This window comes from Quercus robur, chromosome 10 (assembly GCF_932294415.1).
Source record: "Quercus robur chromosome 10, dhQueRobu3.1, whole genome shotgun sequence".
Taxonomy (NCBI): Eukaryota; Viridiplantae; Streptophyta; class Magnoliopsida; order Fagales; family Fagaceae; genus Quercus; species Quercus robur.
The window spans coordinates 37515942-37587605 of NC_065543.1; the positions used below are offsets into that span (position 1 = coordinate 37515942).

The 71664-nt window shown below is 37.2% G+C and overlaps 6 protein-coding genes and 1 long non-coding RNA gene across 7 annotated transcripts; 5 read left to right on the plus strand and 2 right to left on the minus strand.

The window, feature by feature from the left end:
* Positions 1 to 26525: 26525 nt before the first annotated feature.
* Positions 26526 to 27309, plus strand: LOC126703499 (uncharacterized). The gene is made up of 3 exons (XR_007648105.1): positions 26526 to 26642; positions 26722 to 26947; positions 27051 to 27309. It is a non-coding gene; the product is annotated as an uncharacterized LOC126703499 (long non-coding RNA).
* A 5-nt stretch (positions 27310 to 27314) lies between these two features.
* On the plus strand, positions 27315 to 29466 carry LOC126703498 (uncharacterized). The gene is made up of 2 exons (XM_050402457.1): positions 27315 to 28112; positions 28672 to 29466. The coding sequence occupies exons 1-2, from the start codon at positions 27780 to 27782 to the stop codon at positions 29209 to 29211; spliced, it is 873 nt and encodes a 290-aa protein (XP_050258414.1). The 5' UTR covers positions 27315 to 27779; the 3' UTR covers positions 29212 to 29466.
* Positions 29467 to 37082: 7616 nt separating this feature from the next.
* LOC126702954 (disease resistance protein RPV1-like) lies at positions 37083 to 40828 on the minus strand. Its single transcript, XM_050401823.1, has 5 exons — positions 40232 to 40828; positions 39057 to 39639; positions 38908 to 38985; positions 38725 to 38790; positions 37083 to 37521 (listed from the first exon to the last, which is right to left on the minus strand). Exons 1-5 carry the CDS (start codon positions 40720 to 40722, stop codon positions 37504 to 37506), a joined length of 1236 nt encoding a protein of 411 aa, XP_050257780.1. The 5' UTR covers positions 40723 to 40828; the 3' UTR covers positions 37083 to 37503.
* Positions 40829 to 41267: 439 nt separating this feature from the next.
* Positions 41268 to 41978, plus strand: LOC126704115 (uncharacterized). The gene has a single exon (XM_050403147.1). It carries the CDS (start codon positions 41268 to 41270, stop codon positions 41976 to 41978), a length of 711 nt encoding a protein of 236 aa, XP_050259104.1.
* Positions 41979 to 42814: 836 nt separating this feature from the next.
* Positions 42815 to 46961, plus strand: LOC126704116 (uncharacterized). Its single transcript, XM_050403148.1, has 4 exons — positions 42815 to 44183; positions 44463 to 46007; positions 46072 to 46375; positions 46520 to 46961. Exons 1-4 carry the CDS (start codon positions 42815 to 42817, stop codon positions 46959 to 46961), a joined length of 3660 nt encoding a protein of 1219 aa, XP_050259105.1.
* An 8086-nt stretch (positions 46962 to 55047) lies between these two features.
* Positions 55048 to 58064, plus strand: LOC126702514 (disease resistance protein RPV1-like). Its single transcript, XM_050401231.1, has 5 exons — positions 55048 to 55685; positions 56688 to 57243; positions 57314 to 57391; positions 57462 to 57527; positions 57609 to 58064. The coding sequence occupies exons 1-5, from the start codon at positions 55159 to 55161 to the stop codon at positions 57954 to 57956; spliced, it is 1575 nt and encodes a 524-aa protein (XP_050257188.1). The 5' UTR covers positions 55048 to 55158; the 3' UTR covers positions 57957 to 58064.
* A 3131-nt stretch (positions 58065 to 61195) lies between these two features.
* Positions 61196 to 61696, minus strand: LOC126704118 (uncharacterized). The gene has a single exon (XM_050403149.1). The coding sequence runs from the start codon at positions 61694 to 61696 to the stop codon at positions 61196 to 61198; it is 501 nt and encodes a 166-aa protein (XP_050259106.1).
* Positions 61697 to 71664: the final 9968 nt, after the last annotated feature.

Below are 71664 nucleotides of genomic sequence, written 5' to 3' on the forward strand. Positions count from 1 at the left end.
TATCTTATTGCCTTTCCCTCTTCTAGGGTTTCTCCTCTCGAGCTAGTAACGCGTCTTCGGCATGTACTCAGTAGCTCAATAAACCACATCTAACATGGTCTTCGAGTCATTTTTGCATAAAGAAAACAAAAACTTCCCTACTGCAATCCGTTGGTGAATGCAACAGCAAGTATCTTGTCATCATCTTCGTCTATCGAGAGGGCTTTCTTATTGAAGTGGGTTATGTAGGATCTCAGCGTCTCATCCTCCCATTGCTTGATGCTAATCAGGCATGCAGTAAACTTCTTATACTTATACTGCGCGCTTAGTTCCTTGAAGGTATTGATGGAGTTGGGCATTAACTTGCTGAACCATACCCTTACAGGACCCTTCAGCGTAGTCGGGAAGGCTCGACACATGATCTCGTTCGCCACGCCTTGCAAGTGCATAAGGGTTTTGAATGACTCTAGGTGATTTAAGGGATCCTTTGACCCGTTGTAGGTTTTTACCTGTGGCATATGGAACTTCAATGGAAGGGGGAATGAAGTGACGGGTACAGTAAAAGGTGAGTCCATTCAGTGGACTAACTTATTGAGGTCACTTGACACCCGTCCTTTGAGGGCGAGTATCATGAAGTCCATTCGCTCCTTCATCATCTGCATCTCTGTGACTATGTGTGGTGGTGCTATTTCTATGACGAATGGACAGCTAATATCTTGTCACTCTTGTCTACTCGGAGCATTGCTGCCTTCTGGTCCTTCTCGATCCTTTCTTTCAGCGCTAGTGCCCTCTTGCTCTTCTTCGTGACTGTTGGGCCCAGCATCCCTTTAGCACAATTGTTTATCCAGGTCGTGGTTTTGCTTAGTAAGGCATTCCATAGCTGTAGCTGGGGTCTGTACCTGTCTTTCAAGGGCAATGGTGCGTGGTTCTTCTTTGGTATGGTTATTGGTTACCATCGAGCGAGTGAGTACCATACAACCCTTTTTCTGGGAAGTGGTAATATGGTTGTTACTATTTTCGTTCCCACAAACGACGCCAACTGATGATGCAAAAAATCTTTAGTGAGCCACATGGTCCTCTCGTGCTCTAGACAGAACTTGTGAAACAGAAACAAAGAAGACCTTGCAGAGAGTACCGGTGTGGTGTTGGCGAAATACCTTCCAAAGGTTAAGTTAATGAACATTCATAACTCTAGAGTTCCAGGGCTGAGGTAAATTATGTGTACCTTGGTGTGTGAGGGCTTTGGGGCTTTTATAGTAACATAGAGTTGACATTTGTTTCTTGGAAGAGAAGGTCTTTCCTTGTAGGGAAGATCCTTATAAATACACATATCTTGCGGGATCCTTTTCTTATAGGAATTCCCATGATTAGGGTTAATCATGGGGTACAAGATATTTCCTTGTATAGACATTTGTGGAGGCCAAGCAAGGCCACGCTGGACCCGTCATAGTCTTCTTTCTTCCCGTCGGCTTCTTTCCATTAGCCTCGTTCGAGTATACCTGTCACCTCATACAGATGCCGTCAGGTATTGAGATGAAGTTGCCATCATTTTTGTCCCTCCGTATGCGCAAGTGAAGCTGACGGGCTTATTAGGGCCCATCGGCTGCCTCTCATGTAAATGAGCTTACTCTCTTCCAGAATCACCCTTATCAGCTAATGAATAAACATTATGTAAGAGAGAAATTTGATTTAGGAACTGAATTTTTCTAAAATAAATTGCAAAGGGACTTGCCTTATGCGATTTGTTTCCCCACCGCCGAACCCATTTTTATTTAATTTTCCTTTATAAAAAAAAAAAAAATCAAGTTTGGAATAAAGACACCATTTTTTTTATTTTAAAAAAATTATTCTGCAATGAAAAATTAGCATGAAATTTAATTTAATTTTTTTTTAAAGAGTTTCAACTTATGGCGTCCATTCTTGATAATAGCTCTTTATCATCAAACCAGAACACCTATCAGTTTTTTATGTAAGTGGGAATTAAACTTCAGATCTCTTATTCAATCATCAGAGACTTTACCAATTAAGTTAATAAAGCATAATCACATTCTAACCCATTTTAAAGCATTTTTCAGAGATAAACGGTAAACCAATCTTGCTTCTTGTAAAACAGTATGGTAATTAATCCTTACTTTTGATCTCTACCAAAATACAATGAAGAAAAAGGAAAATGGATGCAAAGAAACAATGGGTTGAAGAAAATACCCTACTTGAACTCGATTTTTTTTACCTAAAGTAGAAACAGGTTAATTGTGACTCGACTTATTTTATCTTATGTTGAGTTCGGTCAACCATCAACCCAACTGATCCATGACCTGTTCAGTTTTTTAAAACTATCCTTTTGTAAATAATAAAATTTAGACCTAGTTAGTTTACTTGTTTGTTCTCGTTTGTTAGGACATATGTGATTCACTTATTAGAAACATATGTCACTATTTTATGTAATTGGCTAATCCTTTGACAAAACGTACTTTATTTGTAATTGAGTAGATCTAGGATGTGTTTAATACTTCAAGAAACTTTGTTTCAAGATCAAGTGTTGAAGCCATGCAAGTTTATCCAAGATTCAAACTAAAAAATGCTTGTCATTAAAGCTCAACAGCTAGCTCAACAACTAGCCATCTATCGAGCTTAAAGAGCTATTCATCCCCGTGGCTCGACAGCAGTTCGACAGATAGGGTATCTGTCAAGGTTTATGAAAAACAGATTTTCAGTTCTGTTTTAACTCAAATCTGTGATTATGTGTTTGGGCTTTCTTTTCTCACAACCCTAGACATATAAAAAGATTACTTTAAGGGTTGTTAAAGAGTTCACAAGTTGCACAAGTATTGAGCAAAGTTTGTTCAAGCAAATTGTGACCGGAGACAAAATTTGCCCTAGCTAGTTCATCGTTCTTGTGAAACTTTGTTTGTAATTGAGTAGATCTAGGATGTGTTTAATACTACAAGAAACTTTGTTTCAAGATCAAGTGTTGAAGTCATGCAAGTCTATCCAAGATTCAAGCTGAAAAGTGCTTGTCATTAAAGCTCAACAGCTAGCTCGACAGCTAGCCATCTATCGAGCTTAAAGAGCTATTCATCCCCGTGGCTCGATAGCATCTTGACAGATAGGATATCTGTCAAGGTTTATGAAAAACAGATTTTCAGTTCTGTTTTAACTCAAATCTGTGATTATGTGTTTGGGATTTCTTTTCTCACAACCCTAGACATATAAAAAGATTATTTTAAGGGCCGTTAAAGTGGTCACAAGTTGCACAAGTACTGAGCAAAATTTGTTCAAACAAATTGTGACTGGAGACAAAATTTGCCCTAGTTCATCATTCTTGTGAAGAAGTTGTTGTGTTTGTGCACCGTAGGGTTTTGTGATGAACTGAAGAACTTCTCTAGTTGGGATGAACTGAAGAACTTTGTAACCAACAACCTTCTCTAGTTGGTGTTTAAAGTCGCGTATTGGGATTCACGCAATTGGTTAGTCATGTACTGGGAGCCGTGCATCAAAATGAGAAATTGTTGCTACAGAATAAGTCCAATTGGGTATTGTGTTAAGGGTTCAATTGTAGGTTGGTATAAGGTACTGAGATTCCTTTACTTGTAACCGCTTGTTGTGATAATAGTGGAATTTCAGGAGTAGTGACCTTAAAATCACCTGGTGGGGTTTTTGCCGTGTTGGTTTTCCCCATTCGTAAACAAATCACCGTGTCAATTTATTTTCCGCTGCATACTTAGTTATTGGTGATTTGTTTGTGCTAACATGCGTTTGCCTGTTAATTTAATTAATTAATAAACTTAACTAATTAATCAATTAATTTATCATAAGGGGTCAATTCGTTTTTTGGCCTATCAAGTGGTATTAGAGCAAACACACTCTAATTAGGTCTTAATCTTTAATCTTTGTTATGTTAATCTATTAACCCCTGTTTGTCATGAATAGAGGACAATCGTTAATCATACCTCATTTATTTGATGGAACTAACTATGCATACTGGAAAGTACGCATGAGAGCTTTCTTGTAATCTCTAGATGAGAAGGTGTGGCAAGCTATTCAGATAGGCTAGACCAAGCCAAAGGAAAAGCTGATCGACTGGGATGAAGCCAAGATCAAGGCGGCAAACTTCAACAGCAGGGCATTGAATGCATTGTTCAGTGCAGTTACTAATGAGGAATTCAAGAAGATATCCTCCACTGAAACTGCAAAGGAAGCATGAACCATCCCCCAGACAACCTATGAAGGAACTAAGGCTGTAAAGGATTCGAAGCTTCAGAGGCTTACTACATGCTTCGAAGAGATTAAGATGGAGAAGGATGAGTCGTTCGATGAGTTCTATGCCAAGCTCAAGGACATAGTGAACTCAGCTTTCAATCTTGGGGAAACCATTCCTGAACCCAAGATTTTGAGAAAGGTGCTCAGATCTCTACCTAAGAGATTCCATGCCAAGATTACGACGATCGAGGAATCAAAGGACATTGACAAGATTCCTTTGACAAAGCTGGTTGGTAATCTGCAGACTTACGAGATAGGGTTAACAAGGATTGGTAAGTCGTGCAAGAGCAAGAGCATAGCCTTGAATGCCAAGAGCAGTGACACGGATGAGTCTTCAGACGATGAAGATTCTAAGATTAAGTCCTACATCACTAGGCAATTCAAGAAGTTCATGAAGAATGCCAATGGGAAGGGCTTCGACAAGAACCGTAGGCAATCCAGTTCTTCTCAGTTCAAGAGTCAAGACAAAGAGAAGAAGGATGTTAAGAATGGCAGTCAGTACACTGTTCCCACAGGACCTAAGTGCTTTAGGTGTCAAGACTTCGGTCACATGAAACAAAAGTGTCCTACATATCTCAAGAGTATTAGGAAGAGCAAGGCACTCACTGCTACTTTAAGCAACACTAAGCCTGAGGATGATTTTGACAATGAGGATGACAGAATCTTGAATGCCTTCACTACCATTGTCAATCCTACTGAAGGGATTGTTGAAGATGTGGATGAAAAAGAAGAATTGGTGGAGTCCAAGTTTGAAAAGATGGATGATCAAGATGATATCCATAGAGCCTATGAGAAATTATACAAGCTTTCTAAGAAACATAAGAAACTTCATAAGCTGACCACCAAGAAGCTCAGTGATGTGGAACTTGATCGAGAAGAACTTTCCATAAAGTTTGATGAAGCTAATCAGACTATTGGGGTACTGAAATTTGAGAACAATTTCTTGGCTAAGAAGCTTGAAGCGGAGCTGTTTCAATTCAAAGCTCAATTGGAGTGGGCTTCAAGTGCGAAGCTTGACGAGATGCTAAGCATTTAGAAATCTGCTTCTGATCAAACAGGTTTAGGGTATGGTTTCTCTTCTGCTAATATTGCTTCTACTAGTACTACTATTTTTGTTCCTCCTAGTAATAATGTTGAAATTGAGAACAATGATGTTAAAATTGATTTAGCTAATAAGAACATAGACAAGAGTAAATCTATCTTAGGAGCATCCCCTAAGCAAGATAAGAAGGAAGTTAAAAATCCTAGGGCTAAGAAGGCTAACTCCTTAAAGTCTAAACAAAAGAAGCAGCATCTATGTCATCATTGTGGAGTTGTCGGTCATACTCGACCAAATTGCTATAAGTGGTTAGCCACTCAATAGAGCAACGACATGATAACATCTGGAAGCCAGAATCAACTTCAATCCTCTCTTGCTGCCCTAGGAGATCTTCTCAAAGCCCTCATGTTCCTTTCGAACTTGAACGGTTTCAATTCTTCCCTCTCACTGCCGGTTCAAGGGTTTAATCAAAGGAAAGGTTCTTCGAGGATGTGGAAGGAAAAGAGCTCCAAGTGATTCTATCACTTTCTCTCTCTTTGTGTCTTTTTTTTTTTGCATAACTTGTGTGTTTTGCTTTTATTTTGAGTCAGTCTAATTTTTATTCTTTGCCTTGTTTAACATGTTTTTGTCTATTTTCAGTTTTGTTTATTTTGTTTTTGATATAAAAATTAAAAAAAAATTGAAAAATCCGAAAAATACAAAAATAGTGTGTGTTTTATGTACATTGGTACTTATGTACCTTGAATGGCCATTGAAACAAAGTTTTCTAAACTTTGTATCTTTTGTAGCTTAGATAAGCATCTTTATGTACAACTAAGCAAGTGAGCTTTGTGGCTTGTGTTTGTGATGAATAAAATTAAGTAATCTCTTGTACTTAACACTCGTATCACTCTTTTTTACGGGAAGGACTAGAAAATCCTAAGAGATAGACATAAGTAACTATCTCACCACTATTGCCCGCCGATCATAAAATGACATCTGTATGCTTCGGCATAGCAAAAGTGCAATGTCAAATGCTTAACATAATTAGGTATTTTTTTTCTATCTCTTATATGCCCATGCATGATTTACATAAAAAGAAAATATGCAAAGAAAATAAAAGCAAAAAGAATCAAAATGCTTTAAATATGATTGTAAGCGTGTCTTCTAGGAGATGTGGGAGTTATAGGATATACCTCAAAACTGATAGTCCCCATCAAACAGTTATAATTGTGTGTGAGTTAAAGTGATTTTCTTATATGTCAAATCGTCATAACATGTAGACACTTATGCAATCTTGCGATATTTTTCACACACAACACATAATATTCTTTGCTACTCTTGATACATGTGCAGGTACAATGTGTTTTGGTCATCACAAGGTTTACATGTGTTTATGTACGCTCACTAAACTATTTTGACTTGTTTTTGAAATATAAAATTGGTTAGACTTGTTTAGTGTGTGTGTGTGTGTGTGTTTTTGGGATCTATGTGTTTAAAATTGTTGTTGAGAGATCATTTTAAGAGTCTTAAAATGCTGTTTGGATCCTTGGTTGAGTTGCATGCTTGATTGCATTCATATCTGTGTTTTTCCCTTCTTGAAAAACTGTTTTTAAGCAATCTCGACACCTCCTCGACACCTGGTTATCTGTCGAGCTCTTAAACTTTTTCTTATCGCAATCTCGACAGATCCTCAACAGCTAGGTGGATCAATCGAGAAAGTTCCTGGATCCTCGATAGCTTATCGACAACTAGTGGATCGATTGAGATTCTTTTCTTGTGTCTTTGCTTTGTTCCTCGACACCTTCTCGATAGTTGCATCTGTCGACATTGTTTTTCTTGACACCTTCCTCAACAGATGGCTCGACACCTCTTGACACCTCTATCTATCGAGATTTATTGACCTTCTATATAAAGGTCCAGCGCGATCCGATTCTCATTTCTCTCAATCTCTCTCTCGATAGCTTCATATTTTCACCTCCCAAACCTCTCTCACTCACTCCAAACTTCTTCATCAAGGTTTCTTCAATCTTTTACAAGTTTTTCTTCACTTGGTAAGCTTCGAATCTCTCATTTACATGCATTTTCATGTTTTGAAACCTAGGTTTTGGGGTTTTTGAAAAATTTTGGGATTTTTCAAAATTGATGAGTTATTGTTGAAATTTTGGGATGGGTTTTTGCTTAAATGAGTTTAAAATCTCATACATTGCATCACATAAGCATTATAACAATATTATCATGCATTTAGATGTGTACAAATTGATTGTGTGCTGGTAGGACTAGATTGGGCTGAGCCCATGATGCAATTTCTTTTGCATGTTACGTGTTCATGCACTCCCCATGCATACATACTCTATTTTCAATATACTTGTTATATTTGAATTGCTTTGGGACTTTTTCTAATTGTCTCTCTCTCTCCCTCTCTTTTTTGTTTATGTTAGTTGTGTCTATGGCACCAAAACGTAAGTCTGCTCCATCCCAGAATCCTTTGCGTTCTAGGGCCTCCACTTCATCTTCTAATCCTACCCCTTCTTCTATTCGGTTCCGTGATAAGGATGCCCGAAAGGACTTCTTGGAGAACTTTTCTTGACGAGGTATTCATTCAGAACGTCGAGTCATTTTGGCAGACTTCGTCGACACTAACCTACCCGATGTCATTCACAGTCGGGGTTGAGAGTCATTGTGTGATGTCCTGGTCACATGTCCATCCGTGCTGATTCAGAAGTTTTACTCCAACATGCATGGATTCAATTATTTAGTACCTCTCTTTCATACTCGCATTTGAGGTACGCACATTGTTGTCATACCGCAGCTTGTTGCGGATGTGCTTCATGTTCCGAGGGTAGAGCATCCTGATCACGCTGGATGTGAGTGTTTGAGGACTATGTCCAAAGACGAGATGATCTCTGCTTTCTACGAGCGCCCTTCTGATTGGGTTGATCATCAATTTACACCATGTAAGGCCTTTGCTAAAGGTCCTAGATTCATAAACATGGTGATGACTTTTGTTTTGCACCCACTCTTTCACTATAACTCTATCACAGAGAGCCTTGTGCTCAATTTTTGCTTTCTCTTCTTGAACATCTCATTATAGATTTTCCTTCATATTTTATTCTTTCTATTATAGATGTGTATAGGGATATGACTACCCGTGATAAGCTCATTTTTCCTTCAGTTATCACGCAGATTTTTATGCCATTTTTTTGTTCCTTTTCCCTCTTCCGACCATTTTTCTATCATGTGTGCCATAGATGCCTCTACCGTTAAACGTAGCGAGACGTAGTTTTGGTTACGGCAGTTGGATTCAGCAGATCCTCCCTCTTGTTCGGCTCCATCTCGTTCTACTCCATCCACATCTGCTCCCTCCTCTTCTACGAGCGATGTGTCACTCAAAGACATCACAGCTGTAGCGCATGGATGCTCACCTTAATACATTTTCTACAAAGCTGTATCAGGTGAACGTTCGTGTCAGTCGTATTGCACAGCGGCAAGCGATCATGGGTGGCTATGCTCTTGAGCCTTCTCCTCCACCTCCTCTTGTGGCTTCTAATTCTGAGGATGAGGATGATGATGATGGTGATGACGATGATGCTTCTGATGATGATGATGATGGAGATGTCTACTTGACACTCTTACCCTTTGTCACTCATGACAAAAAGAGGGAGTAGTTTTGGATATAAGAATAGTCATTCTTAGGGGGAGAGTTAGTATAGGACATTTTTGTTAGGAGGAGTGTTGATATTTTTGAGGGATGTAGTGAGGATTACATGTATCCTTTTCTTTTCTCTACTTTAGATACATTTATTCTTGTACATGGGTCTTGTGACCATTATTGACATACATTGTACTTATTTTCTTTATATGTTGATGTATGTTTCTTTCACCTACCCTTGCATGTGTTGTTTCTTTTCTCTCTTTATGCACATGGTTCTTATTACTTGTATGCAATCTATTATTTCTGTTTCACACAAAGATGCCTTAATGAGTTTTGTTTAAAGTATTTCAGAAATATAGGTTGTTAAAGTCTACTTGCCATAAACTCTCTTCTTGCAAAGTTTTTTAAGAGTTTGTGTTAGGATAGATTTTTTTGTATTCAACAAGTGAATATGAGTTAAGTGATTTATGACTTCTCTCATATGTTCATTTGTTTGTTGTGGTTTTGTCACGGATTGCCAAAGGGGGAGATTGTTAGGACATATGTGATTCACTTATTAGAAACATATGTCACTATTTTATGTAATTGGCTAATCCTTTGACAAAACGCACTTTATTTGTAATTGGGTAAATTTAGGATGTGTTTAATACTTCAAGAAACTTTGTTTCAAGATCAAGTGTTGAAGCCATGCAAGTTTGTTCAAGATTTAAGCTGAAAAGTGTCTGTCATTAAAGCTAGACAGCTAGCCATTTATTGAGCTTAAAAAGCTGATTAGCCACGTGGCTCGACAGTAGCTCGACAGATAAGGTATCTATCGAGGTTTATGAAAAACAGATTTTTAGTTCTGTTTTAAATCTAATCTGTGATTATGTGTTAGGGCTTTCTTTTCTCACAACTCTAGACATATAAAAGGATTATTTTAAGGGCCATCAAAGTGTTCACAAGTTGCACAAGTATTGACAAAGTTTGTTCAAGCAAATTGTGACCGGAGACAGAATTTTCCCTAATTCATCATTCTTGTAAAGAAGTTGCTGTGTTTGTGCATCATAGGGTTTTGTGACCAAGCATTTTCTAGATCTTCATCGTTGGGATGAACCGAAGAACTTTGCAGCCAACAACCTTCTCTAGTTGGTGTTTGAAGTCGTATACTGGGATTCGCACAATTGGTTAGTCATGTACTGGGAGCCGTGCATCAAAAGAAGAAATTGTCACTACAAAACAAGCCTAATTGGGTATTGGGGTAAGGGTTCAACTGTATGTTGGTATAAGATACTAGGATTCCTTTACTTGTAACCACTTGTTGTGATAATAGTGGAATTTTGGGAGTGGTAACCTCAAAATCACCAGGTGAGGTTTTTGCCGTGTTGGTTTTCTCCCATTCATAAACAAATCACCATGTCAATTTATTTTTTGCTGTATACTTAGTTATTGGTGATTTGTTTGTTCTACCACGCATTTGCATGTTAATTTGATTAATTAATAAACTTGACTAATTAATCAATTAATTTATCACAATGGGTCAATTCGTTTTTTGGCCTATCATCGTTTTTACAATTCATAACTCAAACTCAATTGAAAATTATAATCTCAGTGCCGTACAATTTTTTTAAAATATTATTTTTTTTAACATTTTTTGATAGCGTCATTTAAATACACATTTTGTTAACGCCAGTCAAATACATTGGCCTCAACAAAGCAAGTGAGGTCTTTATCTCATTGCATGCAAGCAAAACTGAAAGATGAATGATTGATGCCTTCATCTCTCTTGAATAACACAAGAAGCAAATATTTTTATATATCAAATGACAAAGTGCATGCTGAGAAAATTTGGTTGCTATAGAGTCAAAAACAATATTTGAAATTATAAACATGTATTAGAAGCATTCACAAGTGTGAAGAAAATAGTGAAGCAAACTATATCAATGAAATTAACATAAATTATGAATGTTTAGGCCTATTTTTTAACATTTCATAGTCCTAATAAACGACTTTTTGAAATAAAAGATGATGATCTCTAGAGTGTGTGTTACTTATAAATAATGACATAATATTCATAAAAGAGACCATATATGAATAAGTAAGCAATCAAATTTTGATTTATATTTCCAAATTGAAACAGAGTGCCAACCAGGGCAAGGGCGGCGCTACCTTATGTTCAAGGGGTTCAATTGAACTCGTGGTCTTGATTTTTTTAATATAAATAATTTTTTTTAATGGTTTAATTTACCTTAAAATGTATTTTTGCACACCCTGATCATATATCAACCCAACTAAAAACCAAACAATAACTCAAATCAACCTATCTCAAAATCAAATAACAACGTAGATCACAGATCTCTCTCTTTGATTTGATCTTTGACCTCTGACCTCATTTTCATGAATCTCATCTCATCTCTCTTCTTTATTAGACTATCTCGACATCTCGGACTCTAATTAAAAAGTGAGTATTTATAACTTGTAAGTGTTTCTCTCTTTATAATAAACTAACTTGTAACCCCATTAATATGCAAAGATATACTTAAAAGATATACATTAAGATACATAGTATAATTCTTACATATATAATTTAAATATTATCGATAGTCATTCTTATAATTTTTTTAACTCTTTAAAAAGTCTTGTAAGAATATTATTAAGTAGAAAATGTAAATTATCCTTTAAAAAAAATTATGTTCATTAATTGTAAACTCTTTGATTTTTGTATGCAATAACTCACTTGGATATATATTTATGATGTGGTCCCACATTTGACTCCAAAATTAATAAATAAAACTCTCTCTAAAAGTAAATAATTTAGAACACATGGCACAAAATTGTCAAGTATATACTAGTATGATGTGGTTCCACAATTGTAAAATCTAATTATATTTTTTCTAAGTTTTGCCTATTAATATATATATATATATATATATATGTATATACGAGTATGTAGCCCGTGTTTACGCAAGGAAATGGCAAATTGTAATAATGCTATTAATGTTAGTTTGGGTTATTAAACATATAGGAAATTAGTTCGACAAGGACATTTGAAGGTACTAAAATGATTTTTCCTTGCAATTTTCATGATATTGGTAATGCTAAGTTTCTTATTACACTGCTATTACATATATAATTTTGAAAATTACTATTGGATATTAAATATATAACATCAATTCACAAAAAAAAAAAAAAAAAATCTCTCATAAATATAAAATCATTCCAACTCTCTCTTCCTCTAATTTTATATATAGGGTTAGATATATGATTAGGTTTTCTATGATTTATTTATATTGAACTCCTCATTTTCTACACTGAATTAACTCACTTAGCACAAAAATTTAAAATTTTAAATTAGATGGGACATGTGGGAGCAAAATTAGACTCTAATTGAAATTCAATATGAAATATAATATAACTTTATATAATTTAATAATTAGGAAATATAGAGAGTTTGATATGTATGTTTGTATTTTTATTATGTTATAATAACTTTTTGTTATAAATTTAGTGATTTAAGAAAAAAAATATGGTAGAGTTAGTGATTGTTCAAGCATTTGATTGGTTTTTTTATTTATTTTTAATTGAAAATTTTGATTAGTTAAGTAGACACTTAGTTATTATGTGTGGATGAGTGTGGCAGTGTGGATCAATTTAATACATTGTCAATGGGTTGAGTTTCTTCATTTAGTTTAAAATATTTTTATAAAATAAATAATAAATAAATAATGATAGCCGCATAAAAATAAAAATATTATACAAACATAACAAAATAAAATGATCACACCTATCTAAATTGACAATAAATAATGAACTATCTTGTAACGATTTCAAAAGATAAAAACTTGTAGAAGAAAAATATAAAACTTCTTGTATTTGGGTTTTTTTTTATTTTTTTTTATTTTTTTTATTGCTTGATATATTTAAGTTCTTTTTATTAAATTTTGATTAATTTAAAATTCCTAGTAACCCCCTAAAAACAATTCCTAGAGCCGCCACTGAACCATCACGCATATAAAATTAAACAGAAATATTAAATTATTTTTCAAAATATTATATTTTGAAATAAGTTTTCAAGATTGTAAACTTCTAATCTATTTTTATTATTTGTCAATTAGTTATCGAGTGATGCATTTGTAATTTTATTCTCTATTTTGAGATGTTGATATGGAAATGGAACTTGCATGTGATTGTTTTAATTAAAATTTCAAAGTATATACTAGATTCCTTGGTGTTTGTGTTATTTTGTTTTTGTTAACAATGTTAGGATTTGTATAATTTTATTATTAATTAACAAATTTTGATCTGAGCTCTTTCTTGACATTAGAAATTTCAAATTAATGCACTTTACTACAAGTTATTTGCCACTACTTTCCAATTGGCAAATACTTGTTTTCATTTTATTTTTATTTTTTTATGTAGAAAATATGGGTCAACTGGAATCCAACCCAATTTGTTTTTAACCCATTTAAGATGACACTTATTTCTTTTTACTAAAACTCAGATTTGACGTGACTTGAACTTAGCATGACCCGTTTGCAATGGCTATAGAGAATGCCCAAAAAAAAATAATAATAAATATTTGATATATTTAGTTAGTTTTGCTAAATATTATTACATAATTGATGATTAAATTCGTTATTAGTTGAATATATTCTAATTTTATAATGAATATACCATTCATATATGTATATATATAAATTTTTTATATATAATTTTATTAAGTATTTGTGTATCTTATGATACATGATACAGAAAAACAAAAAATTGATTCACGAAATCCAGTAGTCTCGGGACCATTTATTAAGTTTGACCGAGTTTGACCAACTTTAACTAAACTTTGACCGCACTTTTCTTTAAATCCAATTATCTAATTGTAACCATAATTTACCATAATTAACATTTCATTACACTCTTCAAATCCGATGGTTGGATTCCAAATCTAAGTATGGCACATGAAGGACATGCATGTGTCATGTACCTACATGGTAAACAATTTTGATTAGCTCTGTTCTCTCAATTTGAGCATCCAATTATTCTCAAATTTTGACAACACCAATATTTGACCATTCTCTTCCAATCAAATGATCAAGATTTAAATATGAATTGGAGCATGATGATCACATGCCATGTGTCCTCATGAAGATTTGGTTAGCCTTGTTCTCATAATCTGACCATCCCATTAAAATTATGATCCCTAAAGTACTCCTTTAAAGCTATGTTTCCCCCTAGATCACACATGGGAGTGATAAGAGTAGTTCAAAGTACTACCTTTAAAATTATAATTTCCACAAGGAATACTAATTTTCAAAATTTAATGTTTAAAGGGAAGATACTGGTAGGTGCTCCCTGGATCAAACATTAGATTTTCAGTTTATCTTAACATTAACTCTTACTAATCATGGGTTTTTCAAATGGTTTTCAAACTAAAGCTACTTTTGTTTTTCCTCTAAAATCAAAGCCATCAATATCTAAACATGTATTCTTGATGCATGCAAGATATCATGTGACATATGCCCCCAAGGCTAGGCAAGTATGTTCTAAAATGACCAAAATACTCCCAAAAAAACTAGAATGACCAAAATAATGTTGAAACCTGTAGAATGAAGCAAATACCCCCAAACATCTAAAATGACCAAAATACCCTCAAAATCTCTAAAATAACTAAAAATACCCCGAAACCTCTAAAATTACCAAAAATACTCCTAAACCTCTAAAATTACCAAAAATACTCCCCAAATCTCTAAAATGACCAAAAATACTCTCAAAATCTCTAAAATAACCAAAATACCCTGAAACCCCTAAAATGAACCAAATACCCTTCAAATATCTAAAATAACCAAAATATACTGAAATTTCTAAAATAACCAAAATACTCCTTAACTTCTTAAATGACCAAAATTGTCATTTTAGAGATCTTGGAGGGTATTTGGCTCTTTTTGTCAATTTCAAGGTATTTTTGGTCATTTTAGAGGTTTTGAGAGTATTTTGGTCATTTTAGAGGTTCCAAGGCACTTTTGCTCATTTTTGAGGTTTTGAGAGTATTTCTATCTTTCTAGAGGTTTCAGGGCTAATTTTTTTGTCATTTTAGAGGTTTTAGAGTATTTTTGGTCATTTGAGAGGTTTCAAGGTATTTTGGTCATTTTATTGATTTCGAGGTATTTTTGTCATTTTTGAGGTTTTAGAGTATTATTTTTTTCTCATTCTAAAGGATTTGAGGGCTTTTTTTTTTTTTTTTTGCTGTTGTCATTTTAGCGATTTTAGGGGTATATTAATTATTTTAGAGTTTTTTTTAAGGTATTTTGGTCATTATGTGGTTTCGTGGTATTTTTGCTAATTTTAGTGGCATTAGAGGTATTTTGGTCATTTTAGAAGTTTCAAGAGTATCTTGGTCATTTTAATTTTTTCTTTTTTTTTGTTATTTTGGAGATTCCGGGAGTATTTTGGTCATTTTAGAGGATTCAAAGGTATTTTGGTCATTTTCTAGGTTTAGGGGTATTTTAGTCATTTTTAAGGTTTAGGGATATTTTGGTCATTCTTATGAATAAAACCAATTTTTTAAATACATTTTCTAACAGACTCTCTATCATTTCTCTATTTTATTTTAATATTATTTCTTCATTCTTTTTTTAATCTTTCTTTATTATTTTCAAATAACATGTAACTATATTTTTTAAATCTCCAATGGTGTAATTTTCATGCAGTATTTATTTTTTTATTATTTTTTATTTATCAAATCTATGCTAGTCTTGTGCAAATTCTTTGGAATTTTTATTTAATTTAAAATTTATCAAATTTACCTATATTTTACGAATGAGTTTATCCATTAATTCTTCCCTAAAAAATTCAGTAGTTTTTAAATTTTTATCTAATAATTATGAATATTCATTAACTTATCATTATCTCTTTCTATTTATGCTAATAAAAATACACTATCTAATCTTAATTTAAGATATTATTATTCTAATTTATCAAATTCTAATTAATTTTCCTTTTAAAAATACTTACCGTAATTACTCCAATAGTTTTTTTTTTTTTTTTTTTTTTTTTTTTTTTTTTTATATTACTTTTAAGGAACATTTCCATTCATCACTTTGATGTTTTTTTAAAGTACCCAATAAATTTTTAAAATTTTATTAATTTTTTTCTTAATGTAAACAAGCCCTTTTTTTTGGAACCTGTAAACAAATCCAAATACTCAATTTTTTTTTTCATGCTCTCTCTCTCCTCTCCTTAGGCCTTAGCCTCCACAAATCGGTAAGCTCTCTCTCTCTTATCGCTAGTCTCTCTCTAGCTCTCATCGTCACTCTTTGTTTCTTCTCCATTCCCTAATTCTAGTTTCCCTCTTTCTTGTATAGTTCTAGGGTTCCTAACTTCATAATGAAAATTGTGATTGATTTTTTTTTTCCAATTCTGAATGTTCATCTATAACGAAAGCTTTTCTTTTCAGTTCTGAAAGTTTAATTGGATCTATACTTTTGTTGTTCCCTCTTTGTTGTTCTCTCTCAAAGGTAGTTTTAGAGATTTTGACTTTTTTTTTTAAATTTTAAATTTTGAATGATTTTCCTACATGTTAAGAAAGCATGAACTAACCCTGTGATTAAAAGCTTTTTCTTTTCTTTTCTTTTCTTTTTCCTTTTTTTCCCCTAGTCTTAATTTTGATATTGTGGGTTTTTGGTTTTGAAGCCACGGGCACCGTAAGCTATTCGTTTACTCTGTTATTTGGATTTGAAAGAACATGGGCATTGATGATGTTGAAAATCGTCAGTAAGCTGCATAGTCCTCACGTGCTCTCGACAAAACCTACGCAACAAAGAAGAAGAAAACCTTACAAAGAGTACCGGTGTGGTACCGGCCAAATACCCTCCAAATGTTAAGTTAGAGAATGTTCACAACTCTAGAGTGCTAGAGTTGGGGTAAATTATGCATATCTTGATTTCTGAGAGTTTTGGGTTTTTATAGTAGTGTAGAACCGACCTTTGTTTCTTGTTGAAGAAGATGTTTCCTTGTACGGAAGATTCTCATAAATACACGTATTTTATGGGATCCTTTCCATATACAGATTTCGTTGATTAGGGTTAATCATAGGGCATAAGAAATTTCCATTTGAAGTTTCTTGGAGACCACTTAGGCCATGTGGATGCCATGTGGCTTTGCTACCTGTCTACCTTGTGCCCGTCTACTTGGAATCCGTCCACCATGGAGAGTCCATCCATCTTCTCTTCCTCTCTGTCTAGGGCGCAATCTTTATTCTGCCCGTTGTTTATCAGTACGTTTAAACCATCCTTCTCCTTAGCACCGTTGCTTTCGGTTGTCTTTTTTTTAACAGATCCGTCTATCTCAAATTCTATCCCCTTCAGCTGCCCCTTTACTTTATGGGTCCGTCGCCTATTTTCACGAATGGACCCATGGAGTGATGATGTAACTCTATTCTAGGGAGTTGTGTTTTGATTAACAGGCTAGCCTTGGGTCATTAATGCAGGAGGGGCATGTGGCACATTCTCAGTGGCTGATTACTTGGATCGAAGCCTCACTTCATCTCCCGTGTTGTTTCCTCTATATATATGTTGCTCCTCCTTTCATTTTTACTTTCCACAACAGATCTCCAGTGTCAAAGTGCTAATGTCTCCTACCAGAAATCGTCATACCGTCGACTTAGTGTGATCGTTCGCCATGTTGTTTCTGTTGCCTCTTTGCATCATTCAACTGGTAAGTATTTGTTGCCTTATACTGAGTTCTCTTTTTGTTATGCTCGTTGCCTATATAGGTCTGTAGAGTCTTAGGAGTTTATCCATCACGTGTAGGTGATAGATGTTGAGTGAGGCATCGAGTGAACAATCATGTCTCCGCAAAGGAGCGGGCTACGATGAGGTGTATCCGTCAGGTCAGGATGACCCCAACACCTCTTATGATGAAAGGGTTCCGTCTGCCAACTCACCCTTTGTGGAGGAAGATGAGGACTTGGACGTGGACGGATCAGAGGGTGATTCAGGTGGGGATTCAAACGATGAAGACGTAGACAATGTTGAACCTCCCATCCAATCCATCATAGGACCTAATGGCCTTAGGGAGTTTCTCCTTCTCCCATTGTGGACGGTAAATGACTTCAACTCTAGCATCAAGAAAAAACACTACGAGACCCTTAGGGAAAGATACAAGATTCCTGTTGTCATCCCTATCCGTTTGCCTTTCAAATTCGAAAAGTGCTACTACCGGGATGCCGAAGACGTTGGGGTGTAAGAGCAAATGTTTAAGGCGGGAATTAGATTCCTTTTAAGTGCTCTTCACTGCCGTTTACTTCAATATCTGGGGTTGGCCATCACCACGATCTCTCTGAATGCCTGCAGAGTCTTTCTTGGCGTGAAACTGTTATATGGAGTCTTGACTAATGGGGAGCGTAAGCTGACGGTGGAGGAGTTCTTCCATTGCAATCGTCCATTAGAAATCACCTAGTCTAGGGGTATGTACAGTTTCCTATTGAGGAAGCCAGCACTTAGGCTAGTGTGCGATACCCCTGACTCAAACAAAAACTAGAAGAGCCAGTACTTATTCATTCAGGGGGACAACTAGATATGTCACCCTGACGATCAAAAGTACATGCCTATCTACAAAACTTAGGGTATAATGCCCCCGTCTGGTAGGCGTCCATCTGGTCTAAATTTTGTTTCTTATTATTTGTGTCATATTGGCCTAACCGTCCCCTTTTGCATTTCAAGACCATACAGAGGTGACTCTTGAGTAGTGGAGTTTTTTGGAAAAGATCTTTAGGATCAAGTTGGTAGAGAGGACATGGGCAAAGCTTGTTACCTTGGACACAATCCACTGGTATTGTGATGGTCTTGAGCCTATCGCAGCTGCCCGTCGCTACAATAGTCAAACGTGCAGGCGTAAGTCCATTGTTCATTACTTTTTCTTTTATTTATAATAGTTTACCTAACTTTTTCTTTCCGTCCATTTTGATGTAGAAATGGAAGACGACAAGAGGAGGGCTTTCATTAAGCAATAAGCTGCTGTGCGGAAGAAGTAGGAGGGAAGCTTGCCTCCCAGGGGAATAGGTCTGGCCATCCCGTCCACAAAGAGGAAACCGTTGGACAAGACTGACCGTCTCCCTAAGAAACCCAAGGTGGCGGCGGGGTCAGGCATTGGGGAGAATTCTAATGCAAATAAGCTGACTCCTCCGTTTGGTTTAGGGAAAGGCAAAGACCTCATAACAGGTCAGGGCCCCGTCATTGAAAAACGCCCCATCCTTTTCCATGAGGACTCGTGGTACGCACTTAAGCAACTTTTTTCCATCATCAAAGATGATGACTATAAGGACTTGGGCAACCATGCAACCAAGGCCATGGGGGAGACGGGTCTTTTCAACCTTACACAAGTATGTATATCCATCCTTCTCTCCTTTCCATCATGTTGTCTCTTTATTTTTCTAACATTTTTTTCTGATTCTTATAGGGGGTGCTCACGATGAAGGGTTTAATGGGTTGTTGCCTGTCTCAGGAGATGGTGGTGAATCATCTGAGGGCGAAGGCAGAGACAAAGGAGGCAGAGTTGGGGGAGCTGTAGGCCTAGAAGGTGGTCCAGGAGAATAAGCTTGACCTGAAAAAAAAAAAAAAAAAAAAAAAAAAAAAAAAAAAAAAAAAAAAAAAAAAAAAAAAAAAGCAGCTCCGTCAGAGAAGCAGACGGAGGTGCTGAAAAAAGTACTCAAGGACAAAGAGGATGCAATCTCCAAGTCAAAGAAGCAGCTCCGTCAGGCTAAGGAGGACGCGATAAAGGAGTATCATAACTCCGACGCCCTTTTATAGTAATTGGGTGGCTCCTTCACCAACAGCTTCGACGACTGCCTCCGTCAAGTCAAGGCCTCCTTCCCAGATCTGGATCTGTCCCATATCTCCATCGACACCCAAGGCCAGACCCCAACCCATCCCGTTGATCAAGGAGATACTGACGAACTATTTATGGATGACACCACTCATGACCCTCAAGATGACAGAGAGATTGCTCCTCATGAAGATCAAGTTGAATCTGTCAAGGATGAGACCAACCAAACGGTTGAAGAGAAAGATGGAGAAACCCTAACTGACTAGCAGTAGATTCATCTTCTTTTTTTTTTTTTTTTTAATTATTATTATAATGTAAAGAACTTTTTGGGAGGAAAATATTCTTGCTATTTTTGCCGTTGCCTATTGTTGTTTTGGCCTTATGTGTAGATTACTTCCCTTTATGGGCCCTTCTTATATAATGTTTTGATATCCATCACTTGCATTTTTATTGTATGTTTGAAAATATATGTTTGTAAATCCACCTGTTTATTTTGATGTTCCCATCCACTTTGGACTTAGCATTTTGATGGTATCCTTTGTAACTGATTTATCCTTTCTAAGCACTTAATAATGAATCCGTCCACTTGTGGACTTAATAAATTCAAATCATCCCTTGGGATGAACCTATCCTCTTATGGACTTAATAAATTCAAATCATCCCTTGGGATGAACCCGTTAACTTATGGACAATAATTACAAATCATCCCTTAGGGTGAACCCGTCCTCTTATAGACTTAATAAATTCAAATCATCCCTTAGGATGAACCCGTCCACTTGTGGACTTAATAAATTCAAATCATCCCTTAGGATGAACTCATCCACTTATGGACTTCATAAATTCAAATCATCCCTTGGAATGAACCCGTCCACTTATGGACTCAATAATTATAGACGTAATTTTGTAGACATACACATGACATATCTGAATAACTCCTCTTATTATGATAAATACGCGTGTAGAAATTTGTTCTTGAAAAATGAAAAACTGCCTTTCGGAGTTAAAAAGTACTGTAGATAGTAAAAATTAACTAAAAGGAAATAAATTGGAAACGAGGAGTGTCATTGTTTGTGCCATTGTCAACTGGTAGTACTTCTTCAGGTGCTTCGTGTTCCATGGGTGGTGCAACTTTTACCTATCTAACGTCTCTAGGTGGTAGGTCCCTTTCGTCTGCCATGAAGCGATCCTGTAGGGTCCTTCCCAATTAGGTCCTAGCTTTCCTTAAGATGGATCTCTTATGGTGCCTATCACCTTTCTCAAGACATGATCTCTAACTTGGAAATCTCTGTGTCTGACTCTTGAGTTGTAGTGTTTGGCCATAAGGTTCTAGTATTGCATTAATCCTTGTTCAGCCGTTGCTCTGACTTCATCCACCAAGTCAATTTGTAAGTGCATAGCTTCATCGTTCCTACTCTCGTGAAATGACGGCCTTGCTTTCGTATGCTAGTCGAAACAGTGTCTCTCCTGTAGGTGTCCTTGTTGTCGTCCTGTATGCCCATAAAACGCTTGGCAATTCTTCCGGCCACATACCCTTTGCCCCTTCAAGTGGGTCTTAATGATTTTGAGCAAGGATTGGTTCATGAGCTCGACTTGTCTATTGGCCTGAGGGTGGGCGAGTGAGGAGTAGTGATTCTTGATCCCTAACTGTGAGCAAAAATCTCTAAACAATTCATTGTCGAATTGCTTCCCGTGTCTAAAACCAGTACTCTAGGTATACTGTACCTGCAAATAATGTTCCTTCATACAAAGCTTCATATATTCTTCTCCGTGATGGTGGCCAGGGCTTCGGCTTCCACCCATTTGGTGAAGTAATCTATGTTGACTACTAGGAATTTCAATTGTCTGATTGTTATTGGGAACAGGCTCATGATATCCAACCCCCATTAAGCGAAAGGCCATGGGGCCATCATTGGAGTGAGCTCCTCTGTTGGTTGTCTGATGAGGCTGCCATACCTTTGACACTTGTCGCAAGTTTTAACATATGCATGGGCATCTTTCTACATGGTAGGCCAATAATACCCTACCCGTACTAGCTTATGCACTAAAGATCATGATCCGAAATGGTTCCCACAGATTCCTTCGTGGACTTCTCTCATGACATAGTTTGCCTCCTCGGAACTAAGACACCTTAGGTACAGGCGAGAGAAGCCTCTTTTGTACAAGATGTCTTTGATTAGCACGAATCGTGTTGCCCAAACCTTTAACTTCCTTGTAGCCTCCTTACTGTTAGGTAGCATGCCGTTTTTTAGGTAGGAGATTAATGATATAGTCTAGTTGTTCTCGGAACCTATCTCCTGCACATTAACACCGTCTATTAATGGTGAGATCTGAACAAAGGATAGTACCTGACTGGGGATGAGCACATGCTCTACTAATGCAGTCTTGGCAAGACGATCGGCTTGCTCGTTCTCCTTCCTTGGGATTTGAACACACTTCGCTTGAAGGTTGTTTGTTCGTTTCTTTACTTGCTCCAAATACTTCTTCATCAATTCATCCTTGCACTCGTAGTTGTCGTTTACTTGACTCGTGACTACCTAAGAGTCACAGTATACGACCACATTTATGCCTCCTGCTGCTTTGGCAAGATCCAGCCTTGCTACTAAAGTTTCGTACTCTGTTTCATTATTGGTTATAAGGAAATTGAGTCAAACCATGCATTCGATCTCGTCCCCTTTTGGGGAATGGAGTACTATACTAACTCTGCCTGCCTGTCTATTAAGGACACACTTCTGCCCCCTAACCTTCCATGTTGGTGAATTCTGCGATATAGTCAGTGACCACTTGCCCCTTCATGGCTGTACATGGGCGATACTGTACGTCTAATTCACTTAACTCAATTGCCCATAGTGTCATCCGTCTAGCAGCTTCAGGGTTGCTAATTGCTTTTCGTAGAGGCTTATCTGTTAGGATGACCACAGTGTAGGCTTGGAAGTATGGCTTGAGCTTATAAGCCGCAGTTACTAATGTGAAGGTGAGCTTTTCTATTGGGAGGTACCTCCCTTTTACGGCTTGGAGTGCCTAGCTTATGTAGTATATAGGCTTTTGTACCTTGTCCTCTTCTCTGACTAAGGCTGTGCTGACAACTGTAGGATAGACAGCCAGATAGAGAAACAATTCTTCCCCCGGTTTGGAGGGACTCAGCAACGATGGGGAGGACAGGTATGATTTTAGGTCTTCGTACGCCTGTTGACATTCAGCCGTCCATTCAAAGGACTTCTTCAATGTGCAGAAGAAAGGCAGGCATTTGTCCGTTACTCTTGAGACGAACCTGTTTAGTGCGGCTACTTTGCCGTTAAGGCTTTGTACTTCCTTGATGTTTGTCGGTGGCATCATCTCCATTATTGCCCGTATCTTGTCCGGGTTGATCTCAACGCCTCTCTAGGATACCATGAACCCTAGGAATTTTCCGGCTGTCACCCCAAATGTGCATTTGTTCAGATTTAGCTTCATGTTGTAAGAGCGAAGGGTATCAAAGGTTTCCTTGAGGTCATCTAAATGGTCATCTTCCTGTTGGCTTTTTACCAACATGTCATCCACGTAGACTTGAACATTCCTCACAATCTGATGTGCAAACATCTTGTTCATCAGCCTTTGATACGTGGCGCCCACATTCTTGAGTCCAAATGGCATTACTTTGTAGTAGAAAAGACCCTGGCTAATGACGAATGAAGTCTTCTCTTGATCAGCCTCGTCCAGCTTGATCTAGTTATATCCAGAAAACGCATCCATAAAGCTCAGCAACTGGTGTCTTGCTGTCAAATCCACTAAGATATCAATCTGTGGAAGTGGGTAGCTATCCTTGAGGCATGCCATGTTTAAGTCTGTGAAGTCCACATACATTCTCCACTTCCCGTTGGCCTTTTTGACCATCACTATGTTGGCCAACCAGTCAGGGTAGTATAATTCTCGTATGAACTCTACTTCTTGTAATTTGTGAACCTCTTTTTGCTATGGCCTTGTCTTGCTACAGCGTGAACACCCGTTTCTTCTAACGGATAGGAGGAAAAGAGGGCAATACATTCAACTTGTGGACTATGACCGAAGGATCAATTCTGGGCATGTCTTCGTGGCTCCAGGTAAAAATGTCCTAGTTCTCCCTTAGAAATGCTATGAGCGCTTGATGGACTGGTGGGCTAGCAAGAGTGCCAATCTTGGTCATTTTCTCAAGCCTAGAATCATCAAAGAGTACCTCTTCCAACCCCTCCACAGGTTTTGCCACCGTCCGCTGTTCTTCTCGACACATGGTTTGGAAACGATTGTCCATCTCCAGCATGGCAATGTATCACTCACGCACCACTACTTGATCTCCTCGTACATCTCCCACTCTGTACTCGGTGGGGAACTTAATCATCAAGTGGTAAGTTGAAGTTACGACCTTCCATTAGTTAAGGGTAAGACGGCCAAGGATGGCATTGTAAGCGAACAAACAATTAACAACTAGGAATGTGACATCCTTGGTAATTTGTTAAGGGTAATCACCAATTGTTACGGGCAAGGTAACCGCATCGAAGGGGTATACTCTTATTCCTCCGAATCCAATGAGTGGCGCGTTAGTTGGAACCAACCATTCTCTCTCAATCCTCAAATGCTAGAACACCAAGTAGTAGAGGATATCAGTAGAGTTTCCATTGTCTACAAGAACTCGGTGAGTGTTGTAGTCCCCAACTCGTATGCTAACTACAAGTGCATCATCGTGTGGGTGGTGGAGACGTCGAGCATCCTCCTTTGTGAATTCAATTACAGGGTTGTTGATGTGTGCCATCTTTGGGACTAAACCAATCAGTTGGACATTTTGGACCATCCTGAGGTAGGTCTTACGTGCCTTCCTAGTTGAATCGGAGGTTGTGGTGCCCTTTATGATGGTCCTTATGTCTCTTAGGGGTAGCCTAGGTCGCTTGTTTTCCATCTAAGGGTGCGTTTGAATCGGCTTCAAACGCATTCCAGAAATCAATTTCCGGAAAAGAGGGCGTTTGGCTGTCACGGAAAATATTATTTTCCGGAAAATATTTTCCGTTTGACCGAAATTTTCAGCTTTGACCACGGAAATGAATTTCTGCCTTCATTTTCACTTCAATTCATTTCCGTGGCTTGCAAAACGCAGAGAGAGAGAGAGAAAAAACAGAGAACACAACACGAGAGCGAGAGAGAAATAACAAAAAAAAAAACAATCGAACGAGAGAGAGAGATCGACGCTAACGAACGAGATCGACGCAACAGAGAACACAACAAGTGCGGAATAGATCGACGCTAATGAACGAGATCGACGCCAAGGCCTGAGTGCGAAGCCAACGAGCGAGATCGAAGCCAACGAAGTGCGAGAGCTCCGATCGATCCAGCCACCCAGAGCTCCGATCCGGCCAACGAGCGAAGCCTATAGCTTGAACGAGAGCCAACGATCCACAAACCCCGATCGATCCAGCCACCCAGAGCTCCGATCCGGCCAACCAAACATAGAAAGAACGAGAGCCAACGATCCACGAACCCCGATTGATCCAGCCACCCAGAGCTCCGATCCGGCCAGACGACCACCGCGCCAAACGCCGCAGACCCACGGTGAGAAAATGACCTGCTCAAACTCACACCGATCCGCCTAGGGCGCACACCTCACCTCCGACCCACACGTCCGATCCACACACTCACTCACCTCACCGATCCACTCACCTCACCGATCCACTCACCTCCGATCCACACTATAAATTTCATAGTTGTTTATTTATATAAATATTTATATAATTATTTACATGTTTTTATTTATTAATTTTTGTATTATACATTGTTTATAACTGTGTATTTGTCGGTAATGTATATCAAAATTTTGGGACTTTTCTGATTGCAGGTTATTTATTAATTTTTTCAATTATCCATTGTTGATTAAACTGTGTATTTGTGGATTATGCATATGAAATTTTGGGGCTTTTCTGATTGCAGGTTATTTATCAATTTTTTTAATTATCCATTGTTTATGAAACTGTGTATTTATGGGTGATGCATATATCAATTTTGGGGCTTTTCTGATTGCAGGTTATTCCCAATTGGTTTGTGGTCTGAATTTTTTTTTAAGCTCTTTTGGGGCTTGACTGGTTATGCATGATTGGTTTTTGCTGTGATTTTTATTAGAATTTGGTTAGTTAGGTTATGTGTAGAAATTTTGGGGCTTCACCCATGCTTGGTGTTATTATGTTCTTGCAGACCAATATGTGTGTGTTTAAACCTTCATTGAAGGTGCTTTGGGTATATAGGTGATTATAAATAGAATGTAATGTGATGGTATTGTGCTATATCAATGTGCAGTTATCAATGTGATGGTATTGTTATAGTGTAAATAGAATGCAATGTGATGGTTTGGATGTTATATGTTTGTGGCTGATTTTATTTATGGTGTAATCAATAGCATACTTGTTTACATACCTCTTAGACTACAATGTTTGTGATTTTGTTAGATGAAGAAAAAAAACCAAAGCCGCAATTCTTGCCTCAGTTGCATCTGTCCTCCTTGTGGGGGTTGCATTGTTAAAGAAATTACGACGTAGACGTAGAGATCTACCTAGGGCGCCTTATGTTAACCATGCCGCCGAGAGAGAGGAATACATAAATAGTGTTTTGCATGGAAGTGAGAGACATTGTGTGAATCAACTTAGGATGAAGCCTATAGCTTTCCACCACTTATGTCACACCCTCACTGAGGGGGAGCACGTACGTCCGACTGTTCACATGTCTGTGGAGGAGCAAGTGTTCATTTTCTTGCACATTATTGGTCATAATGTGAGGTTTCGTGTAATGGGTAGTCGGATCTATAGATCAACTGAGACTGTTCATAGATACTTCAAGGTTTTCCTTAGGGGGGTCCTGAAATTATATAGAGCTCTAATAAGACTGCGTAGCGAAGATACACCTCCAGAGATAAGGAATAGCAGAAGGTTTTACCCATATTTTAAGGTAAATATTGCGACTTGTGTGTTTTTGTAAATTGTGAAGATTTATGTAATTTTAAACCATTATGTTTGTCGAAAATTAGGATTGTGTTGGAGCAATAGATGGTACACATGTTCGTGCATCTGTGCCACCTGAAATACAAGGAAGATTTCGTGGTCGCAAAGATGGAACCACGCAAAATGTGTTAGCTGCCATTAGTTTTGACTTAAAGTTCACTTATGTGTTGGCTGGATGGGAAGGCAGTGCACATGATTCACGTGTATTAAATGATGCATTTGCTAGGCCAGGGGGATTTTCAATTCCCAATGGTATTACACGATTACTTCACCCTTTTGGTTTGTTAGTTTAATAAATATTATGTGTTTTCCTAAACATAGTAGTGATTTGGTTTTTTTTTTTTAATATATGTAGGTAAATTTTATCTTGGTGATGCTGGGTATGGTAATAAAAATGGAATATTGTCACCGTATTGGAGTGTACGATATCACTTGAAAGAGTTTAGTGATCGTCCTCCTGAGAATGCGCAAGAATTGTTCAACCTCCGACACTCTTCATTGAGAACTACCATTGAGCGAGGGTTTGGAGTGGTGAAAAAACGTTTTCGAGTGTTGGATGCAGAACCATATTGGTCTTTCCCAACCCAAGTGAAAGTAGTGTTAGCGTGTTGTATGGTTCATAATCACATTATGGGGGTTGAACCAAATGACCATATTATGGAAGATGCAATGAACCAAGTAGAGCTTAGTGACCACCAACAAGAAACACAATCCCGTCGGGAGTCCGTCGAAGATAGTAGATCATGGAATGCTAAGAGAGATGAGATATGCCAAGCCATGTGGTCTGATTATATCAGGAGTGGAGAGTAGTACTTTTTTTAGATTTTTATGATTGTAATGTGTTTTTTCTTTTTGTTTTTTTTAAAGACAATGTATGTAATATAGACTTTTGGTGATGTAATGAAAAAGTATTTTTAGCATTACATTGTTATTTGATGGTATTACATTGTCATTTCCATAGTTAGCATGTTCCATTCTATTGTGCACATTCATAAGCGTGGTTGTATGTGTGTTTGATTTGTTATTCATGTTCCGAGTGTAATTATTAAATGCTACTCTCACTATACTATTTTCATATGTAGTAATGTCAAAGGGTAAGGAAAAAGTTAGCGGCAGCAAGCAATTTAGGTGGCTGCCACCTATGCATGAGATGATGCTAAAGATACTAACAGAGGAGGCTGGAAAGGGCAATAAGTCCTTTAATACTTTTAGGGCCGGCTCCTTTGCTCTTGTAGCGAAGGAGATAACGGCCCATTTCGGGGTTGAGTGCCACCCTGTATTTGTGGAGAACCGGATGCGGACTCTAAGGTCCATGTGGGCAACTATTCAAGAGCTTAGAAAGAAGAGTGGATTCGGTTGGGACGAAAATCTGAAAATGATAACTTGTGACACTAAAACATACCAAGAAGAAGTTATGGTATGGCTTCCAACTATATTTTCTTAATATAGATAATAATATATGTTTTTGCCTTTTATATGAAATTTATAGTGTCATTCTTTTTAGGATTCCATTGCTTTTATAAGGTTTTCCAAACATAACTTTCATGTCACCTTACCTATGTATTATATCTATACATATCTATGCGTTTTCATCTATCTATATGTGTATGTGTCTGAGCTACAATTTTATTTGGTTCTCGGTTTGGTTGCTAATAAAATGTTGGGAAAGTAAAGAAAAGATTGATACTTTCTTTTTAAGGTGATTCTTTTAATGTTGTGCTTGCTGTTCTATTTTTTTTTCTTTTTTTTTTTTAATTGGGCTCTCTTAGCAGTGAAGTGTGCATAATAGTAGCATAATGTATTGACTTGTTTCATCCTTATTTGAGAGTTTTTTTGCATTTACTTGTTTCATTACTGAGAAAATGTAGGAAAAAGTATGGAGTATTTGCTTTAATTGTTATTGCATAGTCTTTTATATTGAATTTATGAGTGAAGTTATTATTGCATTATTGTATACATTCTTTTCTCCCTTACAGGCACATCGGAAGCATGCCGAGTATCTGAACAAAAAAATTGAGTTTTACGATGAATTAGCGATTGTGGTGGGGAAGGACACAGCCACAGGTGCCTTTGCTAAGTCCGGAGTGGATATCGAAAATGAGCCAGATAATGGGGATAATGGGGATAGTGCAGAGTTTGTGGCAGATAATGTGGATGAATGTGTGGTTGAAAAGGGGAAGAACGCAAATGAATCATCCACCACTGGGTCGGGAATTTCCAAGTCCCGCAAAAGAGGGCATGCAGCTTCTAATGCTGATGATAGTGTGCTGACTGATCTGTCTGATCAGCTGAAGGAAATAGCTGTCGCTCTGAAAGAAATTAATCGGGGCCCGGTAGATTACACAACTTTGTATAATGAGGTAATGGCTATGATGGCGGATGGATATAGCGAAGATATGCTCGCTACTGCCTTCGACCATCTTTGTGAGAATGAGAAGACGGCACGTGGATTTTTAGCCAAGAATGCTAGGTTGAGGAAGCTGTGGTTAGATGGTTATTTTTTCTCACAAATTTGATTTGCTTATTTCATGTTGACTGTGATGGTAGATTTAGGAATTAACTTTTGTTGTAGTATTAATATTGACCTATCAATGTATTATATATGTACTCTTTTGTATTATTGGGACGATACAATTGCCCAAATTATGTATTTGTATTGTTCAGATACCACAAATAGGTATCATTTTTGTATGCCATTGAGGTGTAATGCCAATGGTGAACGATTGATGTGGCTGTTTTTATATAAATATTATGGGTATATTCGAATGATTTTATGTTTGATGTTGAACCAAATGACCATAATTTTTTTATTGTTACAGATATGTATAGGGAATGCAGGTTCTTGAATTTTATCTATAAGAGCAAAATATAACATTGATCTTCTCCAATTCCTCCAAAACTTCATTCAAGGATGGACGATTTTTTAGGGCCAGATTCTAGATCATTTTCCGTAAAATGATCCAAATTATTTTCCGTAAAGTATTTTCCGAACCAAACATGGGAAAACGTTTTCCGTAAAGTATTTTCCGTAAAATATTTGGACGAACCAAACACCGGAATTAATTTTCCGTAAAACGATTTCCGTAAAATATTTGGACGAATCAAACACCGGAATTGATTTTCCGTAAAACGATTTCCGAGACAGCCAAACACCCGAATACATTTTCCTTTTTCGGAAATTAGCATTTCCGGAAAATAGCATTTTCCGGAATACATTTTCCAGCAACCAAACACAGCCTAAAGGGCTTGCTCATGTGGTGGATCCATCCTTTCCTTACTGACGAATCTTTGCAATTTTCCTTGTCTGATAAGGGGTTCTATCTGCTACTTCAAATTATAACATTCAGAAATGTTGTGGCCGTGGTCTCGGTAGAAACGACAGTATTTATCTTTAGACCTCTTGCTGAGGTCTCCTTTCAACTTTCCAGGCCATGTCAAGGTTGCCTCGTCCTTGATCTGTATCAGGACTTGATCAATAGGGGCCGTCAACGGGGTGAAGCTTGCAAAACTCCCAGTGAGGGGCTTGGAACACCTATCCTCTTGTCAGTCTACTGCCCTTGTTGTCTTTCATCCCCTATCCTGCCGTACATCTTCTTGCCTTTCTCACTTTTTAGGCTTCTCTTCTTGGGCAAGCAACGCGTCTTTCGCGTTCATGTATTTAGTAGCTCGGTCAAGTGAGACTTCCCCTTCCGTTACCCATTGGTGAATGCAACAATGAGTGTTTTGTCGTCAACTTCATCTATCAAGAAGGCTTCCTTATTGAAGCAGGTTATGTTAGATCTTAGTGTCTCCTCCTCCCGTTGCTTGATGTTCATCAAGCATGTAATGGACTTCTTATACCTGTGCCCCCTATAAAGTGCGAGGCAAACTGCGCGCCCAACTCCTTGAAGGTACTGATGGAGTTAGGTGTCAACTTGCTAAACCATACCCTTGCAGGACCCTTCAGCGTGGTCGGGAAGGCTCGACACATGATTTTGTTCACCATACCTTGCAAATGCATGAGGATTTTGAATAACTCCAAGTGATCTAAGGGATCCTTTTACCTGTCGTAGGCTTCTACCTGTGGCATACAGATCTTCGGCAGAAGGGGGAATGAAGTGATAGGTGTGATAAAAGGCAAGTCCATCCGATGGACTAACTCATCGAGGTCGCTTGACACCCATCCTTTGAAGGCATTCATGATGAAGTCCATCCACTCCTTCATCATCTGCATCTCCGCGACTATGTGTGGTGGTGCTGTTTCTAGGACAGATGGCTGGTATTTTGTCGCTCTTGGCTACTCGAAGCATTGTTGCCTTCTACTCCTTCTCGGTCCCTTCTTTCAACACTGATGCCCTCTTGTTCTTCTTCGTGACTGTTAGGCCTAGCATCCCTTTGGCGCAATTGTTCCTCCAGGTCATGGTTTTTCTTAGTAAGGTGTTCCATCACTGCAGCTAAGGTCTATACCTGTCTTTTAAGGGCAGTAGTGTGTGGCTCCTCTCCATTATTGTTGTTGGTTTCCATCGAGCGAGTGAGTACCATACAACTTTTTGTTTGGGAAATGGTAATATGGTTGTTACTGTTTTTGTTTCCCATAGACGGCACCAACTGATGATGTCGAAAATCGTTAGTAAGCTGCACAGTCCTCACGTACTCTAGACAAAACCTGCGCAACAAAGAAGAAAAAAACCTTGTAGAGAGTACTAGTGTGGTACCAGCCAGATACCCTCCGAAAGTTAAGTTAGAGAATGTTCACAACTCTAGAGTGTCAGAGTTGGGGTAAATTATGCGTACCTTAATTTCTAAGGGTTTTGGGTTTTTATAGTGGTGTAGAACCGACCTTTGTTTCTTGGTGAAGAAGATGTTTCCTTGTAGAGAAGATTCTCATAAATACACAAATTTTACGAAATCCTTTCCATGTACAGATTTTGTTGATTAGGGTTAATCGTAGGGCACAAGACATTTCCATTTGAAGTTTCTTGGAGACCACTTAGGCCACGTGGATGCCACGTGGCTTTGCTACCCATCTACCTTGTGTCCGTCTACTTGGAATCCGTCCACCATAGAGAGTCCGTCCATCTTCTCTTCCTCTCCATTTGGGATACGATCTTTATTCCATCCATTGTTTGTTAGTACGTTTAGACTGTCCTTCTCCTTAGCACCATTGCTTTTGGTTGGCTTTTTTGAACAGATCCATCTATCTCAAATTCTATCCCCTTCAGGCACCATAGTTTTAGTTTTGATATTGTGGGTCTCCTGGTAATATTATATGATATTCTATAATATTATTATTATCACGGAACATGGTGAGGAAGATGAATTTTGTTGCTTATTATATTAGATATGAATTTAGCAAAATAATGGGAAGTGTTGTGTTCTTATGGAATCTTTGCTTCTTTAAAATAAAAGTGAGTGAAATTTTTTGAGTGTCATTTAGTAGCTAGCCACAGGGCACTGCAATAGTAGGACTAATGGACTATAAGTAACAAATCATATGAAGAATCTCCAATAATGGTAGATTTTGACTTTTAAACATTCAACTTAGGGGCAAAGAAGCTCTAATAGTGAAATGGCTTTGTGAGTCAGCTTGTATACATAACTGATATATTGTGAATCTATTATGTTTCTCCATAAACTAATTGAAGCTATCCAAGTTGCAAAACTTCCACCACAAAACAAGTTTAAGGTGCTTGGTCTAGATAACTATGTTTCTTGCATATGGTGGGAATATGTTTCATCACCATAGTCCACTTCTATTGTAGTTAGTATAATCTTTTATGTAGTTATCTTTATCATTGTATAGACTTTGAATAAATTACTTTACCAAAATGTTGCTGACCATACTATCATATTTTGCCTAATATCTTTTGCTATGTTCTTTGTTATGATTGTTATTTTGAACTTATTTCTTTTGGAGAATGAGTCTTAAAGCAGATTAAGTTTTGTTAAATACATAAAGCTTTCATAACTTTTCACCTATGGTATTTTTGAAAAATATAAATGTTAAACTTTTATTTGAATGTTAAAACTATTTAGTAAGTATTTTTGTCATCTATTTTAGTTGACCTTGACATTGATTTATGCTCTTTATTTCTAGTTAAAATGTCGTGTGCCTTGGATTATAGTCTTACATATGATGTCAAGGGGAGATACATTTCATTGCAACAAGTTTTAGCTTGGCAACATATCTTCATGATGAATATGTTATTATTTGATTAGTATTTGAGAGAATAGATTGGAACTTAAATTATGTATATGATATTGAACTTGGGTATTATTTTTCCTTATTAGTAGTTATTGATTGAACAGTTGGTATGCTTATATGAGTATTTGTGATTGAAAATATGTGATGTGTGGGATTGTGGTTTATGATTTTCCATCAAGTACCCATGTAAAATTAAAAATGTAAATTTTATAGAAAAATCCTTAAAAATGTAAAATGTTATTAGCGAAGACAACATCATCGCTAATATTTTATCATATCATTAGTGACAACAAACAATATCATCACTAATATGCAAATTTTAGTGATGACCTGTTTGTGGTCACTAATATATTATTATTTGTGATGACAACAAGCGTTGTCACTAATAATGACATATTAGCGACAACAAAAATGTCGTAAGACATGAAAGAAACGAAAGTGAGAGAATGCAAACTAAAATGTGAAAGTAATACCATAAATTAGTAGGGATTTGAATTTGATTATTCAGTTCTATCCAAGCTGACCAGACCAACTCTTCAACACCTCCTCTTTGACTCCGAGCAAAGAATAGGTCATATAACTCTAGTCACTTTTGCCCACCTACTAATAATGCTAACTCTAGACTCTTTCTAGCCAAATAAGGATCACTACCTGGTGAGATGGTTCTCTTTCTAACTCTCCTCCTTGCAAAGTTGGCCTTAGTAACTTCCACTTATGTGTACCAATTGAGATAGGGTTATTATTTATTACACCATACAATTACCACTTTTATTTGAGATGTAAAACTTAACTAGGCAAAAAAGTAAAATGGTTAAAAAGTTTGAAGTTTAAAAATTTAACTCCATTAACTTTTACAACTCACATGGAAGTAATAATTGCACAATCCAAATCCTAGATTTACACCTCCTACAGGGCTTATATGAACAGTTTAATGTAAGCCAATATTTTTCTTTGGTTAAGGTGCACCCCTAAAATTTGGGGTTATTTTGAAAAACAGACCTATTGTTTTAGAATTTGGATTTTGATACTTAAGGTCGATCATATACCACTTTGAGCATTAACTCTTTTGTCCATTTTTTGCTAATGTGTTCGTTAAGTGCCACATCAACTGTAACACATGTTTTGTTGGCCCAACCAACTTGTGACATGTGGGTTTATCAATTTATGATCATGATGATTGTTATTCACAAAATCTCCAATCCAAATCAAACTATTTTTATTGGGGTTTTAATATTTTATAGGTAACCAAGTAGGGAGTAATCCACAAAATCCCTAGAAAATTTCTCTAGAAAATTTTGAGAGAAAGTGAGAAATGAGTCCTATCAATCAAAACAAACCTAGAAATCCTCTTAAGAACCAAAAAGAACCCAAAATCCCCACAGAGAGAGAGGGCCTTTCAGGAACCACAATGAACCTAGAAATCCCTAATCAAGTCACACCTTCATACCCTATGGACTAATGGAGTCTCCGCCTAAATTAGGTCTAGGAACCATATTGGGCCCTTTGGGCCAATCACTTACACACATAAATCCACGTACCAGATTATGGGTCTAGAGTTTGGGTATGGCTTGAGAATGTGTTAGACACCCAAAACCGCCGGGCTTGTGGGCCGGCCTCCATTATATGTTGCTAGGCAATATTTAATTAAAGAGTTTATTAAAAGAGCCCTAATCCTTAACCTAAACATACATCATGCACTTTAAATAAAAGTAACACATACAACATGTTAAAAACATATCACAATATAAAAGGAAATAAATAAAACACAATCAAAACAAAATAAATTAAACATGACAAGTTGACAATTAAATAAAATACACAAGGAAATAATATCAAAAAGACTAAACATGGCAAAAATACTAAAGCACAAATGGAAAATAATTAAACATAAACATATTAACCTAAACAAAGTCAAACAGAATCAAATAACATGTAAAAAGTGATTAAAATAATAAAAAATAAGATTTTGCCCTAATCTGGGTTCGAGGTGCGTGTGCATGGCCTTTAGCCCAAATTCAAAAAATTATATTTTTACAAATTTAATCATTCAAAGATATTAAAACGGAAATCAAACAAGCATGTTAGAACCCTAAACACTAAACTAACATAAAGAAAATAAACAAACATCAATATAAACAAATAAACATGAAACAAAACAAACAATTATACTAAACTAACATTAACTCAATTAACATGTCAAACTTTACATGGAACTAAAATAATAAAATAAGAACAACTAAAACATATTATAAACAATCTAAAATCAGATTAAAACATATCAAACATAGTCATGAACATCAAACAAACAAATATAGCGAATATAAAAACTATGTTAAGAAACACATGTGAATCCTATTAAACAAAGGAAAAGTTCATGGAAAGAACACTCTCCTTGCTTTAGATTATAAGTTTAGAGTTTGTTTAACTAACCCCTCAGTGCCTACAACACAAAGATTAGATTGATAGGACAAGAATAATCAAAAGAACACAATAGTTAGGTAATCACAACTCAAGAACAAACTTTAATTGAAAAAGGTTTTGAGAAATCAATTTTGGAAAATAGTGTCTTCCTTAGAACTAACTAAAGAGAGGTTTTAATTTTGTAAAAAACCATTCTAAGGTGCTGCCCTAGGGTTTCGAAAAGAGAAAAAAATGTATTAGAGAAGATGGAGGCCAAAAAATGACTATCTCTAGCTAGGGTTTTGATTGGAGGCATAAGATGAGTATATATAAGTTAAAATTAGGGTTTTCATACTTTTTTAATGATCTTTGGATGTTCTCAAGTGCCCATGGGCCTGCCCACATCAAAGCATTATGTTTTGGGCCTTTAAATGAAGTTTTAAAACCCAGAAAATCGAACTGCCCAGTTAGCCCAACTTCAAACAGTCATAACTCACTCAAAATAAGTCCAAAATAGGCACAATTTGTGTTTAAATTGAAGCCCAGGATGTCAACTTTCCAATGAAACAAACTTCACTCAAAATTTCTTTGTGGATCAAAAGTTATGGTCAAAACAGAGAGCAAAAGTTATTTTTCAATATCGATTTCAAAGCAATTTGAACACTTTTGTGTTGTGATTACTTCCAAACTATTGTGAATTCTTTAATTACCCTTGGTTGACATATGTCAAGCTCATCATTAGGGCCAAGGACCAAAATTTATTAATAGGTACAAAATGCGGTGTCTACACACCCAACCAAAAATCACTAATGAAACCCAACAATCGAAGAACCCAAATCACAAATAATCAAGAGAGCGTGTGTTGAGAGATTGACACTGGAAATATCTGAACCCATTGTCGCTTGCATTTCAAATTTGGCCTTCAAATTTTCTAGTTTAATTGAATCACCCATGCCAAACTAACCCCAATTGGAGGAGGTCAACACTATAGCTTGATCCAAACCTAGAATCTATCCATGCCAACACTATTGCTCAAGTTTCAGCCATGGAGGTTGAGCTTAGGGATTGGTGACATTTGGTGGTTGTGGAGGTGCCAATTGACGTTTGGTAACTCATCCACCTCAACTTTGCTTGGCCACCCACAACTTGGCTCACTGCCTCTCCTACAACGTTCTCCACCGCGATCTTAAGATGAGGGCTTGTTAGTTTTGGTAGGTGTTCTTTGCGTCTCATATGGTTCTTTGCTGGGTGTTCTATGTGAGGGATTGTGGGTTTTAGTTGGGTGCCATGTTCTTTGTTGAGTGTTGGCTAGGTGTTATGTTCTTTGACAGATTCATATGTTTTTGCTAGGTGTTATTTTTGCAAATATTATGTTGATTTGGACACAGACTTAATTTGGGAAAGAACAATAAGAAAGTGTTCATCTTGTTCATCTAATAGATCTACTGATAGTGTTAGATGATGATAGTGTTGACCTGTGTTGGATGATGATAGTGTTAGATCCGTTTTTGTTTGTTTTATTTTTTGTTTTTTAGTGGGTGTACAACAAAAAAAAAAAAGTGTAAAATTTACACAATTTTTTTCTAAAATTAACCTACACCAATTAATGTATAATTATGTAAATTTACAAGTTTGCTACAGTAACCATGTACATTTATACTAACACTATTCATTTTGCATCTAGTTTTGTATTATTTCTTTATATATCCGGAAGATAAAGGAAGAAAGTAGATAGTAGCTGTTATGTGTGAAGAAAGAGAAATAATTATAAAAATTAAAAAGAATTTATATTTTAATGGAATGTAGTGTAAAATAGATAATCCAATATAGAATGTTTTAAAAAGTATGTAAAATAGAAAAAGTATTAACGTGCACGTCCACGTCCACACCCACACCCACACCCACACCCACACCCACACCCACAACCTCTAGTACAAGGTAGAGCTAGTATGTGACTGGACGTTTTTACCAATTTGAGGAGGAGCAAAAAAGAAGCATCAGCGCTACCACTGGGGAATGGGGACAATTCCAACCAAGCTCATTGCACAATAATGATTCTTTGCTTTCTAACGCTTAACTTAACCCATGCCCACTTTCATTAGCCATACTGCCATAGCATAATAATAATAATTAAAAATTAAAAACTCATAATGCTTCGTGTCTCCTCTTGCCTAATTCCCAGTGTCATCATTGGAGAGTTGATCAATCATTTGTCTGCATAACGTCATCCAGTAGGTGGTGCCTGCAATTATTAGACCATAGCCTTGAGTTTGCTACAGATTTTCCTTATAACATAACAGATATACGACATACTGTACAACTCCACAAGCTGGAGGTGAGAAAAGAAGTCTCTTCCTGCCTCTAAAATGTGTTAACCTGTTTAAGCACAAATTTATATATTGATGGTTTTTATAACGTGATTAAGCATACCTTTTTTTTTTTTTTTTTTGTTATAACGTGATTAAGCATATCTACCACTACCAGTCCATTATTATTGTATTAGGATTAACCTATAGTGCACATAAAATAAACCAAATTGAATTATATACTCCTGAGTTAAGCTAGGATTAGCCTAGTTTTATACAGAAGTGTACTAGTAAAAGATGTAACCACAAAGGCTTCACCTTGATGTATGCTTCTATAAACTTACACATGATATCCATGCATTTCTTTCACTTTCAGTCATTAATTACTCTTTGCCTCCTTTACTTTTCTTCTTCTAATTTTTTCATATACTTGAACGGAATATTAAAAATATATCTCACACGGTATTTAACATGATAAATCTGTCTTGCATATAAAGGCATGATATCTTCATATTGAGCTCTGAATATATATATAGTTATAGTTATATTTTTGGTGACCATCTAGAAAGCACGGACGCGGCTCTGAGGGTGCCGCACCCGAGTCCGACGCGGTTGACCGCGCGTCGGTGCCGCGTCTGAGTTTTTTTTTTTTTTTGGGATTCGCGCCGACACGACTTGATTCGCGCCGACGCGGCTCGATTCGCGCCGAATCGACTTCGATTCGCGCCGAACCGGGCTGATTCGGCCAGAATCAGGCCTTATCGGCCATATCAGTCCGTATCGGCCGGCGACCGATACGGCCGATACATGCCGGAAACGGCCAAAACAGGTCGAAATCGGCCGTGAAACTCGCCGGAGCAGCCGAAATTCTGACCTCAGATGTGTTTCTTGCCTTCTTCTTTCTTTGTTTTGTGAATCAAGTATATTAATGTGTTTTTTAAGAATATTTTAATAGTAAAAATATATAGAAAATATAAATAAAAATATTTTTAATAATTTTTTAATCGCCGAGTCCCGCCGCACCCACACCCTACTTTTTCAAAAATTACCGAATCCCGCACCCGCACCCGCACCCGCACCCGAGTCCCGAAACGCACCCGTGCTTCATAGGTGACCATAGACTTTTAAGAAAATAGTACCTGAACGGCATTCTCCTGACGCTCTTTGAGTAAACAATTTTCAAGATATCTCACTCTGTCATTTCTCTACAAATGAAGGAGCGAAACACCATATGAATAAGGGGATAAAAAACAAGAAGAAATTAAGTGTTTGCTGTTTTCACAAATTAAAAGTTAAGATTAATTGTGTTATTAGTACTGTACCATGTTATATAAGGACTGGATATACTCTTGAAACCCTGCAACTATGTGACAACTTTGCTGGTATTTCTCCCAAATGTCCTATACATCATAATCCAATTAGATTTTTCCAACATGCGAAAAAATATTGATTTCATCAAAGATATACTTACCTCTATATTCGGTGGTAGAGGACGCCCTTGAGCCAAAAGTATCTGATCCACTCCAAGCGCATTTAGCAGATGAACTTTCTTAGTCGTAATGATGATTTTACTTCCCACTCCAAACCAATTGCGACTTCCAATTAGTGCATACAATTGTTCCAAATCATCCACATCATCAAGAACAATTAAAACCCGCTTAAAGCATAATTTTTCTTTAATTATATCCATTCCTCTGGTACAATTTGCTATTGCTATATCTCTTTCTGATAGAATATCAGACAGGAGTTTTTCTTGTAGGTAAACTAGACCATTGGGCTGCTTTGAATTTTGTGCAACATCGCTGAGGAAGCTGCTACCTTCGAAAGTATAAAAAATCTGATTATAAATAGCTTTTGCAATGGCTGTCTTTCCCATTCTTCTTGGCCCACATATTCCTACAATGATGACATCTTTCGACCCAACTTGCAAGAAGAGTTTTAGGTACTCATGGCATATATCATATCTAAGAGGATAGATGGAAATAATCAGATTTGTCGGAATTCGTTTGTTTATGATGTCTTCAACAACTCTACCAACTAGCATAGACTCAATCCTGGATGATATTGTCAATTTGTCATCAACATGAAAATTATAAGCACAAGAAGCATCCATGAGTACCAAATAAGACTTGACAAAGTAAGTGGCAATGAAACTGATTCCACGCTTCTAGCTACTATGAATTAACATAAAGTCTAATGGGCAATGGCACAACAAATTTGACAATTGTAAAGTCATATAAAAAAAGATGTTACTCTGATCATAGTTTGCTACCTTAACAAATTGTGGGAGAAGTCGTAAAATTCTTATGTGACATTGCATTGCTGATAAATTAATAGTGAAGAAAGATAATTGAGCAACAAAAAAGATTATAAAAAAAAAAAAAAAAATAAAAACGGTGAAGAAAGGAAAGCTATCAAATTCTTGAAAAAGTTTGTTTCTGCAAAAAGAATAAATTACAAAATGCATTAGCATCTTCTTCTTCCCCAATTGAAATTGAATTATTTCACTGTTCAAATCAAATATTAAAAAAAAATCTAAAGATGTCGAAAGTCATGTTATTTAAAATTTTAAACAAACATATATAGCATTTTCTATACAGCTAGATTATAAGATCAATCTAACTAGAGGAAAAAAGAAAAGAATACCTATCGGAAGCTCGATGATCCCAGCCGCACAAGTTTGCTGCTTCTGTAAGAGCAGCTGTCCACCTTCTTCGCCAAAAGCTTCCAGGCCTTTGTATGCCTACTACCTTAGCAGCAGAGCCTCTTTGTTTTCTAATATCAGAGGGATCCACATCAAAGAAGATGGGCAACACAATTAGCCCCCACTTCTTCCTGCACCCTAAGATCAGCGCAAGCTCTTCAAGGCACCAACTTGATGAAACGTACTCTTTAGAGAACAAAACTATGGAAATTCTTGACATCCCAATAGCGTCTTGCAACTCTTTCCCAACTTCTGTTCCCTTTTGCCTTCTTCGAAGTTGCTTGTTGTCTTTGAAAGTGGGGACTCCACGCGTGATCAGAGACTTATCTATCATGTCTGTGATGTACTTTCGGGGATCTTCATGTTGAACACTAATATACACATCATGTAGCCGGCCAGAGGTTGAAGATGATGACGATGAGGAAACGGCCATGGAAAGTGACCAAGAGAGCTAAGAATGCTGAGCTTGCTACTGCTAGCAAAGTCAATAATGGAGATATGGAAATACTTGATGTTAATTGGAGTAGTTTAGTTAAGTTAATTATTCATTATCTTAGCAAAAGGAAAAAGGCCATCCGCTTTTCGTGTTAAACTTTTGTCATCGTCCTCCTTTTTTTTAATTCACTGTTTCAGTATTTTGTCGGTGTGCAACAATATTTTATTTTACTATTATTAATTTTTGTGAGATATTACAGATTTTAAAACATTTGACATCCCCCTAATGAAATTACGTAATAACCGCTAGCAGTGATGGAAGTAAAATTTTTAATTTTTAACATTCAAAAATTTACTTTACCTATTTTAACATACCACTTTATAACACACTCAACATCTATGAGAAAGCACCGAGTGCTCTCATGCTCTCGTGCATGTGGAAGCAGTAGGAGTCTTGTAAGGTGTTAACCTTTGCAAGAGGTCAGTGGCCTCCCTCCGGTGAGGTCTTTTTGAGAGAAAAGAAAAAAAAAAGAGAGAAATAAGATGGAAGACGAGTTAGAAGCAATCTGGAAAAAGCTGTCCCTCACTGAAGAAGAGGACGATCAGGTGGTGTTGGGTAGCAATAGCACAAAGGCAGCAAAGGAGTTAGGCAGAAACTGCTTAGTGATGAAAGTACTACCACGTAGGAGCATCTCACTAGATGCACTCCGAAAAAACCTGAGAATGGTGTGGAAAACAAATAAAAGTGTGCAGATTTCTGAAGTAGAGGATGAGGTGTTCATGGTGGAGTTCGGGGACGGAAGAGATAAAAAGAAAATCATGGAGATGAGACCTTGGAGCTATGAAAAGCAGTTGATTATTTTACAAGAATTTGAAGGGGAGCAAACGCCAAAGGAAGTGGTTTTAAAGTGGTCTCCCTTCTGGATTCAAATACATAATCTGCCACTAAAAAGCAGAACGAAGGAAACAGGGTACTCAATCAGTGCGACAATAGGTGAAGTGGTTGAGGTGGACGTCGCAGAGAATGGGGTGCAATGGGGAAAGTGTCTGAGGGTACGAGTGATGGTGGATGTTACAAGAAGACTAATCAGAGGAAAGAGGGTCAACATCGAAGGAGTGGAAGGAAGGTGGGTTCAATTCAAATACGAGAGACTACCAAATTTTTGCTATCAGTGCGGGCTACTAAACCATGACATGAAAGATTGCACTGAGGTAAAGAAGAGTGGCGACCAATCTGAGATGAAGGAGCTCTAGTATGGTGCGTGGCTAAGAGGGGAGGTATTTAGAAAGATTGTGAGAGAGAGGGATCAAACAGGAAGAAGGGAGCAAATGTATAAGGCTGAAGAAATTGACAAAGGGAGAAGTGCCCAGATGAAGTTGGTGGCCAAACAGGCCGGCGGTGAAGCGGTGGAGATCAACCGTCCCGAGGAAGAACTGAAAGGGAGGAGCGGGAATTCGGGGTCAACGATTCCAACCCAAGAAGATGCAGACCAAAAGAAAAAGCCAAACAAGATAGACAAGGTGGTACAGGGCAGTGGGATTAAATATGAAAGGGGAAAGGTTAGTCAGGCAGAGGAGTCAATAGAGATCACCTTGCCTATCCAAGGATTCAAACACACATTGGAGATAGAGTCACGAGAAAAAGGAGAGGATGAGATGCAGTGGGAGATAATGACAACACGGAAGGAGGTTCCAAAGTTTATTTTTAATGAAGGCCAAACAGCTGGTGAGCATCAAGGAGAGTTTAAGCCCGATAGAGCTGAAGCAGCCCAAAACCCAATGGCTATGATTTTTAAGGAGGACGTGGGCTGGGTTGCTGAATGTTTAGGCCCAAAAAGTGGGCATTGGAAGCGAATGGCAAGAGAGGTTAGGCCCAAAGATGTTAAAGAGCAACAAAGCCCAAGTGAAGTCAAGCCTTTCATTAAAAGTAAGGCGAAAAGGGAGAGCCCGGTTCCAGTGCAGGAGCTGGAATTAAATATCACAGAGATCAAACGTAACAAAGGATGTAAAGAGGGCACAGTAGTAGAGAAGGAAAAAACAAACACGAATGGCGGAGAGGCGGCGACTGCGACGCAGCGCCGCCGAGCTCAATGAGCTTCCTAGCATGGAACTGCTGGGGTCTTGGTTCACCCCCGGCGATTCGAACTCTCACCGATGAGGTGAAGATAAAGAACCTGCTCTTGGTCTTTCTATCTGAGACCAAAGCAAGTTTAAGCAAGATGAAGGGTTTCCAAAACAAAATAGAGTACACGGAGGGGATTATTGTGCCAAGCGACGGAAAAAGTGGAGGATTAGCTATGATTTGGAAGAAAGGAACGGCGATAAGGCTGAAGAGTTGCTCAAATTCTCACATCGATGTCGTAGTGGAGGGCGAGGCAGGTCAAGATCCGTGGAGAGCAACTGGATTTTATGGCCAACTTGATTCAGGTAAGAGGAAAATTTCTTGGAGTTTGCTAGAAATGTTAAATAAACAGTGTAATATGCCTTGGGTTGTTTGTGGGGATTTCAATGAAATAACCCATGTTGATGAGAAAATAGGATGGCTTGATAGAGATGCAACACAGATGTGGGAATTTAGGGAATGTCTAAGTAGGTGTGGTTTAATAGATCTTGGTTTTGTGGGGCAGAGATATACTTGGTGTAATGGTAGACTGGGGGAGCAGAGGACACTAATCAGATTAGATAGAGGAGTAGCGAATAAAGCGTGGAGAAGTATGTTTCCGGAGGCTAGTGTCCACCATTTGGCCATGTCTGCGTCGGATCACTGTATGATTGTTTTGTATCTGAAGAGAAAAAATCCAACAAGACCAGCGAAGCGAAGGTTTATGTTTGAAGCTATGTGGACTCGTGATGAAAGGTGCAAGCAGATTATTGAGAACGCATGGGATCCTCTTCGAAACGATACAAATTTCCGAATTCATGAGAGACTAAAGAGTTGCCAAGTCCATTTACAAAGTTGGAACAGGGAGGTCTTTGGCAATGTCAGCAAAACTTTAAGAGTGAAACAGCAGCGATTACAAGAGCTTAAGGCTCTAAATATGTTACAGGAGACTACCGAGGAGATAGAGGGTTTGAGAATGGAAATTAATGAAGTATTGATAAAGGAAGAAGTGATATGGAGCCAAAGATCAAGAGCTTTATGGATGAAATGCGGAGATCGAAACACGAAGTTTTTTCACGCGACGGCAACACAGCGTCAGCGGAAAAATAGAATTGAAGGCCTTTGGGGAGCAAATGGGATATGGCAAGAAGAAAAAGATAGGATTAAGGAAATCATTGTGGAGTATTTTGAAAAAATATATAGCACAGAGCACCCCAGCGAGTATGAAGTGAATGTGGAAGATGTTGAAAGTTGTATCACACCGGAAATGAACAAATCCTTACTCGAGAACTTCAGAGCGGAGGAAATCAAATGTGCCATTAATCAAATGCATCCGACAAAGTCCCCCGGCCCCAACGGTATGTCCCCTTTATTCTATCAAAAATACTAGGATGTTGTTGGTCCTTTTGTAACAAATAGTGTCTTACAAATTCTAAATTCTGGTAGATTACCCTTTGAGTTAAATTAGACATATATATGCCTAATCCCGAAAGTGCAGTGCCCTCAGAAAGTTACGGAGTTCAGGCCAATCAGCCTGTGCAACGTCATATATAAGATAGTGTCCAAAGTGTTAGCCAACAGGTTGAAAAGAATCCTTCCAAAGTTTATTGGAGAAGCTTAAAGTGCCTTTGTTCCAGGGAGACAGATCTCTGACAATGTTTTTGTCGCCTTTGAGACTATGCACAGTATAAAGATGAAAAGGAAAGGAAAGAAAGGATTAATGGCTGTCAAGCTTGATATGAGCAAGGCGTACGATAGAGTCGAGTGGAAATATCTGGAAGGGGTGATGAGGAAAATGGGCTTTCAAGAAAAATGGATCCAACTCTCCATGATGTGTGTGAGAACAGTGACTTACTCCGTCCTCATTAATGGTGAACCGAAAGGACGAATCATCCCTATAAGGGGGCTGCGTCAAGGTGACCCCATTTCACCTTACATATTCTTGTTGTGTGTGGAAGGGCTTTCGGCTATGTTGCTAAAGGAGGTTAGGTTGGGGAGGATTAAAGGGGTTCCAGTGTGTAGAGGAGCACCCCAAATCTCCCATCTATTTTTCGCCGATGATAGTATAATCTTTTGCAGAGCAACAATGGAAGAAGCCAATCGGGTGAGTCAAGTGTTAAAGGATTATGAGAGGGAGTCCGGGCAAAAACTGAATAAAGCGAAAACATCTCTCTTTTTCAGCAAAAATACAAGTAGTGAAGTGATGGAAGGTGTGAAGGACCTATTTGAGGCACAAATCATTAGACAACATGAAAAATACCTAGGGCTATCGTCTCTAGTGGGGAGGGGAAAAAAGAAGGCTTTCAATCGAATAAAGGACCAAGTGGGCAGGAAAATTGCGGGGTGGAAGGGCAGGTTGCTTTCAAAGGCAGGTAAGGAAATACTCATTAAGGTGGTGACTCAAGCCACACCAACGTATTCGATGAGTTGTTTTAAGATTCCAGATACTTTGTGTCAGGAACTAAACTCCATGGTCAGAAACTTTTGGTGGGGGCAGAAGGAAAATGAAAGGAAGATGGCTTGGGTTTCATGGGAAAAGATGTGCCAAAGAAAAGCGGAGGGAGGGCTAGGATTTAGAGACCTCAAAGCTTTCAATTTAACACTTTTAGCCAAACAAGGGTGGCGGATCATCCAAAATCCAGATTCTTTGTTTCATAGAGTATTGAAGGCAAAATACTTCAAAAACTCGAGTTTTTTGGAAGCTCAATTGGGAAATAGCCCCTCGTACACATGGAGAAGTTTGATGGAGGCCAAAGGTGTTGTGGAGAGAGGGATGAGGTGGAACATTGGGAATGGAAGAAACGTAAATGTTTGGAAGGATAGATGGCTGCCTACCCCTGATTCTTTTAAGGTAGTCAGCCCGAAAAGTCAGGAGTCCATGGTGGAGAGGGTAGAGCATTTGCTGGATAGTGACAGGAGGGCTTGGGACATAAATAAGGTGAGAAATACCTTTTTGCCTTTTGAAGCAGAGGCTGTGTTGGGGATTCTGATCAGCCCAAGTTTTCCCAATGATTCTAAGATTTGGGCTTGGACAAGTAATGGGATATTCACCGTCAGAAGTGCGTATGGAGTAGCTCTAAAAGTGTTAAAGGACAACAAAGAGAAGGTAGACAAAGGAGAAAGCTCAGACACCTCAAAAATAAGTGATGTTTGGAAGTCCATATGGAAGCTCGAATGTCCAGGTAAAATTAAGCATTTTTTTTTGGAAGACATGTAGAAATATTCTGCCCACCAATTACTACTTAGCTAAAAGGAAGGTGTCAAAATGGGATGGATGTGCTTGGTGTGGTGAAAAGGAATCTTTGAGTCATGTGCTATGGGATTGCAAGGCTGCTGTTGAGGTTTGGAAGGAATCAGGATTAAAATTTCCTAGGTGGAAGAATAATCATAGGGACTTCATTGATGTGTTTTGGAAACTAAAAGTGGAAGCAAAGGATATAGATTGGGCTGTGTTTGCAACAATGGCGTGGAGCATTTGGAGTAACCGAAACAAATATAAGCACGAGGGGAAGCTCAAGCCTGCGAAAGTTGTAGTCAGCGATGTGGCCAGGTATGTTGAGGAATTTAGACAAGGCTTCTCTCCAACTCCAACCATTCCCAAGTAGCCCCCTCGGTTTGGATCCCAATGGCGTCCCCAGGATGCCGACTGGTATAAAGTAAATGTTGATGCCGCAGTTTTTAAAGAGGCAGGCAGCTGTGGCGTGGGGGTAGTAGTCAGAAATGTAGAAGGATGCTTGATGGGGGCAATGAGCAAAAAGCTCCCTTTTCCTTTGGGGCCTTTAGAAGCTGAGGCGAGGGTAGCGGAGAAGGGAATTGCTCTTGCTAGGGACCTAGGACTTAATGAGGTTATCATTGAAGGAGATGCGAAGACCATAATGAGTGCCCTCATGAACTCTGACCCCCAGCTTACCCCATCCTCTGTTCAGAAAGTAATAGAAGGGGCGAAATTCAGGCTGCAAGCCTTCAAATCTTGGCAGATCAGACATGTTCATAGGAGCTGTAATATGGCAGCTCATATGCTTGCACGACATGCATGTAATGTTCCTGATAGTTTAGTTTGGGTGGAGGATACTCCCCCAATGATTTCAAATCAGATCTGTATGGATGTATCAAATTTGGGTTTATCCCTCTTTTAATGAAAGTTCACTAGTATTGTCTATCAAAAAAAAAAAACATCTATGGTTCTATTTTTTTTAGCACTTTGTTTAAATATTCTTTCTTTATTATTATTTTTAATTTTACTTTATTCTTTGTTTCTTTGTCTCTTCCTTCTTGTCTCTCTCTGTTCTATCAGGTAAGAACAACCACCCACAACCACCATGCACAACCAGCCACCACAACCCATGACCATAATCTCATCATCCCAAAAAAAAAAAAAAAAAAAAAAAAAATTCATATCAAACCCACCAAAAAACTATAGCAACTCTAATTTCTTTTTAAAAAGCCCAACCTCCATAAACCCACCTCAACAACCACCACATAGTCACCTTAACAACCACCACAAACAGCCACAAAATCACCGCATCCCACCATCCACTATTACAAAAACCCACAACCAGCCACCACAAACACCCATAGCCTACTACAAATTTGATTTTTTTTTTAAAAACCATCACAATCTGCCACAACAGATCAATCCCTCCGCCATCCCAATAAAACCCAACCCCAAAGAAAACAATGGATCTTTGGTGTTTTGGGTTTGGTGGTTTCACCATCTCCACTACCATCTCCACCACAAATCTAATTCAAACTTTGAATTTAGTGGATTCGTCGATTCAGTAAAGAGGGAGGGAGAAGAGGGCTGGGCAAGAGAAAAAAGAGAGAGAGAGAATGAGAAAGGGTAGAAATGGAGAAGACTGAAGAGAGGAAAAAAAAAAAGAGAGAAAACAATTTTTTAATGAGAAAAATGAATAAAAAATAGTCTTTGGAGCTACAATATTCTCTTAAAGATAGGAGTTTATTGTTCACATATTGCAAAAAAATTTAGATATAGCATCATCATTGCATAATGCTTTTTAGTATTTGAGATGTTAAAATAGCAATTTGGTTTTTTAGCACCGTAAATGCTAAAGAGCAGGTAGGTAAGACCCCAAATAAGTTATTTTACCCCTCAATTACCAAATTGAAGCAACAAACGGGTTGCTATTGTTAAATTCTTTTTTAAAAAATTGCTATAGTAGGCTGCTATGTTTAGAGCATTCGCATTCGGGTTCCTAAAAAAAAAATACCTATTTTAACTCTAAAAAGTTATTTTTATATATTTACCAAATCATTTAACAATACACCTAACATCTCATTTCTTATTTTTACATACAACTCAATAAAATAATATAAACTATGCAATAAAATAAATATAAAACTATCCGATCTCTCTCTCCTTTCTCTTCCTCTTTGATTCAGACTTTTTTCCTCTTTGTCTCTCTCTATTTCAACCATGTGTCACCCAAAACCAAACCCCGAACAACCCATCTACCGCCCAACACCCAAACCCAGATCAACCCTATCCCTGAAACTCAGCCACCAACACAACGGAAACTGAAACCACCACCACCACCACCAACCAAAACCAAAGCAACCACCACAATTAGTCATACTGCCAACCATAACAACCTCAATTGCCACCACCACACCAAAAACAACAGCCACCACCAAAACCACAAACCCACAGAAATTCGACACAAACCCAAAACAACAAACCCATTTACCACCTACCATAAACCCATCAACCCAAAAAAAAAAAAAATCACATACGAAAATTGAAACAACCACATACCCAAAATGAAGCTGAGCAAAACAATGAACAACCACTACAACAACCATCGATCTACACCTTGGAGGAAGTGGTGGCAAGGTCTAAAGAAAGGGCTAGAGAGAGAGAGACAAGACAGAGAGGGAGGAGAGAAAGCAAGAGACAAAGGAGACACAGAGAAAGGGGAGATAGTGAATGAGAAAAGAAGATAGAGGAGAGAGAGAATTCTTGAGAAAAGGAAGAGGAGAGAGAAAATATTTGACAATAAAGAATTTAACAACTTGCTACAATAATTCTTACAAGTAAGAACTCATTGTAGCATGGTTGTAAAACAATTTGGGTTTACACTCTTAGATAGAGATGGATTTTGACATTTTGGGATTGTAAAATAGTAATATGAGGGATTTATAACCCCTAATGCTAATGCTAATGCTCTTATAAATTATTGTAGGAGTGTGGCTAAAAATAAAATATATTATTTTATTATGTCTCTCTATTTCTTTTAACCAAAATAATTAATCTCTTCCTAGTCTCTCATATCTCATCTCTCTCTCTATCTCTCTCCCCTCTAATGCTTTCTCTCTTTACCCATTGCTATCTCTTTCTCTCCCATGCAGCTACCACTATTGTTGCCGTTGTCGCTATAGTAGCTACTGCTGTTATCGTTGCTGTTGCCACTCAACCTAATCCTCTAATCCCTTTACCCATTTTTCCCTTCACTCTATTGCTTTCTTTCTCTCTCAAACAAAACCAAATTCGCTCTCTATCTGTTGACTGAACCTAGCCAAGCTCACTACCCATTTCCCTCCTCTCTGTTCACATCTCAGAACCAAAGGGTATGTTGGTTTGAAATATGTAATTCCGCTAACAATGATAAGAATGTTGTTTATAATGATCAATCGTACTTTGAGGAACCCATCAAAGAAAACCAAAATTTTGGTTTTGATGATTGGTGTTTGTGGTGTTGTTTGAAACAGTGTTATTAGTTTTATGTTGTTTATGTGAGTCATTAGGTACTTATATCGTTATTTGCTTTGAGTTATTTATGTGAGACATTATGTATGCTTTGAGTTGTTTAACTTAGAACCTGGTATTTGTGAGTTATAACTTTTGAACTTTGTTTATGCATTTATAATTTGGCATTTTGCCTTTTATTAGTAATTTAACTAATTTGTGTCAAAATTTACCCTTTTTTTTCAATGTTTCTTTAATATATATTATGAAGAATCATAATTGTGGGGGAGTGGACCTAAATCTACCCCAAAGACCTTAGCCCGAAGAGGAGTCCCGAGAAACCCCATCTACAGAATGGGCCTGGCCCAAGGGCCAACGAGGGATGAAGGGGCCTCCCATTGAGAAAAGATCATTTGGGCCCATTACTGAGGTAATTCATGAAACCCATCTTCCTGTGGAAACATGGCCCAACCAAGAAGTGGTCATCCTCTTAGCTGATGACACCCTTTTTTCACCTACTTTCCCAAGGAACACGTCGAAGATAACATAGAGCCCAATGTAACAGTCACCTCTGCATTTAAAATTTTTCTCACCTAATGTCAGCCACATTGAATACTGAATGATTGGCCTAAATAGTGTAAACATTCCTAAAAGTCTATCTTTATAATCAAGAAATGGCAGGAGAAAATGCTAATGGGTTAAGTATCCCTCTAAATTCAACTAAGAGCAGGATAGTTGGAAGAGGAGGGGGATTGTTATAAAAGAAAGAGGAGAGCAACAGGAAGGGGGATCTAGAAAAAACCAAAGGAAGAACAAGAGAGAGAAAGCAAGTAGAGTCTTCACTTATATTCATCCTTTAGAACTCTTATTTGTACCTCAAGAATATTATTTATATGCATAAAAAGCCTTGATTCAACTACATTTGTCTCCTATCATCTTTTTTATCTTCCCATTGTGGATTTCTGTCTTCCATACATTAAAAAATAGTTGTAATGGTCCTAAATACTAGACCAACTCTTTGGTTAAAGTGTTTTTGACCCCCACAATTATTATAGGTATTTTTTAATATATTTTTTAAATCAAAAAGTAGGATCTTATGATCCTTATGTTGATCATACAATCCAATCCCTGAACCCCCTCATCAATCCCGTGTAGGATCTCAATCCTGATAACTTTGGTTGTATGGAAATATAGAAAATGGGATGTATAGTGTATTGTTAAATGAGTAGGTAAAATAGATAAAGTAGCTTTTAGGGTTAAAAAAAAAAAAAAAAAAAAAAAAAAAAAAAAAAAAAAAAAAAAAACTAGACATGAATTCTATAATAAAATCAACATTTCTTTGAATACGCATAAATTATAGACTTGTTAAATAGTTTCGATAAATCATACCTCACTTTAATTTGATCACATGCAATTTAAAATTGGTTGTTTTAAAAATGGGTGTGATTATGCATCGAATTCTAATAATTATTATTTTTAGCTTTTAGCACTTCAAAAAACTTCTTTATATATTTTAACAACCCACTTATCAATACCCCCTACATCTCAACTCTTACTTTTTCACATTACTCATTAAAATAATATAAATACCCATTAAAATAACTAAACACACACCCATAAAAATCCATAACAACTACTAATTGCCCAACTGACCGCCATAACAATAGCCACAACAACCACCATAACCCAACCCAACCAACATCAGCCACAACACAACCAAGCAACAATTGCCATTGCCAGCAACCACCAAACCCACAACCTCATCACCACCACTAGCCGAAAAAATAAAATAAAATAAAATCATGACCTTACAACCCAATGATCCAAATCGGACCCACAAATCACCACCACCGTGACCTACAAATTGCATTTGAACCACCACCATCGAAATCTAGAGAGCGAGAGTGATAGAGAGACAGGGGCAAGCAAGTTCGAGTCAGAGAAAGGAGAGAGACGAACAAGAGAATGAGAGTTAGAGTAAGGAGAGAGATAACAAAAACCATTAAAATACAAAATAAAAGTTGCTACTGGAGTTAAATGCTAAATTTTTTTAGATATAACAATTCAGATGTTGGATGATTTTTATGGTTTGAAGTACAAAAATAGTTTAATGCTTTATACTCTTTGTTGCACACCCTTACACACATTATGTGGCATTGTGTCTATGCACATAGTGTGTAACTATTATCACTCTTAAATGAGAAGGAAAAAAAAAAAAAACTATAAAGACCAAAAAAATTGAAAATAAGTCTAATCTATATTTGCTTTTGTTTACTGTTTTCCTTAATATGCATGCAGGTAGGATGATAAATTTGTGCAATACTGCTAGGCAAGAAGCAAAGACAACCATGAAATTTCAAAGGATGATTGGAGATGATAATTTAAATTTAAGTGTTAGTTGGATGACTTGGCTTAACAATTGAGAAAACTATTTAGTTATGTCATTGGTTTTGATTCTCAAAAAATGTCATTGGTTTTATTATAGTCACTTTTTTTTTCTTCTGAATTATGCCACAAGTCAACTATATATCAATAACACTCCATGACTAAGTTTTTAATTATATGTATAGCTTTTCAATTAGGCCGTGCATCGCATGGATTAGCGACTAGTAGTAATAATATATAAAGTTTTTATGATTTTTATGTAAATAACAAGGAAGTGCAATTGGTAACATGGTTTTAAAAACTGGTACGATCAAAGAACCAAAAAAGTGACTACTTACCAATTTTTTGGTCTAACCAAGTTCAAACCAGTGGTCGAACTAATGATATCATAAATAATTTAATTAATAATTTTTAAATTATAAAAACATAAAGTGATGGATATATTTAATTTTAATAATGTTAATCATTTTTCACACAACTTATATAATAAATATAATTTAAATATTAAATGTAATTTACTATATATGTTAACAAATATTGTTAAAACCGTAAAAGAGGCACACATAGAGGACTTTCTAAGCTCCACCCAAAAAAAAAAAAAAGGAAAACAAATAAAGAATTTAAATTTTAAAAATTAAAAAATAAAACCCACCCACTTCTGTTACTTCTCCCAGCCATTACTAACATTTAACACCCACTCTCTTCTTGACTTTTATGACATGTTATTTACTTCTCCCAGCCTTTCCACTTTCCTAATACAAATTCATCATAATCCAATGTAGCAATTCCCATAATCTCTTGTCATGTAAAAATAAAAATAAAAGATAAATTATAAATTCATTTGACATATTTTTTTCTAATACAATAACATATTAATTAGGAGTTAAGTGAACTTTAATTGTTATTGTTAGGATACAATTTGGTTCCTAAACCCAAAAGGTAAAAGGATCTAGGCTAAAAGAGCCCAATACAATGAATTTGTAAAGAATGGATTCAAAAATTAGGCTCTAATAAGTTGGGCAATAATTATAATAGATCCAGATGACAATAACATAAAGATGGTATGGTTTTATCTAAAGAAAATCGTCCTTGGCACAATCCGGGAGACTAGTTCTCGTATATATCTCTTGAATTTGGTTACAAGCACAGTTCTTGTTACTATAGTATTTTTTTCTTAATTCTTTGATCCCTATTCTCAGTGCATTCTTTCTCTTTTATACTGCCTCACTTCTTTCATCTTCACCTTCCACGTGTAGATCAAATCGTTGGTGTTGATTCTTGTCCCATTAGCACCTTCCTGAAGTTGTTCAGAGTAGCTGTAAAGCTGAAAATTGTTAGGTATCACTTATTCATTAATGCATCTAGAGAGTTAGCTACATAGTATTCAATGCGATAGTAGCAACTTTCTCTTAAATATATAAGTTTCTATCCTAATGATTAAGGGTTCGTTTGGATACAATTTATTTTTGCTGAAACTGAAAATACTGTAGCAAAATAATTTTTAAATGTGTAAATAGTGTTGTGGGACCCGTGAACAGTGTGTGAACAGTACATTTTGTCTCATGCACAATGAATCCATGTGATGTTACTATTCATACACGTTAGGGAAAAAAAAAAACTAAAAACATGAACATAGATCCAAACACTCACCAAGTGTTTACAATTATTTAATTGTTTAGTAGTTTGCAATTCTTTAACATATAAGTTTAAAATTCTTAAAATAAATGATTTATATTTTTATTGTTTTTTAGTTTTAAGGTACTGATCTACCGACTTAGCAACAACCACTCCCACTCACTTCAATCAAAGACTCAAAAGTGCAAAAGACAAAACTCATAATTATGTCAACCACTACAAACAATTAAAAGTATAGACAAATAGAATGAGACAGTCAACTCGTCAAAGACTCAAAAATAAAGGGGGTAAAATATTATTTTTATCCCTAAATTTTATCAAAAGTTTGTTTTTCAACTCTTAACTTTAAAAAGTTCTTTTTCATCTATAAATTTTGTAATGAGTTTTTTCAAGATGAAAAAGAACTTTTTTCAATGGTTTAGATATGAAAAACAAATTTTTAGTAAAATTTAAGGATATAAAAAAATTAATAAAAAAAAACATTTTCAATAGTTTAGGAATGAAAGATGAACTTTTCAATAGTTTAGAGACAATAGATGAATTTCTTAAAGTTTAAAGATAAAAAATAAATTTTTGATAAAGTTTAGAGGGCAAAATAGTATTTTACTCAAAATAAAATATCAAAACACTATTAAACCCCCCCCCCCCCCCACACACACGCACACGCACGCACACACAAACACAGAGGGACTTGATGAATTAAGTCTATCAAAACACTATAAACACACAAAAAAGTCTATCAAAACACTATAAACACACACTCTCCTAGTGAAAGAAAGAGAGATGAAAATACTAGATCAAGCAACGGCAAATTTGGGTTAGATGGTGGCAAATTGCTTATGGGTGAAGTGGCTACCTTTTTCGTTTGGGTTTAGAGAGTGAAGAGGGATTGTTTATTGGTTTGGCTCTTTTTTTTTACTTATGATTTTTTAAAATTTGATTTATGGGCTTTTTTTTTTTTTTTTTTTTTTGAGATTAAAGACCAAAAATTTTCTGCTGGACCTTTTTCTTTTTTCTTGGAGTTTAAAGCTGAATTCAAAAACAAATTTATGGCTTTTTTTTTTTTTTTTGGGAGTTCAAAACATTTTTTTTTAATATATATAAGATAGAAAATCTACTCTAATCTAATTTAAGTATATATGTGTGAAATTTCCTCCTAGAAACTTGAATCTTAGCCTTTATCCTCACATTTTACAAGCACTCATACTTGTGGAATAACCATTACACTAAGGGTATGTGGTGATAAATATTATATATATATATATATATAAATAATTTTTAAACCCCTAACTATAATGTAGAGTTACTCTAGTTTAATCTAATTATATATGTATATAAAATTTTCTCCTAGAAACTTAAATTTCGATTTTTGCCCTCATACTCCATAAACACTCATAATTGTTGAGTGATCATTATACTAAGAGTGTGTGATGATAAATATTACTTTTATATATATATATATATATAATTTTTAAACCCCTGACACGTAGCACTGCCCCGGGGTCCATCTCTCTGCATCTGCAACATATCAATAGTTCAACTTCAAAGTTCAAACCAAAATGATCTAAATATTTCCGTGTCCTTAACAGCAAAATCTTCAATCAAATTCCATGGAGTTTACAAGGGTATACACGTCGTCCTTCTCCTTCTTATCCACTGTAACAAGGTGCAGGCACGACGTGTTCTTGAGTTTCAGAGGCGAAGACACCCGTCACAACATCACCCAGCAACTACACAGGGCATTAGTGGAGGCAAACATTCCCACCTTCAAAGACGACATCAATCTCCAGAAAGGAGGAGAGATCGCTTCTGAGCTTCTAAAAGCAATCCAAATGTCCAGAATTGCCATCATAGTCTTCTCTAAAAACTATGCCACTTCTGGGTGGTGTTTGGATGAGCTGGTGCAGATCCTAGAATGTAAGAATCAAGCTGGCATGTTGGTTCTTCCTATATTTTATGATGTTGATCCTCTCCATGTTGAGCACCAGACTGGGACTTTTGGTGAAGCGTTTACAGCACAAGAAGAGCGTTTCAGGAATGGGAACTTGACAGAAAACAAGTTGGAAAAGTGGAGGGCAGCGTTGACTGAGGCAGCTAGTTTATCTAAAGGATGGGATTTGCCGAATGTTGCTAGTTGGTAATTCACTCATTCTTTATCCCTTTTTTCTGTGGCTAGATCTAGCTTTGGGAATTAACCAGATTAAATTCACCATTTCTTAACAATTTAAGTTTATGGGACAATCGGTTCTTTAAAAAACTAGATAAAAATAAAATTAATCTATTCTTGCTGGGAAACTTACCCAAGATTTGGGGATTAAAAAAAAAAAGAGTTGTACTCTAGCATCAAAGGATAAATCAGCAGCTTAATTTTGTTTTTGTAATGTTAATTATTTTTGCATATAAGATACTATTATGTGAGCAGTTAATCAAACGTTTCACATGCTTTAAATGGTATATAGAATAAATTCCCATTGTTTGATCTTTTTGTGATAGTATAGAAGTGTTTTAATCTGATTTCTTTCTTGACTAGTTATTAGAGAAACAAGGCATTAGCAAAAAACTTAACCATCCTTGTTGATTGACGGCTCTGTTGAGCAGGGTAAATGAAAGCTCGTAAAAATTATTGCACTTCAAATGGAGAGAGTCAATTTCATAGCCAATGGCTCTAAATGTGGTATAAAATTTGGAGACACAATGAGAAGATCACAGCCAAGATCTCTCTGTTTCACTTTAAATGGAGATTGTTTCACAGTTAAAAATTTATTTTTTGGATCTAAAAATGTATAAAGCAACATGTCATTTAATTAAATGACTTCATATTAGATGCACCTTTACATTTGTAATATTTAATTTGAATCATAAAATTGATCCATTTCAACTAAAGAGCATGCAAATACTCAGCCTCCTCAATGCTTGGTTACATATCCAAACTACAAATCAAATCTTCAATTTCATTTGGTTTTACAGATAAATAAACCATTAATAATTGGATCTTATATAGCTTACATGTGGTTTTTCTTTATGGTGGCTGAAGCTTTCATCAATTTTCTTGAGTGGTCGTGATTAATTATTATTATTATTTTGACTCATTGTAGCTCAATAATGTTTGCAATGTTTTCATTTTGGTCGTTTCTGGCAGGCATCAATCAAAGTTTATAAAGGATATTGTGAAACATATTTTGGACAGACATCAAGATGCACACATGAATGTTTCCATCTTCCCACCTGGAATGGATTCTGGTAAAGAGTACCTGAATCTCTTACTAAGTGTGATATCAGATGATGTTCTCATAATAGGCATATGTGGAATGGGCAAAACAACAATTGCCAAAGCCTTGTATGATCAAAATTTCCAAAGATTTGAGGGCAGTAGTTTCCTTTCCGATGTAAGCAGAATTGCAGAAACACCAGATGGACTACTTGCTTTACAGAAACAGTTGCTTTCTGATATCCTAATAAAAGATAGTTTAAACATAGACAATGTTGAAAGAGGAACTGAAGTAATAAAAAATGAACTTTGCTGCAAGAGAATTCTTGTAGTTCTTGATAATGTGAATAGCTTGGACCAATTAAACACACTCGCGAGAAAGCGTGATTGGTATGGTTCAGGAAGTAGAATCATCATAACAACAGAAGATGCACGATTGCTTAATGTACTTGAAGTTGATGATGTTTATGGAGCTCAGGGCATACAGGTTAATGGTTCTTTATGTTATATAGTCTGAAACAGCTTGCATCTTAATCCAATGGATTCATCATATGCAGGTCATAGAGGATAAGTATAGGCAGAACCTTCAAATGATTGAAGATTACAAAGATTTTATCTTGAAGTCCCATGCTCAGGTATAGCAAGCTTTCTTTCTCAAGGTTGTTCCACGAATCAATCACCTCATTTTATTGCTTTGTAATGTAGGCTCTTGAAAAGGAAAGGCTGCTCATTGCCGAAATAAAAGGCGAGCGAATGAAGAGGACCTCTGAGGTATAGTTCTCATTTTCAAAGTCAGAAAGCTTAGAGAGGTATAGAGTGGCAAAATATTTTACTTGACTTTGCACTTGATAGGCACAAAATATTGATGACATAGAAGAAAGTCTGGATCAAATGGTCCCTTTAAGTACACTTACCTCCACAATGAATGCCATAATGATTGGAATGGGAGACCAAGGTTGTGGACTTCGTGCTCTTCAAGGGAATGCGCTCGATTTTGAGCTGGAAGAGGAGATTATAAGTAGGAACGCTTTGGTTGGTAATGGAGGGGAAACGAGAATGCCTCTCTGTTATGCATACGGGGGATTTGGTGAGAGAATTAATAGAGATGATACAGCAGAAAAGGACTCAGTTCAGGGAACAATGCATTTGAGTATCCCGGGAATATCAGAGTACGGAGATAGACAACAACAAGAACTTTGAGAGTAGAATGTGTGTGTATAGAATAATTCTAGTGACATACCTAATCCCATACTGAATTTCACAACATACTGATATGTGCAATTGTGATTGATATATATTTTTTGCTAACTCCTGTTTACATGGACCAATAATTTTTGATCAATTACTCATAGTTGCACAAGTCAAAAACCAGATGTGAAAATGGATGTGTTTGTAGTATTGTGGATATTATATATATAGATACACACATCTTTGGTGTATATAATTTCATGTATTTTTAAAAATAATTTTTTATTTGTGGTTTGTTTTATTTATTTATCTCTAGTGTGGAAAGAAATGTTTGCTTTATCAACCTATTAATCAATAGATTCAATATTGAATAGGTGGGTGATGTGACACAACACATTATAAGTTAGGCCCATCTATCATAGAAGCCCCATTTTAATCATAATATAGCCTTCAAGAAGATCCACTCAACTCATTCATAAGTTTTGCCAATGTCTAGTTTTAAGACCATTTCTTTTTTTTGATGAATGGATAATATTATTCAAAGTAAAAGGACTACAAAACAAGAAAGCACCCAGCCTCCTCCCTAATAACCTTAACAAAACAGGGAGGGCTGTTACAAAAGCCAAAAGAACCACAAACACTATACAACAGACTCCATTTAGCAAGAGAGTGGGCGGCCTCATTGGCTTCTCTAGGGACCCATGTAAAAGACAAACAAGGGAGATTGGAAGCTAGAAACTTTACACTGTGGATGACATTCTCAATAGCCCATGGGATGTCCCTGCCATGCTCTGTGATTGATTTGAAGCAAACCTGAGAATCGCCTTCAACCAAAATTGGAGCTGAATTTAAAGGCTCAACAAGTTGCAAAGCCCATAAAATAGCCTCTGCTTCTGCCTAGAGAAGGAGGGTGGTGTTCATTTTTTTGGAGCAAGCAAATACCAACTCCCCTCTCCAGTCCCTAGCTATGACTGCAACAACAGAATGATGGGCGCCTACAGCAGCATCAACATTTAATTTAATAGAACCTAGCTCAGGTTTCACCCATTTAGCTTGAATACAAATGCCTCTAATTTAAGGAGAGGATCTGACTTTACAATGCTCAGCAAACAATCTAACAATTTTGGCTTTTATTCTTCATAGCTGGCTGCTCTACCCTCAAATAGAGCCTCATTCCTTAGTCTCCAAATCAAATCACAAAGTAAGGCCCCAAAAAGAAGCAAGTCCTCCCTAGCCTCATGGAAAGGAGGCACAAGCAGAAAATGGATGAATTTGGCCGGGGTGGACAGCTCGCAATTATCAATTCTTATTCCCCATTGACTACTAAACCACAAAGCTCTAGCTAAAGGGCAATGAATAAAAAGATGAATGGTTGACTCTTGCCTAGAATTACATAGTTGGCAAATGGTGTCTGCATTGGCATCATACCTCAGCCTTTTGTCCTTCTTGGGGAGACAATTTGCAGCAACTCTCCATAAAACCATCTTCAACCTTTCATGGATTTTGGTCTTCCATATTTGGCCTCTCAACAAGTCTTGGTTTGGAGGAGGGTTAGAGCTTCTGCTAAGACAATAAGTTGACTTTACCGACAGCTCTTCATGCACAGATTTGGTCTAAATCCATTTATCAGAACGGACGTTAAGAGGTAAAGGGATTTGGCAAATTGAAGCTACCGTTGTATCATCGAACAAAGCCCTCAATTTGGAAAAATCCCACCGAATCCTGCTGTGATCCAGTAGCTGTGAAACAACCAAAGCTCCATCCATAGATGCATTCTCACGCAAATTTGGCCGAAAGAGAGGGAGATTTGGAATCCAAGGGTCTTCCCATATACGAATAGACTCCCCACTTCCGATCAACATACAAGCACCTTGAGCGATGAGTTGCTTTATACCCTCTAAGCTTTTCCAAACCGGAGAGATGCTGCCAGAGGATTTATGATTAAGCCAATTGTTTCTAACTTTATATTTTGCTCGGAGCAGATTTATACAAAGACAATCTCTACCTTCAAGGAGCCACCATGCAAGTTTAGCAAGCAACGCTTGATTAAATTCCCAAAACTTTCTAAATCCCAAACCACCCTCTTTGAGAGGCCAACACAACAAATCCCAAGCAATAGGAGAGGAATAAGACCCCTTATCAGATTTTGGATTCCACCAAAAACGCCTCACAATAGCATCCAATTGATCGCAAAGCCCCTTAGGGAATTGGAGGACAGACATGGAGTAGGATGGGATGGCAAATGCCACAGATTTGATAAGAGTAGCACGACCCGCCCAAGATAGATTCTTGTTTTTCCAACTACTGAGCTTGTTCTCGACTCACTCCTTGATGTCATTAAGATCCATTTTCCTGTGGGGGGTGAGGAATAATAGGATACCCAAATATTTTGCTGAAGTAGGGAGTTTGCTTAGGCCCCAATGAGCTCTAATTTGATTGAGGAAATAAGGACTAACCCCTTTGGAAGGGAAAACCCCGGACTTTTCCACACTGATTTTTTGACCCGACCATTAGCAATATTTCTCCAAGCACTCCTTTAAGGAGGATAACTCAGCCCTAGTCACTTTGCAGAAGAGAATTATGTCATCTGCATAACAAAGTTTAGATATGGGAGGGGCTGTTCTTTCGAGCTTTATTCCTGACAATTTGCTCTGAATTATTTCTCTATTGATTAAGCGCATCAGCACTTCACTGCCCAGAATAAAAAGGTAAGGGTATAGAGGATCCCCTTGTCTCAAACCTCGTTCCGGTTGGAAAGCAGGGCAAATTCCTCCATTTAAGAGCAAAGAGTAATGAACCGTAGATAGACATTGGTGGATTAGATTTATAAATTGCTCATTAAAGCCAAAAGCCTTCAGGACCCTAAGGATAAATCTCCATTCCATCCTATCATAAGCTTTTTGAAATTCTATTTTCACTCCTAGGAATCCTTTCTTCCTTTTCATGTGTCTGAAGCTGTGAACTATCTCTTAAGCCAGCACAATATTTTCCGATATGCATCTACTTGGGACAAAAGCAACTTGAGCTGAATCCACCATTTTCTCAAGCAGAGGTCTCAGTCTGTCAACTAGAATTTTAGAAATTGCTTTGTATACCACGTTGCACAAACTAATAGGACGGAATTGATTAAAATTACATGCTCCATTTTTCTTTGGAATTAACACAACGAAGGTGCTGTTGAATTCGTGGAAAAGTTTCCCATACTTGAAGAAATCATGAACAGCCAAAGTAACTTGATCTCCAACAGTTTCCTAGTAGTGCTTATAAAAGAGGGCTGAAAGTCCATCTGGACCAGGAGATTTAAGAGATTTAATCCCAAATATCGCCTTCTTAACTTCTTCTCTAGAAGGGATTCTACACAACTCAACATTCTCTTCAGCTGAGACACAAGCCTCGATAAGATTTTCCAAGTTTTCTGGGATTTGGGGCCTACTTGACTGGTATAAGGATTGAAAGTTGGCGATAAAATACTCTTGGATAGCCTCCCTGCCCGAAATCCAGGAACTGTCCTCCTGCTTAATATCAGAAATAAAGTTTCTTCTCCTTCTTACCAAAGTGGTAAGATGAAAAAATCTTGAATTCCTATCCCCATCTTTAAGCCAAATCTCCCTAAATTTTTGCTGCCATTTGAGACTCTCTTTGGCCAACCAATCATCTAACTCAAGGCTAAGGGCAGCCTCTAATTCCAGATTCTCTTTGGTAGGTTCTACACCTTGGACTTCTTCAATCTTTTTCTCCAACACTTTGATCATTTCTCTAACATTACCAAAATGCTCCTTGTTCCATTTTTTTTAACTCATTCTTAGTGTTCGATTGCTTCCTTGCCAACTTGAAACCTTGCGAACCCCCCACTTGTAATTGCCAAGCTTTGTCCACAACTTCTCTGCTTGATTCATCTTTTGTCCACATAGCTTCAAATCTAAATGGCCGAGTTATCTTTTCATCTTCAAAATTTGTATCCAACAGGATGGGAGAATGGTCTGAATTAGTTGCACAAAGGTGAGTTACCCCAGCTTTTGGGAAAAGTAGCTGCCATTTCACCTCTCTCTCTCTCTCTCTCATATTGTAAATGGTATGTAAGGTTTCATATGCAACAATGACATTATCCAATTTATCAAAAAAAAAAAAAAAAACCACATTATCTATAATTAGCTTGCCTTAGACAAGGGCACTTTCAGAAGATTAGATGATATGGGGAAGGATGCATTTTAGTCTGTTGGCAAGGACTGTAGCAATGATTTTATAAACTACATTGCACAAACTAATGGGCCTATACTTTGTGATTTTCTCAAGAGACTTCACTTTGGGTAATAAAACAATGTGAATGAAATATATGTCATGGTGCATGTGACTAGTGTAAAAATTATCCATAATAGCCTTGGTGACATTATTTCCTACAACATTAAAATATTTTGGTAGATCTCTTAACTACCTAAAATTACATTTAAAACCCCTCCAAAAGATTATCCATAGTTAAATATAGTCATTAGCATACTATCACTTTACTATCTCTACAAGTCCTTGAATACCCATTTTAATCTATTAATCATTCTTATATTTTTCTAGAATCTAAAAGAACAGACAATTCTGGCTTTTTGGGTTGAACATGCATGCAAGGTTATGAAACCCGGACCGGACCGTACGGTCCAACCGGAAAAACCTCAAACCGTTCATCTTTGCGGTTCTTTTAGCCTCAAGAACCGTTCTATGGAAAAAAAACAGGGACCCGTGCAAACCGCGGTCTGACCTCACGATTTTGAGAACCGTGATCAGACCGCTTCTCACGGTTCCCTACTTTCCATTGTATCTAACCTCAAAAAAAAAAAAAAAAAAAAAAAAGGCAACAAAATGGACATTTTAGACCGTGCATAGGTTTTTCGGTCAGACCCGGACTTTTTGTTTGAAAATATTCACTGAAAACTTGTCGGAATTTTTGAATCTTTCATCGTCGATGGGTCATCTTGTTCGCTAGAAGCCGAAAGTAGCAGATCTTGTTCGCTAAATTGATGTTTTGGGGGAGATTTTGCTCGGATCTTGTTTGCAGACGATGCAGCTCCTTCTTCTTCTTTGTTTCTTCACTGCTTCTTCAGTTCTTCTTTCGTTCTTCATGGTCTCCTTCCTTCAGTTTAAAGCAGATGACTTCTTTCAACTTTATTTTTGCTTTTTAGTTTGGTGAGCCTTGGAAAATTTCCATCTCATTCTGACTCATTGCCCCTCCCAACGTGATATGATGGAGAAGTGAATGAGCCTAATTTAATATTAATATATGATTGTTTTTGAAAGTTTCTGGTAGGGGTGTGCAGAAAACCCACCGACCCGCCAAACCCGACCCAACCTAACCCGACCCACCGGGTTGGGTCGGTTTTTAAGACTTGGTGGGTTGGGTTGGGTTACAAAAAATAATTTTATAGTGGGTCGGGTTGGGTTTGGGTCATAAAATTACAAGCCCGCCAAACCCGACCCGACCCACCATATTTAACATATATTTAAAATATATTTTATATTTAATAATTTTTTTTAAATCAATTGTAGGGAACTTATATATATATATATATATATATTATATTTAATAATTTAAAAAAAAAAAAACCAGTTGTAGAGCAACATTTCCTCAATTCCTCCTACTAATACTAATTCAATATATATAAAAAATATATTATATAATTAATAAATTTTTTTAAATAACAAATTATTCCTATCCTATATAAAAGCCAATTAGTTTACATAAATCCTAATAAATTACTATTGTTGTTTAGTCATTAGTGTTGAGCCTTTAAGGAGTTACATTGATACTAATCTTTAAGTTTTTTTAATATATTAATATTTATATTTTTTTCTACTCAATTTAATAATAATAATAAAAAATTTTGTCAAACCCATGGGTTCAACCCGACCCAACCCAACCCATGGGTTGGGTTGGACTTATGTGATGGGTTGGGTTGGGTTGAAATTTTTTTGACCCACCATGGTGGGTTGGGTCAAAAAGTCCCCTCAACCCGACCCAACCCTGTAAGGTTGAATTTATTCAACCATCTAATTGGCTTTATTCCGTGCCAAATTTGCTTGTAATTCAGCATTTAGTAACCCTGTATTTAGGTGGGTTTGTTGTAAGGGTAGTGAGTGAGATAGAGTGAAGTTTGCTCAAGAGTGTGCAAGAAAACAGAGACTCGCGGCTGGGACTCGTGGCTGGACTCGCGGCTGCAAGCCGCCAGAAGCAGCACACGTGCCAAGCATGCTGGAAGATGAACAGTCATGCTAGCTGGAGCACTACAGGACAAAACAGGACAACTGGCCATACGGTTAACTCGCGACTGGATCTCGCGACTTGGTCAAGCCACGAGGTCAAGCTGCGAGCCACCCCTGTTTTGTAAAACCTGACGTTTCACATTCCTCTCCCACTCCAGTATAAATACCCCTTTAACCCACGATTGAAAGAGAGCTTCCAGAGAGAATTTTGAGAGAGAAACCCTAAAGAAAAACCAGATTGTTTCACCCACAATCTCTACCTTAGAGTCTCTTCAAATTCCCCTACTCTCTTCCTCTCCATTGTCAAATCCTTGAGAGGCATTATACCAAACCTGGTTCTCACCATTATCATCTCTGTGAGACAGTTGTTTGAGTTTTTGGGAAGCAGTTAGGAAGGAACCAATCTTCATTGGTTGATGCTACGGTCTAGTAGCGGAATCCGGAAAGCTAGAAAAGAAAAAGGTTCGGCGCAACCTCGTTGGAGCAAGAAGCTTGGAGGGCTTAGGTGCACTGAGTAGATTAGGCTTGGAGGGTCTATTGCTGTCCTTGTATCCCAACTGTATTTTCTAGTGGATTGATTACCGCTTGGAGGGCGGCGGAGAGGTTTTTCGCCGAGGACTTCGGTTTCCTCTTCGATAACACATCGTGTGTTGTCTTTGTGTTTGCATCTTCCTTCCTCTCTATCTTTGCCTTTATATTATCTGCTGTGGTTTTATTTTGTTATGGCTTAGATAGTATTTAACCAATTTCATATTATAGCATATGTTAAGTTTCCGCACACTAGTTGTTTGACATATTACTTGTATTGGTTAAGTTGTAATTTGGGGGTCTAAACGTTCAATTGTAGGGACTTGAGCATGACTTCCATCACCAAAGGTCACATAGTCACCAACCTTTTCTTTGAGTGTTTTGGCGGCTTGATCTGGCGACTTTTTGGCAACTCGGTTTAGTCGCGAAAATCGCGTGTTTTGGATATACAGGGGCAGTTTTTAAACTTTTTATTTTTCCCTCGATCTTTTTGTGACTGTTCATTGTCTTTCTCATCTGCTCTTACATATTGTCACCGTGCCTCCATTTTCGATCTCCAATACTTGTCTCTTTTCAGCTCAAAATCGTCGACTAACAGGTATGGTTTTCTGTCCTGCACTCTATTTTACTTGTTGTTATGGTTTTCCCTCTGGTTTATTCACATTTGATTGTGATTTTGTGTTGGGTTTTTAGCTCAACTATTATTCTTTGTCCATGCTTCGCTTGGATGCTTGTGTTTCTGTTTTTGAGCTAGTTTATGTTGGTGGTTGTGTTCTTCATCATGTGCTTAGCTAGGGTTAGCTATTTTTGTTTGATCTGCTGTTGATATCGTGTTTCACTTTGATCCTGTGTGGTATCATGTTGATGTGTTGTTGAATTTGGTCCTTTTTCAGCTAATTATGTGGTTCTATTTGGTCTCCCTATACTGTGTAGTTCAATTTTGGGCCATTGGTGTCCCTCATTGCTATTTTCTGACCATTCTCATCCAGCTATTAGGGTTTCTTCATTGTCCCTAAAATTCCACTAACCCACTGCTAATTTAGTCTGTTGGATTGTGTTCTGTCATTTCCTTTGTTCATAATGCAAACTAGTCATGTCGCCTTTCAAGAAAGCTGCTGTGAAAGGAGGTAGTTCCAAAGGGAAGGAACCAATAATTGATGTTGATGATTATCCACCTCAGCCAAAAGGGACTCGCTCTTCATCAAGGAGATTCGATCCCAACAAGTTCAGATCTTATGCAGCCTATCAGTCTTATGAGAATTTCTTTCTACATGCCACACCATTACTAGAAAGAGCTTTGGATCAGTCCTCACTTCATGACACTGACATTCCGAAATGGTTTGCTCACAAGGATTGGAATTACCTTCTATCTGATCCGGATGACGTGTATGAAGAGTTAGTAAAAGAATTTTATGCTAACGCAATTGTGGAAGGAGATGAACTTAAGTGCTGGGTTCGGAACAAGAGCTTTTCTGTCTCTCCTACATATCTGGCAGAAATTCTTCACATCAACAGACCCATTTTCCGACATTCACCGGTCTATGATGATCTCTGTCCTGATGAGGAGCTTCTCAAAGAAAGTCTTCGTCAAGACTTGGAGTTCTCACCCAATGGCAAATCCATCAGTGTTTCCTCCCTTTCTCCAAAGCTGAGAGTGCTTACAATTGTGATGTTTCACAATCTGTACCCTTTATCAAGCACTGGGTATATGAACCTCGGACGTGCTTTGTTTCTTCATGATCTAATCTCTGATGTGGAAATAGACATCTGTGCTCATATCTTTCATGTTCTGCGCAAAACGGTTCCTCGAAATGAGTCTCGGATATGTGTTCCTTTCTGCAGTCTCATTTCACGAATCTTGAAGCTCAAGGGAATTTATCCAACGACTGATGAAACTCCTCTCTCCAAACCAAGTCCAATCAACATGCGTACATTCAATGCAAGCGTTGGACATAGTCGGAAGAGAGCCAAACCAGAATCTTCTGCATCTCACAGTGACTTTCAGTTTAGCACTCTCTCCCTAGATGAGAAACTTGGTCGCATTGTATCCTCTGTCCACGAGTTGAACACAAAGATGTCTGGACTCACAGCTTCTCTACACCATCACAGCACTCGATGGGATATGAAGCTTACTTTTCTTCAAACTCAATTGGATCAAATTCAGAGAAAGCTGGAAGAGGATGACTAGCCTATTCCATGACAAAAAGGGGGAGTGATGGGCATGATCAAAGGGGGAGAATATTACTTAAGGGGGAGTGTCTTTACATTCTTTTTCAGTTTCAATTTTTTTCTTTAAGTTGATATATTGTGTTTTGTAAACTGTTATTCAGGATGTTTTTGGTTTGTACCCATGTGCTTTTGTAAGCTTTTAGGGTTAATGTTTTATGCATAGTTTGTAGGCTTTATGGTATGTACCTTGCTTAATGCAACCTTTATGCTATGTTGAAATCAGTACTTTAATCTAAATGTTCTGCATTTTGGTTTATGTACTGTCACTCTTGTGCCCTTGTAGGATTGTTCCTAGATGCATATGCCTTGTGTGTTATGCATTGGTTGAGCGTTGAGCATACAAGTGTCTTGCCTTGTGCTTGTTAACTTGTATGTCCTTGTGTTCATTCCAAGTGTGAATGAGCACTGTGATCACTACCTTGTGGTGTTCACTTGGTTGATCAAGCCATGGTTTGTTTATTAACTCCATCTTTGCTTGATCACATATTGCCTGTTTCATATGCATTTATAATTTTCTGCTTACAATGATCGTGGTGTATTGTTGTGTTTCAGGAGTATTATGTTCATATGATTCAAGTGCTTCACAGCTTCTAGAGTTAGGTGTGAGTGAGTTTTGTTCAACTGTTCCCAACTCATATGTTAAGTCTAGAGTCTGTTTTAGGGTTTTGTCACGGAATAGCCAAAGGGGGAGATTGTAAGGTTGAATTTATTCAACCATCTAATTGGCTTTATTCCGTGCCAAATTTGCTTGTAATTCAGCATTTAGTAACCCTGTATTTAGGTGGGTTTGTTGTAAGGGTAGTGAGTGAGATAGAGTGAAGTTTGCTCAAGAGTGTGCAAGAAAACAGAGACTCGCGGCTGGGACTCGCAGGTGGACTCGCGGCTGCAAGCCGCCAGAAGCAGCACACGTGCCAAGCATGCTGGAAGATGAACAGTCATGCTAGTTGGAGCACTACAGGACAAAACAGGACAACTGGCCATACGGTTAACTCGCGACTTGGTCAAGCCGCGAGGTCAAGCCGCGAGCCACCCCTGTTTTGTAAAACCTGACGTTTCACATTCCTCTCCCACTCCAGTATAAATACCCCTTTAACCCACGATTGAAAGAGAGCTTCCAGAGAGAATTTTGAGAGAGAAACCCTAAAGAAAAACCAGATTGTTTCACCCACAATCTCTACCTTAGAGTCTCTTCAAATTCCCCTACTCTCTTCCTCTCCATTGTCAAATCCTTGAGAGGCATTATACCAAACCTGGTTCTCACCATTATCATCTCTGTGAGACAGTTGTTTGAGTTTCTGGGAAGCAGTTAGGAAGGAACCAATCTTCATTGGTTGATGCTACGGTCTAGTAGCGGAATCCGGAAAGCTAGAAAAGAAAAAGGTTCGGCGCAACCTCGTTGGAGCAAGAAGCTTGGAGGGCTTAGGTGCACTGGGTAGATTAGGCTTGGAGGGTCTATTGCTGTCCTTGTATCCCAACTGTATTTTCTAGTGGATTAATTACCGCTTGGAGGGCGGCGGAGAGGTTTTTCGCCGAGGACTTCGGTTTCCTCTTCGATAACACATCGCGTGTTGTCTTTGTGTTTGCATCTTCCTTCCTCTCTATCTTTGCCTTTATATTATCTGCTGTGATTTTATTTTGTTATGGCTTAGATAGTATTTAACCAATTTCATATTATAGCATATGTTAAGTTTCCGCACACTAGTTGTTTGACATATTGCTTGTATTGGTTAAGTTGTAATTTGGGGGTCTAAACGTTCAAAGGTGTTTTTATACACGTTTTTGAACTTTCAAACCCGACCCATGCACACCCCTAGTTTCTGGCTCATTGCCGTGTGAGCCTAGCACGGGTGACATGATGGAGAAGTGGATGAGGACAAAAATGAGTTTGAAAGTGGATGAGCCTAGCACGTGTGACATGATGGAGAAGTGGATGTGAAAGTTTCTGACTCATTGCTCCTCCCAACATGAATATTAATATTATTATTATTTTTTTACTATTAAGTTGGATTTTGAAACATTATAATAAAATTAGTGATATAAAAATGCATTTAAAAAAGTATTTATTTAGATTATTTTAGTCAAATTTTTAATTTTTACTAATTTAATATTTTTATTTATATTTAAAATAATTATTAAAATAATTATGACGTCATTACGGTTCGATCCCGGTTCGACCTCGGTTCAATCTCAAAAACCTTGAACCTCTCTCTTTTACGGTTCAATGAACGGTCCGGGTCTGAAAACCTTGTATGCATGCACATGCCTAAGCATTCATACATATGTTTGTGGAGATGTGTAGGCATGCACGAGCATGTGTACGCATGCCTACCTTGAAATGCACATCCTGCAATACAATTAAAACTACACCTAAGCTATCCTAGCATGCTTCTATTCTACAAAATGGTAAACCTAAGCTACACAAAAGATTATTAAAGTAATCAAACAACAATATAAACAACATGATTTAAAGGAAGGAAATGAAAGAGACAAAATTAGACCCTTACCTCAAAACAAAAGAGCTCTTGGAGCTTGATTTTGACCGTTTCCCTCAATCAATCTACAAAACAAAATACCTAGAGGGTTAGCAAGTTTAATAAGAGGGCTTCAACCTGAAATAGGTCCTACCCAAGAAACTTTGACTTTAGAATGCTTTTTGAACTTGAATCACTTTTTTGGAGTAGACTCGGTGTATTTCAAGAAAAGAGCCATGAGGCCTTTTTATAGTGTTCAGTGAGAATGAGCAGATCTTTCCATGTGGTGTGGGATTAGCTCTACCGCATTTTTCATTAAAAACTTTCCTTACATGATTTTTCTAAAACCCCGATGCATATGCATGCTCGAGCATGCATATGCATGCTTAGGGTTCATGTAAGGTTTTTCGCTTCCAAAACATCCTTCAAGTTAAAGAATTCCTTTAGCTTTGCCCTAGATCAGTTTTAGACTCTTCTAGTGATATCGTCATTGGAGAATGGAGACTCGAGTTGTAAGAGGTACAAAATGAGATGTCTACACCGTCGGTTGGACATTATCCAACACTATTGATGCATCAGTTGGGCCATTAGATTTAAAAATACTAGCAAAGTATAGACACCCCATTTTGTAAACTTTTTTTTAACATTAACATGGGCAAAACTATCATTTTAGGACGTAAGGAAAAAATCATAATTTTTACCATAGGATTTACAAATTCTTCACTTTAAAGAAAATATAAAAGTCATAAAAAATCAACTCGGCATATCAGGTGTTTCAATCAAACCAAGGGATTCAAAGTTACAGTTGAATCAAGTTTTATTTAACGATTAGTATGCATCCTTATAATTAGGATTAGACACACGTGATCATGGTTAATTAATTATAATTGGTCTTTTAAAGGATTTATTATGATTAATAATGTATCATGATCCCATTGGCTTAGGCATAAAACAATGATTGCTATACATGTGTGTTTAATTCTATTGGATAAAGTCTTAATTAGTTTTATATTTTATTTAAATCTCTGAGAGATAAGTGTTTAATTGAAATAAATCACATTGTAAATATCCACTAACATTGTTGAATCCCTAAATGGCTAAATTTTAAACCCCAAGCTTCAATGGAACTCAAAAACTTATTAGAAAAACATCAAAATTGCAAAAAATAAAATAAAAAACGTTGTTCATACTCATATTGTGGAGGCAATTTTGGCATAGTAAACGTGTGTATTAGAAAAAATCTATTTCAATGAAAATTCCTTGCCATGGTATAAGAGCCTGATAGCCCTGCAGCATAAGTTTCATTGGCATGTTATGGCCAAAGAACCGGGCAAGGTTGTTTCTATTTGCCAAATGTTTCGAAGGGAAAAGGAAGTTTCAATCAATGCTAGGTTGTACCTTTCTTTGCCTACTCCTAAAAAACCATGGGAAAGCATAAGCATGGATTTTATGCTGGGATTACCCCTTACTGCTAGGAGATGTGATTCAGTCTTTGTTGAAGTTGATAGAATCTCTAAGATGTCCCATTTGATTCATTGTAAGAAGGTTATAGATGCTTCCAATGTCTGGTCTCTTCTTTAAGGAGATGTATAGGCTACATGGCCTCCCTAATTCAATCATCTCTATCTAATAGGAACACCAGGTTCTTGTCCCATTCTGAAGGACTCTATGGAAAACGCTTGGTACTACTCTCAACTATTGCACTTCGTTTTCTCCTCAAACAAATGGACAAACTGAGGTCACTAACTGGAGCTTAGACAATTTTCTTAGGTTCCTAATTAGTGAGAATCCTAGAGAATGGGAGGCTATACTTCCATTGGCTAAATCTGCTAACAATTCTTCCCTTCACAAGTCCATTCAACCTTGCCCAAATTGTGTATAGCACTAAACCAGCATGCATTACAAACCTAATCTTGTTAAAGTTTAGACCCTTGTAAACTCAGATTGTTTAACCTAATTTAAAACCAAGTTATTACTTAGTTCAATTAAACAGATCTAGGTTAAACAAATATCAATCATATCACATGAAGTAGAAAATTAAAGAACACAAGCGATATGATGACCAATAAAAACCAATGAAACAATTGAGTTTCAAGGTAAAAAACATCGGGAGGATTTAACCTAAACAATCCACAAGGCAACAATTCACTAATAGAATGGAAGTTTTTACAATAAATTTAACCTTTTTGCACTTACTCATGTGATCACACGTAGCTCTGTATCCATGGACTCTTCTATTATGAATA

Coding starts and splice junctions, on each gene's coding strand:
- LOC126703498 (XM_050402457.1), top strand. CDS start 27,780: ATGTCAAAGGGTAAGGAAAAAGTTAGCGGCAGCAAGCAATTTAGGTGG. Junction 28,113..28,671: donor CATACCAAGAAGAAGTTATG/GTATGGCTTCCA, acceptor TCTCCCTTACAG/GCACATCGGAAGCATGCCGA.
- LOC126702514 (XM_050401231.1), top strand. CDS start 55,159: ATGGAGTTTACAAGGGTATACACGTCGTCCTTCTCCTTCTTATCCACT. Junction 57,244..57,313: donor ATGGAGCTCAGGGCATACAG/GTTAATGGTTCT, acceptor CATCATATGCAG/GTCATAGAGGATAAGTATAG. Junction 57,392..57,461: donor TCTTGAAGTCCCATGCTCAG/GTATAGCAAGCT, acceptor TTTGTAATGTAG/GCTCTTGAAAAGGAAAGGCT.
- LOC126704115 (XM_050403147.1), top strand. CDS start 41,268: ATGGAAGACGAGTTAGAAGCAATCTGGAAAAAGCTGTCCCTCACTGAA.
- LOC126702954 (XM_050401823.1), bottom strand. CDS start 40,722: ATGGCCGTTTCCTCATCGTCATCATCTTCAACCTCTGGCCGGCTACAT. Junction 39,640..40,231: donor GATCATCGAGCTTCCGATAG/GTATTCTTTTCT, acceptor AATATCATCCAG/GATTGAGTCTATGCTAGTTG. Junction 38,791..38,907: donor TCCAGTCCTTATATAACATG/GTACAGTACTAA, acceptor CTTCATTTGTAG/AGAAATGACAGAGTGAGATA.
- LOC126704118 (XM_050403149.1), bottom strand. CDS start 61,696: ATGATCAAAGTGTTGGAGAAAAAGATTGAAGAAGTCCAAGGTGTAGAA.
- LOC126704116 (XM_050403148.1), top strand. CDS start 42,815: ATGAGCTTCCTAGCATGGAACTGCTGGGGTCTTGGTTCACCCCCGGCG. Junction 44,184..44,462: donor AAAGTCCCCCGGCCCCAACG/GTATGTCCCCTT, acceptor CCTTTGTTCCAG/GGAGACAGATCTCTGACAAT. Junction 46,376..46,519: donor GTAGTCAGCGATGTGGCCAG/GTATGTTGAGGA, acceptor AGAGGCAGGCAG/CTGTGGCGTGGGGGTAGTAG.